Source organism: Lolium perenne, chromosome 1 (genome assembly GCF_019359855.2).
Source record: "Lolium perenne isolate Kyuss_39 chromosome 1, Kyuss_2.0, whole genome shotgun sequence".
In the NCBI taxonomy this organism is placed as follows: domain Eukaryota; kingdom Viridiplantae; phylum Streptophyta; class Magnoliopsida; order Poales; family Poaceae; genus Lolium; species Lolium perenne.
Genome location: NC_067244.2, coordinates 127,998,302 through 128,058,588, shown reverse-complemented (window position 1 = coordinate 128,058,588; position 60,287 = coordinate 127,998,302). Strand labels below are relative to the sequence as shown.

At 43.8% G+C, this 60,287-nt stretch overlaps 9 protein-coding genes and 1 pseudogene across 9 annotated transcripts; 6 read left to right on the top strand and 4 right to left on the bottom strand.

Moving 5' to 3' along the window:
- Window positions 1-19,471: 19,471 nt before the first annotated feature.
- Window positions 19,472-20,017, bottom strand: LOC139833015 (uncharacterized). Its single transcript, XM_071823070.1, has one exon. It carries the CDS (start codon window positions 20,015-20,017, stop codon window positions 19,472-19,474), a length of 546 nt encoding a protein of 181 aa, XP_071679171.1.
- A 164-nt stretch (window positions 20,018-20,181) lies between these two features.
- LOC127333257 (uncharacterized) lies at window positions 20,182-20,676 on the bottom strand. Its single transcript, XM_051359628.1, has one exon. It carries the CDS (start codon window positions 20,674-20,676, stop codon window positions 20,182-20,184), a length of 495 nt encoding a protein of 164 aa, XP_051215588.1.
- A 2,489-nt stretch (window positions 20,677-23,165) lies between these two features.
- On the top strand, window positions 23,166-23,925 carry LOC127301658 (putative ripening-related protein 5). The gene has a single exon (XM_051331937.2). It carries the CDS (start codon window positions 23,230-23,232, stop codon window positions 23,797-23,799), a length of 570 nt encoding a protein of 189 aa, XP_051187897.1. The 5' UTR covers window positions 23,166-23,229; the 3' UTR covers window positions 23,800-23,925.
- Window positions 23,926-26,273: 2,348 nt separating this feature from the next.
- Window positions 26,274-26,889, top strand: LOC127333252 (putative ripening-related protein 5). The gene has a single exon (XM_051359615.2). It carries the CDS (start codon window positions 26,274-26,276, stop codon window positions 26,841-26,843), a length of 570 nt encoding a protein of 189 aa, XP_051215575.2. The 3' UTR covers window positions 26,844-26,889.
- Window positions 26,890-32,434: 5,545 nt separating this feature from the next.
- Window positions 32,435-37,601, bottom strand: LOC127333251 (pentatricopeptide repeat-containing protein At2g13600-like; annotated as a pseudogene).
- On the top strand, window positions 32,662-33,393 carry LOC139830438 (putative ripening-related protein 5). The gene has a single exon (XM_071818440.1). It carries the CDS (start codon window positions 32,662-32,664, stop codon window positions 33,229-33,231), a length of 570 nt encoding a protein of 189 aa, XP_071674541.1. The 3' UTR covers window positions 33,232-33,393.
- An 8,526-nt stretch (window positions 37,602-46,127) lies between the features above and the next one.
- Window positions 46,128-46,622, bottom strand: LOC127333245 (anthocyanidin 3-O-glucosyltransferase-like). Its single transcript, XM_051359589.1, has one exon. It carries the CDS (start codon window positions 46,620-46,622, stop codon window positions 46,128-46,130), a length of 495 nt encoding a protein of 164 aa, XP_051215549.1.
- Window positions 46,623-47,365: 743 nt separating this feature from the next.
- Window positions 47,366-47,935, top strand: LOC127333236 (putative ripening-related protein 5). Its single transcript, XM_051359579.2, has one exon. The coding sequence runs from the start codon at window positions 47,366-47,368 to the stop codon at window positions 47,933-47,935; it is 570 nt and encodes a 189-aa protein (XP_051215539.2).
- Window positions 47,936-49,275: 1,340 nt separating this feature from the next.
- On the top strand, window positions 49,276-49,908 carry LOC139833013 (putative ripening-related protein 4). The gene has a single exon (XM_071823060.1). The coding sequence runs from the start codon at window positions 49,276-49,278 to the stop codon at window positions 49,867-49,869; it is 594 nt and encodes a 197-aa protein (XP_071679161.1). The 3' UTR covers window positions 49,870-49,908.
- A 4,782-nt stretch (window positions 49,909-54,690) lies between these two features.
- Window positions 54,691-55,341, top strand: LOC127333226 (putative ripening-related protein 5). Its single transcript, XM_051359571.1, has one exon. The coding sequence runs from the start codon at window positions 54,691-54,693 to the stop codon at window positions 55,258-55,260; it is 570 nt and encodes a 189-aa protein (XP_051215531.1). The 3' UTR covers window positions 55,261-55,341.
- Window positions 55,342-60,287: the final 4,946 nt, after the last annotated feature.

Sequence of the window (60,287 nt, the reverse complement as noted above, 5' to 3'; positions counted from 1 at the left end):
TTGTTACTACTGTAGCAACCTCTCCTTATCTTAGTTTTGTTGCATTGTTGTGCTCATGTTTAAGCTCTTGCATCATATACTTTGCACCTATTAATGAAGAAATACATAGAGCTTGCTAAAATTTGGTTTGCATAATTGGTCTCTCTAAGGTCTAGATATTTTCTAGTAAGGTTTGAATAACAAGGAAGACGGTATAGAGTCTTATAATGCTTACAATATGTCTTTTATGTGAGTTTTGCTGTACCGGTTCATACTTGTGTTTGTTTCAAATAACCTTGCTAGCCTAAGCTTTGTATCGAGAGGGAATACTTCTCATGCATCCAAAATCCTTGAGCCAAACACTATGCCATTTGTGTCCACCATACCTACCTACTACATGGTATTTCTCCGCCATTCCAAAGTAAATTGCTTGAGTGCTACCTTTAAATTTCTATCCTCTATCTTTGCAATATATAGCTCATGGGACAAATAACCTAAAAACTATTGTGGTATTGAATATGTACTTATGCATTTTATCTCTTATTAAGTTGCTTGTTGTGCGATAACCATGTTCCTGGGGACGCCATCAACTACTCATTGTTGAATATCATGTGAGTTGCTATGCATGTCCGTCTTGTCTGAAGTAAGGGCGATTTACCATGAGTTGAATGATTTGAGCATGCATATTGTTAGAGAAGAACATTGGGCCGCTAACTAAAGCCATGATCCATGGTGGAAGTTTCAGTTTTGGACAAATATCCTCAATCTCATATGAGAATATTAATTGTTGCTAAATGCTTATGCATTAAAGAGGAGTCCATTATCTGTTGTCTATGTTGTCCCGGTATGGATATCTAAGTTGAGAATAATCAAAAGCGAGAAATCCAATGCGAGCTTTCTCCTTAGACCTTTGTACAAGCGGCATAGAGGTACCCCTTTGTGACACTTGGTTAAAACATATGTATTGTGGTGATAATCCAGGTAATCCGAGCTAATTAGGACAAGGTGCGGGCACTATTAGTATACTATGCATGAGGCTTGCAACTTATAGGATATAATTTACATGATGCATATGCTTTATTACTACCGTTGACAAAATTGTTTCTTGTTTTCAAAACCAAAGCTCTAGCACAAATATAGCAATCAATGCTTCCCTCTGCGAAGGGTCTTTCTTCTACTTTTATGTTGAGTCAGTTCACCTATTTCTCTCTATCTCAAGAAGCAAACACTTGTGTGAACTGTGCATTGATTCCTACATACTTGCATATTGCACTTATTATATTACTTTATGTTGACAATATCCATGAGATATACATGTTACAAGTTGAAAGCAACCGCTGAAACTTAATCTTCCTCTGTGTTGCTTCAATGCCTTTACTTTGAAATTATTGCTTTATGAGTTAACTCTTATGCAAGACTTATTGATGCTTGTCTTGAAAGTACTATTCATGAAAAGTCTTTGCTATATGATTCAGTTGTTTACTCATTACATTTACCATTGTTTCAAATCGTTGCATTCATTACATGTGCTTACAATAGTATGATCAAGATTATGATGGCATGTCACTTCAGAAATTATCTTTGTTATCGTTTAACTACTCGGGACGAGCAGGAACTAAGCTTGGGGATGCTGATACGTCTCCAACGTATCGATAATTTCTTATGTTCCATGCCACTTTATTGATGATACCTACATGTTTTATGCATACTTTCTGTCATATTTATGCATTTTCCGGCACTAACCTATTAACGAGATGCCGAAGAGCCAGTTGCTGTTTTCTGCTGTTTTTGGTTTCAGAAATCCTAGTAAGGAAATATTCTCGGAATTGGACGAAATCAACGCCCAGGATCTTATTTTTCCACGAAGCTTCCAGAAGTCCGGAGAGGAAACGAAGTGGGGCGACGAGGCGGCGACACGCCAGGGCGGCACGGCCCAAGCCCTGGCCGCGCCGGCCTGTTGTGTGGGCCCCTCGCGTCGCCCCTAAACCTACCTCCTCCGCCTATTTAAGCCTTCGTCGATAATAACTCCAGTACTGAGAGCCACGATACGGAAAACCTTCCAGAGACGCCGCCGCCGCCAATCCCATCTCGGGGGATTCAGGAGATCGCCTCCGGCACCCTGCCGGAGAGGGGAATCATCTCCCGGAGGACTCTTCACCGCCATGGTCGCCTCCGGATTGATGAGTGAGTAGTTCACCCCTGGACTATGGGTCCATAGCAGTAGCTAGATGGTCATCTTCTCCTAATTGTGCTATCATTGTTGGATCTTGTGAGCTGCCTAACATGATCAAGATCATCTATCTGTAATGCTACATGTTGTGTTTGTTGGGATCCGATGAATAAGTGAATGCTATGTTATGTTGATTATCAATATCATCTATGTGTTGTTTATGATCTTGCATGCTCTCCGTTGCTAGTAGAGGCTCTGGCCAAGTTGATACTTGTAACTCCAAGAGGGAGTATTTATGCTCGATAGTGGGTTCATGTCTCCATTAAATCTGGGGGAGTGACAGAAACCTCTAAGGTTGTTGATACGTCTCCGACGTATCGATAATTTCTTATGTTCCATGCCACATTATTGATGATATCTACATGTTTTATGCATACTTTATGTCATATTTATGCATTTTCCGGCACTAACCTATTAACGAGATGCCGAAGAGCCGATTCTTTGTTTTCTGCTGTTTTTGGTTTCAGAAATCCTAGTAAGGAAATATTCTCGGAATTGGACGAAATCAACGCCCAGGGGCCTATTTTGCCACGAAGCTTCCAGAAGACCGAAGAGAAGACGAAGTGGGGCCACGAGGCCGCGCCACAGTAGGGTGGCGCGGCCCAAGCCCTGGCCGCGCCGACTTAGCGTGTGGGCCCCTCGTGACTCTCCCGACTCTGCCCTTCCGCCTACAAATAGCCTTCGTCGCGAAACCCCCAGTACCGAGAGCCACGATACGGAAAACCTTCCAGAGACGCCGCCGCCACCAATCCCATCTCGGGGGATTCAGGAGATCGCCTCCGGCACCCTGCCGGAGAGGGAAATCATCTCCCGGAGGACTCTACACCGCCATGGTCGCCTCCGGAGTGATGAGTGAGTAGTTCACCCCTGGACTATGGGTCCATAGCAGTAGCTAGATGGTTGTCTTCTCCTCATTATGCTTCATTGTCGGATCTTGTGAGCTGCCTAACATGATCAAGATCATCTATCTGTAATACTATATGTTGTGTTTGTTGGGATCCGATGGATAGAGAATACTATGTTATGTTGAATATCAATCTATGTGTTGTTTATGATCTTGCATGCTCTCCGTTACTAGTAGATGCTTTGGCCAAGTTGATGCTTGTAACTCCAAAAGGGAGTATTTATGCTCGATAGTGGGTTCATATCTCCGTGAATCTGGGGGAGTGACAGAAGCCCCTAAGGTTATGGATGTGATGTTGCCACTAGGGATAAAACATTGATGCTATGTCCGAGGATGTAGTTATCGATTACATTACGCACCATACTTAATGCAATTGTCTATTGTTTGCAACTTAATACTGGAAGGGGTTCGGATGATAACCTGAAGGTGGACTTTTTAGGCATAGATGCATGCTGGATAGCGGTCTATGTACTTTGTCGTAATGCCCAATTAAATCTCACAATACTGATCATATCATGTATGTGCATTGTCATGCCCTCTCTATTTGTCAATTGCCCAACTGTAATTTGTTCACCCAACATGCTATTTATCTTATGGGAGAGACACCTCTAGTGAACTGTGGACCCCGGTCCATTCTTTTACATCGAATACAATCTACTGCAATACTTGTTCTACTGTTCTCTGCAAACAATCATCATCCACACTGTACATCTAATCCTTTGTTACAGCAAGCCGGTGAGATTGACAACCTCACTGTTTCGTTGGGGCAAAGTACTTTGGTTGTGTTGTGCAGGTTCCACGTTGGCGCCGGAATCTCTGGTGTTGCGCCGCACTACATCTCGCCGCCATCAACTTTCAACGTGCTTCTTGGCTCCTACTGGTTCGATAAACCTTGATTTCATACTGAGGGAAAACTTGCCGCTGTATGCATCACACCTTCCTCTTGGGGTTCCCAACGGTCGCGTGTTGTACGCGTATCAAGACTGTTTTCTGGCGCCGTTGCCGGGGAGATCAAGACACGCTGCAAGGGGAGTCTCCACATCCCAATCTCTTTACTTTGTTTTTGTCTTGCTTTATTTTATTTACTACTTTGTTTGCTGCATTATATCAAAATACAAAAAAATTAGTTGCTAGTTTTACTTTATTTACTGTCTTGTTTGCATACTCCATATTAAAAACACAAAAAAATTAGTTACTTGCATTTACTTTATCTAGTTTGCTTTATCTACTGTTGCTAAAATGGGTACTCCTAAAAATACTAAGTTGTGTGACTTCACAACCACAAATAATAATGATTTCTTATGCACACCTATTGCTCCACCTGCTACTACAGCATAATTCTTTGAAATTAAACCTGCTTTACTAAATCTTGTTATGAGAGAGCAATTTTCTGGTGTTAGTTCTGATGATGCTGCTGCCCATCTCAATAATTTTGTTGAATTATGTGAAATACAAAAGTATAAAGATGTAGATGGTGACATAATAAAATTAAAATTGTTCCCTTTCTCATTAAGAGGAAGAGCTAAAGATTGGTTGCTATCTCTGCCTAAGAATAGTATTGATTCATGGACTAAATGCAAGGATGCTTTTATTGGTAGATATTATCCCCCTGCTAAAATTATATCTTTGAGGAGTAGCATAATGAATTTTAAACAATTGGATAATGAGCATGTTGCACAAGCATGGGAAAGAATGAAATCTTTGGTTAAAAATTGCCCAACTCATGGACTGACTACTTGGATGATCATCCAAACCTTTTATGCAGGACTGAATTTTTCTTCGCGGAACCTATTGGATTCAGCTGCTGGAGGTACCTTTATGTCCATCACTCTTGGTGAAGCAACAAAGTTTCTTGATAATATGATGATTAATTACTCTGAATGGCACACGGAGAGAGCTCCACAAGGTAAGAAGGTAAATTCTGTCGAAGAAACCTCTTCCTTGAGTGATAAGATTGATGCTATTATGTCTATGCTTGTGAATGATAGGACAAATATTGATCCTAATAATATTCCGTTAGCTTCATTGGCTGCTCAAAAAGAACATGTTGATGTGAATTTCATTAAAAATAACAATTATAATAATTCTAGGCCATATCCTGCTAATGGTAACTCTTATGGTAGATATGCTTCGCCTAATGAGGAAAAGATGTTAGAAATTGAAAGATCCACCAAGAGCTTTATGCAATCACAATATGAGCAAAATAAATTGTTTACTAAGACTATGAATGAACAATCTACCTTGTTGAAGAATATAGGAAATCAACTGGAAAATCTGAATATGGAGATCTCTGGGTTGCAAACTAAACTTGCAAATGATGAAAACCGAATCTCATACATGTCTGCGTCACAATCTTCTTTAATTAATAAAATGGCTGCTAAACCTGAGGATATAGATAATAAAATTGTTACTACAGCAAATGCCATCCAAGTTAGAATTAATGAGAATATAAGATTGATGGCCGAATTGCGTGCTAGGTGGGAAAGAGAAGAAAATGAAAAAGAAGATAATATAGCTAAAGTTTGGACTATTACCACCACTAGTAATGCTAATGCTACACATGTTGCTGCACCTCCTACTAATAATGGTAAAAGAATTGGTGTTGGCAATGTTTCCACTTCTAATGCAAAGCGCGAAAAACTGCCTGAAACTGCTAAAACTGCTGAAACTGCCTGTGATAAAACTGCTGAATTTTTTCCAACATTGGGGACAATGATCCCATTGCTTTAGATTATAATGGTTTAGATTTTGATGATTGTCATATCTCTGAAGTTATAAAGTTCTTACAAAAACTTGCTAAGAGTCCTAATGCTAGTGCTATAAATTTGGCTTTCACGAAACATATTACAAATGCTCTCATAAAAGCTAGAGAAGATAAACTAGAACGCGAAACTTCTATTCCTAGGAAGCTAGAGGATAGTTGGGAGCCCATCATTAAGATGAAGGTCAATGACTTTGATTGTAATGCTTTATGTGATCTTGGTGCAAGTATTTCCGTTATGCCTAAGAAAATCTATAATATGCTTGACTTGCCACCATTGAAAAATTGTTATTTGGATGTTAATCTTGCTGATAACTCTACAAAGAAACCGTTGGGGAGAGTTGATAATGTTCGCATTACCGTTAACAATAACCTTGTCCCCGTTGATTTTGTTGTCTTGGATATTGAATGCAATGCATCTTGTCCCATTATATTGGGAAGACCTTTTCTTCGAACCGTTGGTGCTATCATTGATATGAAGGAAGGTAATATTAAATATCAATTTCCTCTCAAGAAAGGTATGGAACACTTCCCTAGAAATAGAATGAAGTTACCTTTTGATTCTATTATTAGAACAAATTATGATGTTGACACTTCGTCTCTTGATAATACTTGATACACACTTTCTGCGCCTAGCTCAAAGGCGTTAAAGAAAAGCGCTTATGGGAGACAACCCATGTTTTTACTACAGTACTTTTATTTTATATCTGAGTCTTGGAAGTTGTTACTACTGTAGCAACCTCTCCTTATCTTAGTTTTGTGCATTGTTGTGCCAAGTAAAGTCGTTGATAGTAAGGTACATACTAGATTTGGATTACTGCGCAGAAACAGATTTCTTTGCTGTCACGAATCTGGGCCTAATTCTCTGTAGGTAACTCAGAAAATTATGCCAATTTACGTGAGTGATCCTCAGATATGTACGCAACTTTCATTCAATTTGAGAATTTTCATTTGAGCAAGTATGGTGCCTCAATAAAATTCGTCTTTACGAACTGTTCTGTTTTGACAGATTCTGCCTTTTATTTCGCATTGCCTGTTTTGCTATGCTTGATGGATTTTTCGATTCCATTGACTTTCAGTAGCTTTGTGCAATGTACAGAAGTGTTAAGAATGATCATGTCACCTCTGAACATGTATATTTTAATTGTGCACTAACCCTCTAATGAGTTGTTTTGAGTTTGGTGTGGAGGAAGTTTTCAAGGATCAAGAGAGGGAGATGATACAATATGATCAAGGAGAGTGAAAGCTCTAAGCTTGGGGATGCCCCGGTGGTTCACCCCTGCATATATCAAGAAGACTCAAGCGTCTAAGCTTGGGGATGCCCAAGGCATCCCCTTCTTCATCGACAACATTATCAGGTTCCTCTAGTGAAACTATATTTTTATTCCATCACATCTTATGCACTTTGCTTTGAGCGTCTGTTTGTTTTTGTTTTTGTTTTGTTTGAATAAAATGGATCCTAGCATTCATTGTATGGGATAGAGACACGCTCCGCTGTTGCATATGGACAAATATGTCCTTAGGCTTTACTCATAATATTCATGGCAAAAGTTTCTTCTTCGTTAAATTGCTATATGGTTGGAATTGGAAAATGATACATGTAGTAATTGCTAAAATGTCTTGGATAATGTGATACTTGGCAATTGTTGTGCTCATGTTTAAGCTCTTGCATCATATACTTTGTACCTACTAATGAAGAAATACATAGAGCTTGCTAAAATTTAGTTTGCATAATTGGTCTCTCTAAGGTCTAGATAATTTCTAGTATTGAATTTGAACAACAAGGAAGACGGTGTAGAGTCTTATAATGTTTACAATATGTCTTTTATGTGAGTTTTGCTGCACCGCTTCATCCTTGTGTTTGTTTCAAATAGCCTTGCTAGCCTAAACCTTGTATCGAGAGGGAATACTTCTCATGCATCCAAAATCCTTGAGCCAACCACTATGCCATTTGTGTCCACCATACCTACCTACTACATGGTATTTCTCCGCCATTCCAAAGTAGATTGCTTGAGTGCTACCTTTAAAATTTCTATCCTCTACCTTTACAATATATAGCTCATGGGACAAATAGCCTAAAAACTATTGTGGTATTGAATATGTACTTATGCACTTTATCTCTTATTAAGTTGCTTGTTGTGCGATAACCATGTTCCTGGGGACGCCATCAACTACTCTTTGTTGAATATCATGTGAGTTGCTATGCATGTTCGTCTTGTCTGAAGTAAGGGAGATTTACCACTAAAATGGTTAGAGCATGCATAATGTTAGAGAAGAACATTGGGCCGCTAACTAAAGCCATGATCCATGGTGGAAGTTTCAGTTTTGGACAAATATCCTCAATCTCATATGAGAAAATTAATTGTTGTTGAATGTTTATGCATAAAAGAGGAGTCCATTATCTGTTGTCTATGTTGTCCCGGTATGGATGTCTAACTTGAGAATAATCAATAGCGAGAAATCCGATGCGAGCTTTCTCCTTAGACCTTTGTACAGACGGCATAGAGGTACCCCTTTGTGACACTTGGTTAAAACATATGCATTGCGATGAATCCAGGTAATCCGAGCTAATTAGGACAAGGTGCGGGCACTATTAGTATACTATGCATGAGGCTTGCAACTTGTAAGATATAATTTACATAACACATATGCTTTATTACTACCGTTGACAAAATTGTTTCTTGTTTTCAAAACCAAAGCTCTAGCACAAATATAGCAATCGATGCTTTCCTCTTTGAAGGGCCTTTCTTTTACTTTTATTGTTGAGTCAGTTCACCTATCCCTCTCCACCTCAAGAAGCAAACACTTGTGTGAACTGTGCATTGATTCCTACATACTTGCATATTGCACTTGTTATATTACTTTACATTGACAATATCCATGAGATATACATGTTACAAGTTGAAAGCAACCGCTGAAACTTAATCTTCCTTTGTGTTGCTTCAATACCTCTACTATGAATTATTGCTTTATGAGTTAACTCTTATGCAAGACTTATTGATGCTTGTCTTGAAGTACTATTCATGAAAAGTCTTTGCTATATGATTCAGTTGTTGACTCATGTCATTTACATTGTTTGGATCGCTGCATTCATTACATATGCTTACAATAGTATGATCAAGGTTACGATGGCATGTCACTCCAGAAATTATCTTTGTTATCGTTTACCTGCTCGGGACGAGCAGAAACTAAGCTTGGGGATGCTGATACGTCTCCGACGTATCGATAATTTCTTATGTTCCATGCCACATTATTGATGATATCTACATGTTTTATGCATACTCTATGTCAAATTTATGCATTTTCCGGCACTAACCTATTAACGAGATGCCGAAGAGCCAGTTGTTGTTTTCTGCTGTTTTTGGTTTCAGAAATCCTAGTAAGGAAATATTCTTGGAATTGGACGAAATCAACGCCCAGGGGCCTATTTTGCCACGAAGCTTCCAGAAGACCGAAGAGAAGACAAAGTGGGGCCACGAGGCGGCGCCACAGTAGGGCGGCGCGGCCCAAGCCCTGGCCGCGCCGACCTAGCGTGTGGGCCCCTCGTGACTCTCCCGACTCTGCCCTTCCGCCTACAAATAGCCTTCGTCGCGAAACCCCCAGTACCGAGAGCCACGATACGGAAAACCTTCCAGAGACGCCGCCGCCGCCAATCCCATCTCGGGGGATTCAGGAGATCGCCTCCGGCACCCTGCCGGAGAGGGGAATCATCTCCCGGGGGACTCTACACCGCCATGGTCGCCTCCGGAGTGATGAGTGAGTAGTTCACCCCTGGACTATGGGTCCATAGCAGTAGCTAGATGGTTGTCTTCTCCTCATTATGCTTCATTGTCGGATCTTGTGAGCTGCCTAACATGATCAAGATCATCTATCTGTAATACTATATGTTGTGTTTGTTGGGATCCGATGGATAGAGAATACTATGTTATGTTGATTATCAATCTATGTGTTGTTTATGATCTTGCATGCTCTCCGTTACTAGTAGATGCTTTGGCCAAGTTGATGCTTGTAACTCCAAGAGGGAGTATTTATGCTCGATAGTGGGTTCATGTCTCCGTGAATCTGGGGGAGTGACAGAAGCCCCTAAGGTTATGGATGTGCTGTTGCCACTAGGGATAAAACATTGATGCTATGTCCGAGGATGTAGTTATTGATTACATTACGCACCATACTTAATGCAATTGTCTGTTGTTTGTAACTTAATACTGGAAGGGGTTCGGATGATAACCTGAAGGTGGACTTTTTAGGCATAGATGCATGCTGGATAGCGGTCTATGTACTTTGTCGTAATGCCCAATTAAATCTCACAATACTCATCATATCATGTATGTGCATTGTCATGCCCTCTCTATTTGTCAATTGCCCAACTATAATTTGTTCACCCAACATGCTATTTATCTTATGGGAGAGACACCTCTAGTGAACTGTGGACCCCGGTCCATTCTTTTACATCGAATACAATCTACTGCAATACTTGTTCTACTGTTCTCTGCAAACAATCATCATCCACACTATACATCTAATCCTTTGTTATAGCAAGCCGGTGAGATTGACAACCTCACTGTTTCGTTGGGGCAAAGTACTTTGGTTGTGTTGTGCAGGTTCCACGTTGGCGCCGGAATCCCTGGTGTTGCGCCGCACTACATCTCGCCGCCATCAACCTTCAACGTGCTTCTTGGCTCCTACTGGTTCGATAAACCTTGGTTTCATACTGAGGGAAAACTTGCCGCTGTACGCATCATACCTTCCTCTTGGGGTTCCCAACGGTCGCGTGCTATACGCGTATCAGTTGTGGATGTGCTATTGCCACTAGGGATAAAACATCAATGCTATGTCCAAGGATATATTCATTGATTACATTACGCACCATACTTAATGCAATTGTCTGTTGTTTACAACTTAATACTGGAAGGGGTTCAGATGATAACCTGAAGGTGGACATTTAAGGCATAGATGCATGCTGGATAGCGGTCTATGTACTTTGTCGTAATGCCCAATTAAATCTCACAATACTCATCATAACATGTATGTGCATGGTCATGCCCTCTTTATTTGTCAATTGCCCAACTGTAATTTGTTCACCCAACATGCTTATTCTTATGGGAGAGACGCCTCTAGTGAACTGTGGACCCCGGTCCATTCTTAACATCGAATACAATCTACTGCAATACTCGTTCTACTGTTCTCTGCAAACAATCATCATCCACACTATACATCTAATCCTTTGTTACAGCAAGCCGGTGAGATTGACAACCTCACTGTTACGTTGGGACAAAGTACTTTGGTTGTGTTGTGCAGGTTCCACGTTGGCGCCGGAATCCCTGGTGTTGCGCCGCACTACACTCCGCCGCCATCAACCTTCAACGTGCTTCTTGACTCCTACTGGTTCGATAAACCTTGGTTTCTTACTGAGGGAAACTTACTGCTGTACGCATCACACCTTCCACTCTGGGTTCCCAACGGTCGCGTGTTGTACGCGTGTCAGTAGTCATCTCCGATGGCACGCGGCCTCTTCTCGGTGGCTTGCTCGACACGGTAAATGGGGAGGCCAAGTCGTGGGTGACAGCCGGGGCTTTGGTTCTAGCGACATTGCTCCCCCTTATTAGGGAAATATGCTTGTTGTATTACCAGGGGGTCAAAGGCCACAATATATAGTACATGTACAGGTGCAAATATGCAGGAAGCCCCCTAACATATGAGTAAACTACAATATACAGATATATACATCTAACACCCCCCCTCAAACTCATGGTGGATCCACAACACTGAGTTTGGAGAGTAAGAAGTCATGCTGCGCTCGAGTCTGTGACTTTGTAAAGAAACCCGCCAACTGGAAATCTGAAGACACATAATGAACCGCAACAACCTCATCCTGCACCTGAGCACGTGTATAAAAAGCATCAACACCAATATGCTTGGTCAGCTCATACTTGACCGGATCACATGCAATACTGATAGCACTTGTACTGTCAGACAAAAGTGGAGTGAGTGTCGTAACAGAGACCTCAAAATCAGAAAGAAACCACCGTAACCAGGTCACCTCAGCAATCAACAAAGCCATAGCCCGCAACTCAGCCTCAACACTCGAACGAGAAACCACTACCTGTTTCTTCGTCTTCCAAGCAACAAGAGAACCACCAAGAAACACACAGTAAGCAGAAAGTGAACGATGATCCGTAGGATCACTCGCCCACGTAGCATCCAAGTAGCACTGGAGCTGGAGAGAGCTGGAACGAGGAAAGAAAAGGTGACGAGTGATCGTGCTACGAAGATAACTAACGAAGAACACGGAGGAGATGACTGTACTGAATAGTGGTAGGAGCTGAGACAAACTGACTCAGAATATGAACATGATACAAAATATCAGGATGAATGACAACAAGATAAACAAGACTCCCAACAAGATGGCTATAACGAGTGGGATCAGGAAGGGGGGATCACCATCAGTAGGACGAAGCTTAACATTAAGCTCCATAGGAGTATCAACCGTGCGCTCATCCCCAAGAGCAGCACGTGCAAGAAGATCCTGAATATACTTTTCCTGAGAGATAGACAAGCCATCAGAAGTGGAAGAAACCTCAATGCCAAGAAAATAGCGAAGAGGACCAAGATCAGTCATAAGAAACTGATCTCGAAGATGAGCCTGGACAAAGGCAATATACTCAGGATCATCACCAGTAATGATCATATCATCAACATAGAGAAGAAGAAGAGTGCGTCCACGAGAAGAAGTGTGAACGAAAAGTGCTGGATCATGAAAACTAGGAGAGAAACCAGCAGCAGTCACCACAGAGGCGAAACGCTGAAACCAGGCACGAGGGGCCTATTTCAGACCATAGAGAGAACGTCGAAGACGACAAACCATCCCATCGGGAACATAATACCCAGGAGGAGGCTGCATGTAAACCTCATCACTCAACTCGCCATTAAGAAAAGCGTTCTGAACATCAAGCTGGGACACAGACTAGCGTCGAACAGAAGCAACAACAAGAAGAGTACGCACAGTGGTCATATGAGCCACATGGGTAAAAGTCTCATCATAGTCACGGCCGTGCTCCTGCTGAAAGCCACGAGCCACAAGACGCACTTTATAGCGCCCAAGAGATCCATCAGAGCGGGTCTTAATTTTATAGATCCACTTACATGTGATAGGACGAACACCAAAAGGGGGAGAAACAAGATCCCAGGTGCCAGTGTGCTCAAGCGCAGCGATCTCCTCAGCCATGGCAAGCTTCCATTCAGGATGACACTCGGCATCCCAATAAGAAGTCGGCTCAGAAACAACAAAGAGACCATACTGACTAGGAGATTAACGGGCTGGAGCACGACGCGGACGAACTGGTCGTGAAGGAGGGAGCTCATCGGTAGAAGATAACTCATCAGAAGAAGAGGAAGAAGGGATAGCATCGGAAGGATCTGAAGCTGGAGAACCGGGATTACTAGGGGAACTAGACGGAGGAGAGGATGGCGCCGAAGCCGAAGGAGGCGCATCAGAAAAAAGAAGAAAAGAGATATCATCCACCGGGTAAGTACCCGAGGTGGGGCGAGGATAGAAGGGACGCGTCTCATCAAACGTGACGTCACGAGAGATGCGCATCCGACGACCAACAGGGTCCCAACAGCGATAGCCCTTATGCTCATCATTGTATCCAAGAAAAACACACTCAACAGACTGAGCGGTCAGCTTGGTGCGTTCGCGAGGAGGGAGAAGGACATAGCAAACGCAACCAAATAAACGAAGAGTCGAGTAATCGGGAGAGCGACCAGAAAGACGCTTGAGAGGAATGCCACCTTGAAGGGCAGCAGAAGGCTGAATGTTAATGAGGTAAGTCAACGTAGCGACAGCCTCAACCCAGAAATCCGGCGGAAGAGAGGAAGGCAATCATCATAGCACGGGTAGTCTCAAGAATATGACGATGCTTACGCTCGGCGACACCATTTTGAGCATGGGCGCCGGGACACGAGAACTGAGCAAGGGTGCCCTGCTCAGCAAGAACACCACGCATGTGCTGGGAGATATACTCTCCTGAAGAATCAGCACGAAACACACGAATAGGCGTGGAAAACTGAGTACGAACCATGGCTGCAAAGCGCTGATAAATAGAGAGCACCTCACTACGAGAGTGCATAAGAAACAACCAGGTGTACCGCGAAAAATCATCAATAAAAAATATAGTATCGATGACCCCCTTTCGAAGGAAAGAGAGCCGGACCCCAAACATCTGAATGAACTAAATCAAAATATCGTTGAGATACAGACACACTAGTAGGATAGGAAAGCTTAATCTGTTTGCCTAACCTACAACTCTGACACGAATGCAAAGACACGTCTCCTGAGACAGACCCCAGAAGACCACTACGAACTAATGACGATAAACGGGAGCCATAGAGGTGACCCAGCCGATGATGCCACTGCTGAAAAGATCCAGTGATAGAAGCAGCAACCGCAGGAGAACTGGCAGATGAAGTGTCAACAGGAGGAACGCGAAGCCAGTCTAACTCCCAGAGCCCCGGGGACTCAAGGATGCAAGGGCCAGCTCCAACCAGGGCCCGTGCATGGTGGTCCTGAACAACACAAGAATCAGCGTCAAGAATGCCGCGACAACCAGAATCAGTAAGCTGACTAGCAGAAAATAGATTCATCTTAAGACTAGGAACATGAGAAACATCAAGAACAGAGAAAGAAGAAGTAGAAAGGGTGCCTCGACTGGAAACATGAAGAGAGGTACCATCAGCCGTGATAACACGAACATGAGAAACAAGAGAGCGAAGAGCAGAGAGAATAGAAGACGCAGAAGTCATATGAAAAGAAGCTCCAGAATCCAGATACCACGGGGATGACGTACCTGACTGTGTAGAAGGTGGTGGTCACGCGGTGCCAGAAGAGCCAGGCGCAGAACCAGCAGTACCCGTCGAGGAAGAGCATGTAGCAGCGAGTAGACCACGAAGACCACAGATAATGTCCTGATCAGATAGCACAACAGCAGAAGATCCTGAAGAACCACCCTGCTGATGAGTATAGTGCCACTAACGTAAGCTGGGATCCCTCTGCCAGCAGCTAGAGATAGTGTGGCCAGACCTGCCACAGTAGGTGCAGGGAGGTGCTGTCGTACCACGAGGCTGCTGAGGCTGACTCTAGCCCTGGACTGGAGGAGTAGAGACTATCGGCGGTGCTGGAGACCGCAACGAAGCCCGCGGTGTAGGAGGTCCACGAGCAGACGGCACAGGAGAGCCACGAGCAGCAAGTACAGAGGGAACCTCAAGAAGACCAGCACCACGAAGACGAGTCTCCTCAGCACGAAGCTCAGCCAATACCTCAGAGAGCGGAACACGACCACATGCAAGCAGCTGTGCACGGCGTGGCTCAAGCTCCTTACGGAGCCGCGACACGAACTAAAAACGCGCTGAAACTCCAGATCCGCGCGCACAGTCAGACAGCAGGGACAGGTGGCACACACAGTTGTACGAAGAGAATCAAGCTGACGCCAAATAGCAGCACTCTGAGTGTAGAACTCATCAATAGTAGAATCACCCTGCTGAACGGCATGCTCCTGGCGGACCACAAACAGGTAAAGAGCATCCCCAGACGGCTGATAGCGCTGACGAAGAAAAGCCCACCGAGCAGCAGCAGTGGAAAGACCCATGAACTCAGCAGCATACTGAGGCAGAACACTGGAGGTGAGAACAGCAGCAGCACGAGCATCCTCATCTATCCACTGAGTGTAGTCAGTCAGATCCACCCGGTAAGTCGCAACGGAAGTAGAGTGGTCCTAGACCTTCCGGTCATAATCAGCCAGAGCAGTATCATCAACACTCTTGGCTGCATCCTTATCCGCCTGAGTAGCATCAGGGGCAAGGGCAACGGGCGTCAGTGCAACGGGCACCGTAGGAGCAACGGGGTGCGGTGGACAGGAGACCTCGCCAGAAAGCACACCCCAAAGACGAAGACTGCGCATGTGGACGCGCATGAAGGCAGCGAAATCAGGATAATTCACGCCATCGAAAATCACCGGGCAGCGAGGAATCGCAACATAGCCCGGTGAGGAAGACATTTTTCGAGAATACACCTCCATCACATAGAAGAAAAGCCAGAAGGCTCACACCACAACGTTCATGCTGTCAACAGGGGTGAAAGCTCCCCGAGCAAAGTCTAATCTCCGTCCCTCCACGAGAAAGGAAAGGGTCGGGAAAGCCGAAAGACTCGGAGCGGAACAACCTAGCTAGACGCCAAATGAGGGACTCCTCCTTGATCCTACCCCTAATCGCTCGAGCCTCCGGTGTCGCGCCGTTGAACACCACCTCATTCCGGTGCCTCCAGATGCACCAGAATACAAGGATAACCGCCGTCCAAAGGTCCCGCCTCAACCCCAAGGGGAAAGTCAAGGAGGACCACCACTGAACAAGGTCGGTGTCCACGGAGGGGAGCCACTCTGTAACATCCCAACCTTGTGTTTATAAATAAATGAGTGATCATGTGCATCTCATGCATGTAGTTTGCATTTGAGTAAAATTTGCATCAAACCCTAACAATTATGCAAATTCTTCTCTATCTCTTTCTCATTCAAATCTTGCAAGTTTTTCAAAATAGACAACATGGTTTTGTTGTCATTCAACAAGTACATGTGTGTTTACTACTTCTCTGGAAAAATTGAGTTTCAAACAAAATTCAAATAGATTTGAAAATTGATTTTGAAATGAGAAATAAAAACCAGAAAATAGAAAATAGAGAGAGAGCCTCTCCTCTCTCTCCCTGGGCGCAGCCCACCTCTCCCTCTCTTCTTCCCTCACTGGCCGCAGCCCAACCAGGCATAGACGGCCCAGCCACACCCCACCACCAGCCCAACATTCTTTTCGAGGGGGTTTTCGTAAAATGGCGGTTCTTCCCCGCCGTTCCAAGCAGGAGGTGGCCGCACGCCGGCCACCCGATGGCTCCGGTGGCCCCGATGCATCCCGCCGCCCCCGGCGACCCTTAAGTAGCTCGCCGCCGCCGCCCCGGAAGCTCTAGCCCATTTCCCCTCTTCCCCGTGCTCTCCTGCGGCCACGAAACTACCTAACCCTAACCCTCTGCCGGCCCTGCCGCCGTCGATTTCGTCGCCGGCGAGGCTCCCCGGCCATCGCCAACCACGCCAAGGCGCTCAGGGTGAGCTTCTGCACCTGCTGGTGCCCTCGCCTTCCCCTCTCCCCCTCTGTAGCCCCGCCGCCATGCACCACCTGCCCCGGCCACCGCTTGAGCTCGCCGTCGGCCGAGCTCCGGCGACCAATAGCGGGCGGCGCCGCCACCAAACGGCTCAGCGCGTCGCCCCGCGTCGTTTGCCCCCTCTCGCGCGTCCTCCCGCCCAAGGGAGCCTCCGATTGGAGGTCAACCTGAGCTGAATTTTGAGCTCATGGCCAGCTGACGTCAGCATGACGTCATGCTGACGCCATATTTCTTTTTCTGATTTTCTTATATTAATTTATGTATTTCTTTAAATAGGAAATAATATGACATGTGGGTCCCCTAGTCAAGATTTTAATAATTCCATAAATGTTTAGGAAATAATAAAATTATGACATGTGGGTCCAACTTTTATTATTTTTATATAATTTTCAGAAATTGTTTTAAAATGAATTAAACTTTGGAAATTCATAAGTAATTCATTTTAAATCAGAAAAATATAAAATTATATATCAAAATGTTCAGAAAAACAAATCCTATTTAGTTATCCATGTTTCATACATACTTGAACCAGTTAAACATCAAGCCTTAGTAGAAACCCTAAATCGACCCCTCTCATATGTCGGGATCGATGCCGAACCCCCCTTAATTTCCGTCGATGCACCTAGGGTTACCCAAACCCCTTAATATGACATGTCATCGTATTGTATGTGCATTGCATTGTACCCTGTCTTGATTGTGCTCTTCCTTTCCGGTATTTGGTTCTTCTCGATAGCGACCGAACGCGAGCCTGAGATCAACGCCACCGAAGAGCAGCATCAGAACAACGAGGGACAAGGCAAGCCCTAACCTGGTTCATATATGGTTTCGAAATGCTTTTACTTCTGGTTCTTACATATTGCATTCGCTTCAAATATGTTTTATCAGCAGTGGTAGATATCCTATGTGTGCATGTTCCATCTCTGTAGCCCAAAGTTCCTGATCCACCACTCCCAGCAAAATTTGGTCTGAGCTTGTTCGCATCGCTAGAGCCGTATATGCGTTATGCTTAGCCATGCTTAGCGGTTGAAGTCTGATCCATCTGGTTGATGAACAGAGCTACGAATGAACCTAGTTTGACAGGATGACGTGGTAAGATCAGTGATGATGCTAATAAACATGCTAAAGGCTTGGATGGGCCGCCACATGGGGATGTGGTGATTTGACTCGTTCTCGCCGATACTAGAACCTGAGTTCTCGCCTTCGGAACCAAGACTGAGCGTACAGCCACACGGGGCCCATGGGAACCCCTTGGCCCGAACTTGCCTAGCTTACCCATGAGTCAATTAGTTTGCGAGTTCCATTTGCCATACGCATGGGAAAAAGGTGAAAAAGGTTTTCAAAGTGCATCATACAGGACGTGGCCGGGGTGAAGGATGCTGGAGGCATTGAACTGGATCCCCTGCACACAATGACCGGGACTGCCTCGAAGAATGGCTACCTACGATGATGGAGCTTCCCAGTTAGTTTGACTCATGGAATAGGCGAAGTAAGGGAAAGGTTTTGGTCGACCACCCTCTGCCGGCACACCAAGGAAGTGTGTTAATCTAGTGGCACTAAGAGTCGGTCGGTGCGTGTGGGTAAAGTTGTACACCCCTGCAGGGTAAATCTTTTCGAAAAGCCGTGTCCACGGTTACGGACGACTTGGTGATGGATTCTATGATCATAGACAACTTGAACCTAATCGTAAAACTTGATGTCAATGTGTGATAAGGATCCCTTCTCAGGGTGTCGAGGGGGTGATCCTAGGTGATAGGTTCAGGTGATGATGAAGATTCGGTGGATTCAACATAATGATATTAGAGCTAGAGTTGATATCGCTCTCTTATCCTTTTTTTAAATGGTCTGAATAGACGAGCTTCTGCTCCCTCCTATTTACAAAGGAAAACTGGCTTTCCGCAAAATAAGCTCCACATAAAGCCTCGCATACCCGCTTCGCTAACATGTTGTACTAAGTCTTGCTGAGTCCCTGTACTCAGCCTTGCATGCTTTGTTTCAGACGAAGTCCTTCCAACAGATGGTGGTTTCCACCTCGACGTCGACGAGTAGTTCGGAGTTCCTCAGGCGGCAGCCTGAGAGTTATGGGCTGGGACATCGCCTTATGTTATGGCCTCTTAGGCCCTTTGCAGTCTTGTTATCTAGATAACATAATTTGCTTTCCGTTGCTTGTTGAATTGTGGTCAGTGACCTCTGCGTGTAATAAATTTGGATCTTAACTCTGCTAAGAGTTGTAATATATCTGCTTTGGAGTCGTAGAGTCACTGTTGTGTTACTGATTCTCACCCTGTAGGCCCTAGAGATCTAGGTTAGGCTTATGCCAGATGTGATATCTGGGTTTGTCTAGCCCTGACCTCCGGGGTTCCCCACACACTCCATCTTCCCCCACCGAGCTAAGACCCAAGCCTAGATCTCCCGCGTGACCACACAACCTAGCAGAAGGTGATGGATGGACTCCGGCTCTTGGTCGCACAGGGGGCAAGCAGCAGGGTGTGGAAGGCCACGCCGCTGCAGCCTATCCGCTGTCCAACACCTGTTCCGGGAGGCAAGCCAGGCGAAGAACTTGCAACTGTAGGGTGCCCGCGATCGCCAAATCTGGGAAGCCACCGGCGCCATAGTGGTCCCGGCGAAGAAGGCGCCATAGGCATTGGCAGAGTAGATACCATCGGCCGTCCACCTCCAGCGAAAGACGTCCTCCTGGTCAGGTGAGAGAAGGATGTCGGAGATGGCATTCCACAAGACGAAGAACTCCGGGACCGCAGCAGCCCCCAAATTAGGACCACAATCACGCATCCACTCCCCACCGAACCCCTCCTTGATGGAGCAGGAGTTGTCGTGACGCTTGCTGACCAAGGCCGCCAAGTTAGGCGCAATGTCCACCACCCGCGCCCCGTCAATCCAGTGGTCCTTCCAGAACAGGGCTTCCTCGCCGTTGCCCAAGGAGACCACCATGGCCGAATCGGCCAGGGCCCGAGCCAGAGGGGGAACCTTGAGATCGAACTCAGCCCACGCCTTCGCCGGGTCCGTCCGCTGTAGCCAAGCCCACCGACACCGCAGCGCCACGTTGAGGAGACGAAGGTTAGGGATGCCTAAGACGCCACACCTCTTGGGAGAGGTCACCTTATCCCATGCCACCAGACAGTGCCCGCCACTGACGTCAGCCCACCCCTTCCACATGAAACCGCAACACACCTTACCGAGAGCTTGCAAAGCCTTGGGGAGATGTCCAAGGACATCATGGCATGGACATGTATGCCGCTAAGCGTGGTCTGGACGAGGATGGTCCTTCCACCGCGGTTCAGCAGACGGGCACCCCACTGGGGCAGCCGCTTGGCCGCGCTCTCCACCACCGACTGAAGCTGAGCTGCCGAAGGCTTGCGCAGACCAAGCGGCAAGCCAAGGTACTGGCAGGGCGAGTCCGCGACGGAACAACCAAGAATGGCGCGTGCCAGCTCCACCTGGTCCGGGCTACACCGGATGGGGTGGACCGAGCTCTTGGCTCGGTTGGTGTGAAGGCCCGAGGCCTTCCCGAAGTCCTTAACCACCACCGCGCAAGTGTCAATATCTAGGTGAGTAGGTTTGAGGAAGATGACCACATCGTCGGCGTACATGGAGGTGCGCTACCGGAGGCCATGCGGGGCCAAGTCGGAGAGCAAACCTTCCGCCGAAGCCTTCTGGAGCATGAGGTATAAAACCTCCATGACCGAGTCGAAAAGCAGGGGGAAAGAGGGTCCCCCTGCTGCAATCCACGCCTGTTGTATATAAGGTCCCCCGCTACACCATTCACCAGGACTCAGGTCGAAGCCGTGCTGAGCAGCCCCACCACCATAGAAATCCACTTGGGGCCAAAGCCCAACTTGCTCATAACCTCAAGGAGGAAGGACCAATCCACAGTGTCGAAAGCTTTGGTGATGTCAAGCTTCAACATGATCGCCGGGGCCTTGAGAGCATTCAACCTCCTAGCCGTGGACTGCACGAGCTGGAAGTTGTCATGGAGGCAACGCCCACGAATGAAGGCGCTCTGATAGGACCCAATGATCTGCCCCATACGCGGCGCGAGGCGGGAAGAGAGCACCTTGGCGATGAGCTTCGCCACACTGTGAATCAGACCGATGAGGAAGACATAGCTCTCTCTCTCTCTCTTTTTTCCACATCAGATCGAAGCAAAACGAGTCAAACCCGAGCGAGAAGTTGCTGCGGGACTCGATGCAATGGAAAGAACGGAGGCAGCGGGCGAGGTGGGCGGCAGCGGCCAGTAGCAGGCCGGACGGGCGGCCGGGAGGCAGCGGCCGACAGCGGACGAAAACGAAGGGAGGCGACCGACGGGCTGGAGGGCGGACGGAGGTGCGGCGGCCGGACAAAAGATCGGACGGAGGGCGGCCGGGAAGAAGAGGAGCCGGCCGGGGGCGGACGGGGACGCGCCGGGAAGAGCCGGGGGAGCGGCCGGAGGTGTGGCGGCCGGAGGAGAGAGCGGAACAAGCTTCAATGACGGCCGTAGAGGAGGACCAATTTTTGCTCTGATACCATGTTAGGGCAATATGCTTGTTGTATTACCAGGGGCCAAAGGCCACAATATATAATACATGTACATGTGCAAATATGCAGGAAGCCTCCTAACATATGAGGAAACTACAATATACAGATATATACATCTAACACCTCCGACCTAGGGCATAGAGTGTCACATTGTAATGGGTGTTGCCTCTCTAGGCTTGTGTTAAACTCTCTCTATCAATGAATCCAAACGAGCAAACCTTTTGCGTTTTTTCAAAGAAAATCCCAAAGATCTAAACTCTACCACATAAATTTGCAACAGAAACTTTTGAATAGAGCTAACCTTTTCACATTGATAACTTGGTAATTTTAAGTTATGATTTTCCCACTCTTGTTTCTTGAGATCTTGCTAATAAACTTGCTTTGGTGCGTTTCAGCTTCAATGAAGTGTATGTCATGGTTATATCAACCCTAATTTGACCACACCAAAAGAAATGCATTGCTTCGTCACTAAAATTAGATATACTCCACTCATTTTGAATTAAGGCCCTGCATTTGTACTTCACACTCCATCGAGGAATTATATACCGGTATATCGCTTATTCATCAACTGGTTAATATCGATATTTCCAATTATCGCTCTTATGCAAACTCAGGTGTTGCCTAGATGGTGGGAAGGAGATCCTTTACCCTGACGCCTTATGTATGATATGTGAGATCATTTTTCTATATCATAAAACATGTACAAAAATTCTCAAAAAAGTTTGACAAACACACATCCATATCCATATATATGTAAAACACATGAAATTCATGCTCTGAAATAGACCTACACTTAGAAAACCAAAAAAGAAAGATACCCTCCGTCCACAAAAGGATGCATTTTAATGTAAATTTAAAGTATCTAGGTACACTATTTAGTTATAGATACATCCAAATTTGAACATCCTTTTTGTGGATGGAGGAACTATACGAATTCCACCCAAAGCTGACACATACTATTCACGGTTGATTTGTTCTTCTTACTTCCGTAACAGTGCATTGAATTTTGAGCTGGTTTTCCTTTCATATTTGTACATAAGGCATGTAGGTCTGTTGTAAACTGTTTTTCCAATAGACTTTACCCAGAGACTATTCAAGGTCGATTTTATCTAAAAAACACAGCAGGTAAACCTTTTATTTTGCTAAAACTTGAAATTTTTATGTGCATTTGTCACAAAAATAATTACAGAATTCTATATATTTAAGAAAAACTTAACCTTTACTAATTTCGTAATAATACTAGTGATTTTAATTAAACATATGCTCGTATGTGCATCGGCTGATCTACTTAGACGTTGGGCGTTGCACACCCAGTACAGCTGGATATTGTTGAATTGACAAGATAATTGACCACCTGCAAACCTACTTGAGACGGCACGTCAATATATCAATTCCATCTGAACATAGCAACAAATTGCCGTATGAAACAATCTTCAGTCCAAGTGCATGCCGTATGCTCTACTTAAAGACCTTAGTTTAATCAGCAGTGGTTTTCAGAACTAGTAGCAACCCAACTACAAAAGCGGACGCACGCCCAGCATTCCCCAAAGCAGGCAAGCAACAAAGCCAACCACATTATCAGCAACTAAGCAGAAGAGAGGGAGAAAATAGAACCTAGGATACCTAAGATGGCCACCATCAGAGCTCTAGCCACCATGGGGGTCTTCCTCCTAGTGGCGCTCTCCACGTCCCACATTGCCTCCTCCTTTCGCCCTGGTATCGGCGTCTGCCGTGCTAGTGGCTATCTCCCAGGCAAGGCAGGCCACTGCGAGAAAAGCAATGATCCAGACTGTTGTGAGGACGGTAAGAGGTACCCGCAGTACCACTGCTCGCCACCGGTCACCGCGACTACCAAGGCCGTCCTGACGCTCAACAGCTTCGAGAAAGGTAAGGATGGTGGTGGTCCATCGGAGTGTCATAACTCCTATCATAGTGACAAAGAACTGGTCGTTGCGCTATCCACCGGTTGGTTCGAGAACATGGCACGGTGCGGCCACCGCATCAAAATTACCGCCAACGGCAAGTCTGTTTATGCTAAGGTGGTGGACGAGTGTGACTCCGTGTACGGGTGTGACGACGAGCACAACTATGAGCCACCATGTGCCAACAACATCGTCGACGCCTCGCCAGCGGTGTGGAACGCCCTCGGGCTCGACCAGAATGTCGGTATGGAGGATATCACCTGGTCACAAGCGTAAATAAGAGAAATGCATGTCAGGCATACACGAATAGTGTGGAGATATATAGCGTGTTCATATTTTGCACTTTACTATTGAATTGTCTTTGTCAATATGATGTCAGTCTTGTATATGTATAATGATTACTAAATAAATTAGAGCTACTTCTTCTAGCACGCCCATGGAAAAGAGGATTGCCTAGTTATATATTGTGCCTCCCTAATTTTCTGGACTATTGTTCCCCAAGACATTGATATGATAATATATTACAAGCACGATTACATGCCGCCATGCAATAACATCATCTGCGCAGTAGGGTTCATCCAGAATTTCGGTATAGAGGATATCACAGGGTCACATGAGTAAACATGAAAACTGTATAGCTTGCCAGGATCGTTGTTGAATGACGTATAGACTTGACCATCGAGGTTTGTAGCATCCCCCGTGATGCGTCCTGTGCGACCACGAGATGGAGGCAATAGAGCACATCCTTGTAGGTTGTACGTATTCGCGGATCACCTGGCACGAGGACCTCTCCTGGATTCGCTCAGCCGTGAGCATTCCTGTCGCCAGGGTCAAGTTCGCGGATTGGTGGGATGCGACTGTTAGTTTTCATGCCTGGAACACACACGCACGCTCGCGGTCACCTAGTAAACACACAGCTCTAACCCACGATCACACACACGAGATGAACTTGAGAGAGACACAGGGGACAGAGTTTTGGCGAGCACTCAACTTGCGTCTTTTCTGCTCTTCTTCTTTTTATCAGAGTCCAGGGAAAGACTTGGCAACAACCCCTGACAACCAGCCATGCTCCATCTCAATCGTGCCATCCCTCGTTCTAGGATCACGGCGCGCTAAACCAGTAAAAAATCCCAACGGAATCAATTACTTGATCGCAACGTGAACCATCATGCTTCTGATCGTTAGACTTAACTGAAACTGGCTACTGAAAAAAATGTGATATGCTACAGTCAACTGATCTGAAACGCTACAGTTAACTGAATTATTTCTACATCAACAAGAGCTACACTAACAGCGACCACCCGTGCTTCCTCAACAGCGACCTGCAAGGGACTTCCTTGGCGATCATGCTCACGGCCTTTGGGTCTAGCGACATTGCTCCCCCCGGCCCAGGGCATAGAGTGTCGCGTTGTAATGGGTGTTGTCTCTCTATGCTTGTATCAAACTCCCTCTGTGAATCCAAACGAGCAAAACTTTTGTGTTTTCTCAACAAAAAAATCCCAAAGTACCACATAAATTTGAAATAGAAACTTTTGAATAGAGCTAACCTTTTCACATTGATAACTTGGTAATTTTACATTATGATTTTCCCACTCTTCTTTCTTGAGATCTTGCTAATAAACTGAACAAAGGCCCTTCATTTGTACTTTACACTCCACCAAGGAATTATATACCGGTATATCTCATATTCATCAACTTGCCTAGATGGTGGGAGGGAGATCATGCATTTACACTGACGCCTTAAGTATGATATGTGGGATCATTTTTTTTATATCAGAAAGAATGTAAAAAAATTCTCATAAAAGTTTGACAAACACACATCCATATATATGTAAAATACACGAAATTCATGCTGCAAAATCGACCTACACTTAGAAAACCAAAAAAGAAAGATACCCCTCCGTCCACACAAAGATGTCTTTTTGTCTAAATTCGGACGTATATAGGCACTATTTAGTTATAGATACATCCAAATTTGAACATCCTTTTTGTGGATGGAGGAACTATACGAATTCCGTCAAATTCTCTCCACCCAAAGCTGACACTATTCACGGTTGATTTGTTTTTCTTACTTCCGTAACGGTGCATTGAATTTTGAGCTGATTTTTCTTTCATATTTGTACATAAGGCATGCAGATCTGTTGTAGAATATTTTTTAATTTAATATAAATTTGAATAGACTTCACCCAGAGATTATTCAAGGTCGATTTTCTCTAAAAAACACAGCAGGCTACAGGTAAACCTTTTATTTTGCTAAAGCTTGAATTTTTTATGTGCATTTGTCACAAAAATAATTACACAATTCTATATATTTAATAAAACTTAACCTTTACTAGTTTCATAATACTACTTGTGATTTTAATTAAACATATGCTCGAATGTGCATCGGCTGATCTACTTAGACGTTGGGCATTGCACACTAATACAGCTGGATATTGTTAAATTGACAAGATAATTGACCACCTGGAAGCCTACTTGAGACGGCACCGTCGGCACGTCAATATACCAATTCCATCTGAACATAGCAACAAATTGCCGTGTGAAACAATCTTCAGTTCAAGTGCATGCCGTATGCTTTACTTAAAGGGCTTAGTTTAATCAGCAGTGCTGTTCAGAACTAGTAGCAACCCAACTACAAAAGCGGATGCACGCGCAGCAATCCCCAAAGCAGGCAAGCAACAAAGCCAACCACACTATCAGGAACTAATTAGCAGAAGAGACGGAGAAAATAGAACCTAGGATACCTAAAGATGGTCAACATCAGAGCTCTGGCCACCATGGCAGTCTTCCTCCTGGTGGCGCTATCCACGTCCCACATTGCCTCCTCCCTTCGCCCCGGTCTCGGCGTCTGCCGTGCCAGTGGCTATCTCCCGGGCAAGGCAGGTCACTGCGAGAAGAGCAATGATCCAGACTGCTGTGAGGATGGTAAGAGGTACCCGCAGTATCACTGCTCGCCACCGGTCACCGCGACCACCAAGGCCGTCCTGACGCTGAACAGCTTCGAGAAAGGTAAGGATGGTGGTGGTCCGTCGGAGTGTGATAACTCCTACCACAGTGACAAAGAACTGGTCGTTGCGCTATCCACCGGTTGGTTCGAGAACATGGCACGATGCGGCCACCAAATCAAGATTACCGCCCATGGCAAGTCTGTTTATGCTAAGGTGGTGGATGAGTGTGACTCCGTGTATGGGTGTGACAACGAGCACAACTATGAGCCACCATGTGCCAACAACATCGTCGACGCCTCGCCAGCGGTGTGGAATGCCCTCGGGCTCGACCAGAATGTCGGTATGGAGGATATCACCTGGTCGCAAGCGTAAATAAGATAAATGCATGTCAGGCATACACGAATAGTGCGGCGATATATAGTGTGTTCATATTTTGCAGTTCAGTATAGAATTGTCCTTGTCAATATGATGTCGTCTTGTATATGTATAATACTATGTACTAAATAAATTAGAGCTACTTCTTCTAGCACACCCATGGAAGAGGGTGATTTCCCAGTTATATATTGTGCCTCCCTAATTTTATGGAGTATTGTTCCCTAAAACTGTTGACGGGATAATATATTACAAACACGATTACAAGCCGCCATGCAAAACATCATCCTTGCAGTAGGGTTCATCCAGAATTTCGGTATAGAGGATATCACAGGGTCACACGAGTAAATAGGAAAACTGTATAGCTTGCCATGATCGTTGTTGAATGGCGGATAGACTTCACCATCGCGGTTTGTAGCATCCCCCGCGGTGCGTCCTTTGCGGCAACGAGATGGAGGCAATAGAGCACATCCCTGTAGGTGTCCCTATTCGCGGATCACCTGGCACTAGGTCCTCTCCTGGATTTGCTCCGCCATGAGCATTCCTGCCGCTGGGTCAAGTTCGGGGATTGGTGGTACGCAATCACCCATGCTTCCTCAATAGCGGCCCGCAAGGGCGCTTCCTTGGTGATCATGCTCACAACCTGGTGGTTATGGAAGCGACGTCATGTATTCATCTTCAATGGCATACGGCCTAATCTCAGTGGCTTGCTCGAACCATAAAGGTGGAGGCCAAGTCATGGGTGACAAACGGAGCTTCGGGTATAGCGGCGTTGCTCCCCTAGTTGTACCGGATGTTGCCTCTCTAGATTTGTATCAAACTCTCACTATCAATGAATCCAAAAGAGCAGACCTTTTGCGTTTTCTCAACAAAAAAAAAAAACTCCCGAAGATCCAAACCCTACCACGTAAATTTACAACAGAAACTTTTGAATAGAGCTTACCTTTTCACTCTGATAACTTGGTAATTTGAAATTATGATTTCCCCACTCTCCCCTCCCTCCCTGATGTCCTCACCTCCCTCATTCCCTCCTCCGGTGCCCTCCTCCTCCGACATCCCCTCCCCCATGGTACCCGCTACGCCCCCTCAAAATCGAGCGTGGGCTGGAGCTCCGGCACGCGGCCTGTAGCTCGACTGTGCGGCTTGTAGCATGTCGCGTGTCCTGAAGCTTGATGGCTCGGCATGCGGCTCCCTGGACTCCTCCTTTCCTCTGTACGCTCTGCCATTCTCCCTCATGGGCGTCCTCCCCGTGCTCCTCTAGAAGGTGGCGACAAAAATCCGGCGGCTGTGGAGGCGGGAGGTGGAGGCGCAGCAGAGCAACAAACCGAGGTGGAGAGGGCCGATCTCCTCACCAGGCAGCGGCGAAGTTGAGGCCGCACGCGTGGAGGCGCATCATCGCTGGTCGTGAAGAGAGGGGGCAAGGACAAATCGGAACTGAGCAATGGAAAACACGGAGCAATTGCTGACTCTGCGAGCGGGAATTGCAAGAGGAGGAGAAACCGGGGCAATAGAGAGGTAGAAGCAAGGGCAAATTAGAGCTAAGGGGGGCAATGGGAAGGCGGATTCAAGAACATGTGGAGAATGGCGCAACTACTTCTTTCTGTTGGCGCTGCTTCTCCGTTGCTGCTCTTCTTGTGATGGTACTGCTCCCACCTGCATCCTTCTGTGGGCATTGCTGGTCTTTTATTGCTGCTCCTCTGAATCTCTAATGGTACTGCTCTTTTCTTTTTTGCTTCAGTGGCTCGTGCGGAATGGCAGTGGAGTGCGGCTCTAGCTGAGTAGCTGACACTTAACTGGTATCTTGCTCTTCCCTGTATGGTTAATGTGAAGCACTCGAATAAACTATGTAGTAATCTAAATCCAGTACTAAACTATGTAGCTTGATATATATTGAAATTCTTAAAACCTGATCAGTGTTGTTAGTAGTTTAGTTCTTCTACACAGATTTGAATTAAAATTAACACACCAAGGAAACCAGAGAAGAACAAATTTCGCTGACACAACATGCCTCAGTGAATCGTGCCAGCTTGTTGAAACTTGATATGTTGAGATGTAACAAAATGATGGATCCTGCTAGCTTGCTGAGAAAGAGCAAACAGTAATGTTTAAATTGGATCTATTTTTGTGCTTACCGAACCTTGTTATTCAATCTTGCTGGCCCAAGAACTTTGATCATTTTGAGGAAAATCTGCATCCACAGAAAGCTACCTCCCCGAAAGAACAGGCCAAATGTACATGAGGCGAAAAATACAGATCTGCAGAAGGCCCCTTGTGAAGACCTGCAGGAAACAAACAAATAAAAAGAAACTAAAGAACGGATGCTCAACAAATTATGGTAGCACAAATGAAGTTGATCCAGTATTTGTTATTTAAAAAAGATGATCCAATACAAATAGAAAAACTGGAAACATCTGCAAAGAAAAAGAAAATAAAACAGCAAGGTCAACAAAGGGCAAACAACAGCAAGTCATAAGATGTTTAAATAAAAGAGGAAGTGCCTGGAACTTGTAGTTATCTCACTACAGAACACCTTGGTTTTGCCCCTACTTTTCCACAGGCTTTTAGGGAGAGTAGGCGAGTAGCACACCTGGAGCAACGACCCCAGTACTATCCTAGAGTGTGTATGTGTGGAAGTTAAATTTGCTTTTTACAAAAATCCCAAAGGCAACTGTCAGAAAACCCAAGCTAAGGATCACAAGTTGTGTGCTCCAGATTCATCTAGTATGAGAACCTTGGACCTGTTAGTGAAGTTTGGAACACTCTAACTTCTCTCATTCAAGACATATAAGAACATTCTGAACTCGTTGCATTTTCTGGAATACTTGTTCATGACTGCATACTGATACTGATACAATCACATGTAATTGCAAACTGAAGGCATGGAAATGGAAATTTGTTTTTTGTTTAACGTGCCTGTACAAACATGAAGCCAATTATATCTTTTAGATGGAAAGAACTAATCCTATTCAACATTCCTCGTACCTGTGACCTCCCTCCCATATTTCTAAAACATGTGGTTCTTCCTTGTTAGATTACCTGTTTGAGAAGCTAAAAAAGATGGCATGCAAAGACCATAATCTGAACTTGAGGTCTAAACTTTGAAGAGAATAGATAATCAATGCATTAGACAAAATGCTTCTATGGTCCTGGTATCAAATTATGAACACATGACTGATATGCAAAGATCAATAATCTGAACTGGAGCTCCAAGTATGACAGCAAAACTATAGAAATGTTTGTAAGCTCCCTATAACTTTGTTGGTTGTTGTAATAGGCCTCCCAAACTATAGAAACAAAAGCCGCGGTTTCCGGCAGCTCACCTCCCAAACGACCATGGCATCTCGCTGGGGCTCTTCTGCCCCTGCTGAGCGTGAAGGCCGCGTCGTTGGCACACGTCCTCCTGGCAGTAGCGCACCTCCCAAACGACCATGGTGTCCTGGCTGGTGCCCTTCCACCCCTGCTCCGTGTGAAGACGGTGGCGTTTGCACATATCCTCCTGCCGACCTGCGTGAGATGAGATCCTCCTCCATCGTCATCTCCAGTGGGGGCGTTAGATTCTGAATGCTAGGTATTCATTGTAAACAAAAATGCTAAATGCAAGAAAAGAAAGGGGAAATTTCAGAAATTAGAAGCTAATCTGCTACCTTGTCTGCTGATTTCTCACAATCACCTGAAGGAAGTTGCGTCTGATCTATATACTCTGCACTAAATCTTCGGCATTCGTTTGAAGACACCTGAATACCCCCGACGCCAGCACTGGTCATCTCTCCTTCATTGATGGGGAGCTTCCTGCCGCCGCAGAAGTCGCGGCATCAGCATCCGTTCGGGTGGCCACCTGGTTCCACCGCTGCCTATCCACCTCGTCGTTGTCCTCTTGACCTCCTCCATATCAGCATCTCCTTCCCCCTCCTCCTCCAATTACTCCCCATCCATCGCCATCTCGGCTGGATGTGCTCCTCATACGCACCCATCGTTTGGTTGCGGCTACCACCAACGCGAGGTGGTCCATGGCGGCGGTACCGCCGGGTCTTCCGTTGGGCGTGTAGGCTGCTCGGGGGCTGTTGCGTTGTGCCATGGTGAGGGGAAAGGATTGGGCAACGACATGGAGGTGCGGGAGGATGATGTGCCTCTCGGGCTCTGCCTAGCCCGCCAGCTATGCATCCCTCTGCCGCCGGCGCCGGCCCAGCAGCACCACCATCAGCACATACACGCACACCACCATGACCGTCTCGCACCATCACGCAGCTCGCTGTCGGAGGGCAGGATGGAGGCGCGGGAGGAGGGTTTGTCGGCCGGCAGATTGGAGTGAGGGGAGGGGCTCGTGGTAGAGGAGGGAGCGGCGATTTGGAGGAGCTCCTGGATTATTCGTTGGGGGAGTGGTAACTGTCAGCACCGCTTTGACTGGGCACGCTCGCCGCTTTGACCACATGAGAATAAGGCAACCGGGATGGCAACCGGTAACCGAAGGAGGAAAAAAATAAGGCCAAACCAATTTGATGGATCTACAGTTACATATGGGATAAATCTGGCATACGTGTTGTTAAACGATTGGAAAAAATTAGCTCGTCTACAGTACCCAGAGCAATATGGAGGCATGAATCTGTTTAAACTTTATATAGGGTATAATATACTTAACTCATTTTGAACAAAGGCCCTGCATTTGTACTTCACACTCAACCAAGGAATTTTATACCGGTACATCTCATATTCGCCAACTGGTTAGTATCGATATTTCTAATTATCTCTCTTATGCAAATTTAGGTGTTGCCAAGATGGTTGGAAGAAGATGATGTCATTTCAATGACGCCTTAAGTATGATATGTGAGATTATTTTTATATAATATAAAACATGTACAAAAACTATCAAAAAAGTTTGACAACACACATCCATATAAAATCCACGAAATTCATGCTCCAAAATCAACCTACACTTAGAAAACCAAAAAAAAGATACATATGAATCGAGTCAAATTCTCTTCACCCAAAGCTGACAGTTTTTATGGTTAAGTTTTTTCTCTTACTACCCTAACAGTGCATTGAATTTTGAGCTGATTTTTTGTAAACTGTTATTCAAAATTTAATATTGATGCGAATAGACTTCACCCAGAGACTATTAAAGGTCGATTTTTTCTTAAAAACACAGCAGACTACAGTTATACCTTTCTTTGTTGCTAAAACTTGAAGTTTTATGTTCATTTGTCCCCAAAATAATAACACAATTTCATATTTGTAAGAATAACTCTAACGTTTGCTAGTTTCATAACGATACTTGTGATTTTAATTAAGCATATGCTCGTATATGTATCGGCTGATCTACTTAGACGTTGGGCGTTGCACTTGCACTCCAATACAGCTGGACTTTTTGTTGTTGTTGAGGAATTACAACAGGAGTCTTCTACTGCTCTTAAATTAAAATAATAATAATATGGGTACATCATATTAACAAGGTCATATAACCAGGATCAGACATGAGAATATAAACTATTATCTCTCTTACAAAGGAGTCTATTTTATTAGTGATCTACTTAGACGTTGGGCATTGCACTCCAATACAGCTGGACATAGTTAAATGGAATAAATTGACAAGATAATTGACCACTTGGAAGCACACTTGAGACGGCACGTCAATATATCAACTCCATCTGAACATACCAACAAATTGCCGTACAAAACAATCTAACAGTGTTCAGAACTAGCAGCAATGCAACTATATAAGCGGATGCACGCACAGCAATCCCCAAAGCAAGCAGGCAACAAAGCCAACCACATCAGTAACTAAGCAGAAGAGAAGGGGAAATTAGAGCCTAGAATACCTAAGATGGCCACCATCAGATCTCTAGCCACCATGGTGGTATTCCTCCTGGTCGTGCTCCGTACATCCCACATTGCCTCCTCCCTTCGCCTCGGGCTTGGCGTATGCCGTGCCAGTGGTTACCTCCCGGGCAAGGCCGGCCATTGCGAGAAGAGCAATGATCCAGACTGCTGCGAGGACGGTAAGAGGTACCCGCAGTACCACTGTTCACCACCAGTCACTGCGACCACCAAGGCCGTGCTAACGCTCAACAGCTTCGAGAAGGGCAAGGATGGTGGTGGTCCATCAGAGTGTGACAACTCCTACCACAGCGACAAAGAGCTCGTCGTCGCGCTTTCCACCGGTTGGTTCGAGAACATGGCACGGTGCGGCCACCGCATCAAAATCACCGCCAACGGCAAGTCTGTGTATGCTAAAGTCGTGGACGAGTGTGACTCCGTGTACGGCTGTGACGACGAGCACAACTACGAGCCGCCATGCGCCAACAATATCGTCGATGCCTCGCCAGCCGTGTGGAACGCCCTAGGGCTCGACCAAAATGTCGGCATGGAGGATATCACCTGGTCACAGGCGTAAACAAGAGAAATGTATATCAGACATACATGAATAGTTAGTGCGGAGATATATAGCATATACATAATTTGCACTTTGTAACTAATCGTTCTTGTTGTCATCACCTTGCCCTTCTTAATATGATCATGTTGCTTTGTATATAATTTGCACTATATCTAGCGCATCCACGGGAAAGACCGATTGCCCAGTTATATATTGTGCCCCCATTTTTTTTGATGTATCGTTCCCCAAAATATCTACGGGGCTAATATGTGACCAGCATGTGCCGCTATGCAACAGCAACATGGCTGATGCCTTGCAAGTGGTATAGAGCTCCCTAAGGCTCTACTAGAACATCGGTATGGAGGATATCACCTACTCAGATGATTAAACAGGCGAACTGCATGGCAGCCATACACGAAACCCTGAATAGTTAGGACAGTGAACTATAGCATGTACCTAATTGCCAATTTGTAACCAATGTTTTTGTTGTCATCACATTGTCCCGGTAAATATGATGTCACTTTGTATATAACTAGCGAGGTGGCCTTTTAGTATATAAAGATGGCAACTGCTTAATTTTGTATGACCTTAATTAAGTTAATCATGTAAAGAAAACTATATAGAAAAAAGACAGCATTGGTATAAATGATAATGTAGTAATTTTATTCACTGCAAGACTCTCCTGCAAATACGATAAGCAGTTATGGTATATGGAAACATCATTGTTCTCCCTACGTCTGATGAAACTTGTCCAAGATTTGACTAAATTCAAATGTATCTACATACATATAATAGTGTCTTGATACATCTAAATTTTGACAAATTTAAGACAATTTTCGCTGGGAAGGAGGGAGTATATTTAATAAACATCTATTCAAGGAATACGAGTCGCTGAGTCGCAACTTGTCGCTAGGGTACCGACTCACAGGCTTGTCGTGACTAGTCTCGACTAGTGCTAGACTTGTCGACATGTAGTCAAGCTGTAACTACTAAAAAATAATATGTAAATAGGCTACTAATAGTAGTATACTACAATATATTGATGGTATAGGGGAATGGAGAGGAACCTGATACTGTGACAATTGCGTCCAGTGGGCAGGGCCTCCACTTCTGTGATGGCATAGGCAAGCTGACAGCTGCCAGATGAGAGGCGGCACAAGGGGAAGGGCGGCCAGAGGAAAGGCGGCTAGGTGGGAGGGCTCTGTTTCAATCTGGAGGGGTAGGGTTTCATGGGCAGGCTTTTTTTTTTTGTCTCAGCCCAGAACTAGTCACTCGACTAAAAAACTGAGACTAGTCGTGATTTCTTGTCGACCAGTCAACTTGTCGATCGACAACCTCAACTAGTCCTGCCACTCTAGGCTGTCGACAGTGAGGTTGCAACAGGCCGACAAGTCGAGCGACTCGTAATCCTTGCATCTATTCCTGAGAGGCTACTGGATAAACTTGCAATAGAAATTTTTGCACTCAAATGGTTAAGGGGCTCACTTTTTCCATGTAAAAGAATAGAGCGAAAATTTCAAATTACTTTTGCGCTCTTAACTTTGTAATTTGAAATTTTGACCAGAATGACTTGGTTTCACACACTGATTACCAGTTCAAACCTCGGTCCTTACTTCGTAAAGCGCAATTCAGAGCAGCACGAGAATGCTAATCACTCATTGAATATCTCATGTACAGGGAAAAACAGGACAACATATGAATACAAACTATTAGTAGAATGGAAATCAAGCAGTCAGAGGTTAAGACCTATCACCTTACTTGCCAGAGAGGTGTCCCCCTGTTCAATGCGTGCAGATGGGAACCAAGAATCTTTCAGCTTGCATTCCCCTTCCAAAGCACAAAGTAAAGAGAGAAGAACATGTAAGGCCTGAAATAATGTTACGGAATGATATGGCTGAGATGTTTATATTACACAAGTACGAATTCGAGCCCAATCTAACCAAGCTTGCTCAGCTCAACTGGGCTTGAGTCAAACTACAATAATCCGTCAACTCATGTACTTTTGATGCCCTAGCTATAGCAGTATAACCTCAGTGATAAACAACTTAACCTCCTAGTTGAAGAACATTATGGTCAACATGATAAAACTGAATGAAGTATGGGTTACCGGAAAGTTTTGTTGTATTATGAACTCCATACTTCAGTGTCAGGCACATAGCCTGTAGTCCTTAACAAAGTGTACAAATCCTGGAGCGTAGATTTTATCTCTTTGATCTTCTCATGTTGTTTATCTCCAGTGATAAAAGAGTGCACTTCGTTCCTTATCTGCATCCAGCTACAGCCAGGCTCTTTTGTTACATCTTCTTGTTTCATAATTCTACGTACCTCTGCGACTTGCACCACATACCCAGAGAAGAATATATATTTGATAACATGACGTAGTTGCCAGCATTTGATGGCTAAGTAGCGAAGAGTTTCTCAGCAGCCCTTCTACCAATTTCTGCATTCTTGTGAATCTTGCATGCCCCAAAAAGAGTACTCCAAATCACTGAATCTGGCTCAGTAGGCATATCATAATTGAATTGTTCAGCTCATTGCACATCACCAGTTCGCCCAAGTAGATCCACCATGCATGCATAGTGTTCCAGCAAAGGAGTTAGTCTGTAATCCCTGCTCATTGACTTGAAAAATTGCCAACCTTCATCTACCAAACCAGCATGGCTGCATGCATTTAGAAGCCCCACAAAAGTGACCTCACTTGGCAACACCCCTGCGGATTCCATATGCTTATACATATTGATGGCTTGTCTTCCAAGGCCATGCTGCGGACAACCTGTAATACAAGTATTCCACTAAAATATGTCCCGTTCCTCCATTGAAAACCTTATGAGAATCTGCAGAACCACACTTGAAATACATTGACATGAGAGCATTAGTCACTATAAGTTCTGAACAATTCCATACTTAATAGCTACTGTGTGGAATTGTTGCCCAAGCTTAGAAGCACCAACACTTCCACAAACACTGAGAAGTATAGTAAATATTTTGGAATTTGGTAGTTCATGCTCATGTAACGTTGTTTTGAAAATCTCCACCGCTTCATTTCCCCGTTCAGCCAGTGCATATGCAGATATTATCGTGGTCCAAGAGACAACATCCAGACTGAGCATGTTGTCAAATATATGTCTTGCATAGTCCATCATATTATTGTGTACAAGTGCCGAAATAAAGTAGTTACATGACACGGTGTCTTTCACTCTCATTCCATTAAAGACTTGTCTCACATACTCCAAGTTTCTGCGCCTACCATACATAGTAATGAGAGCGTTACATACATAGCTATTGAACTGGCAGCTGGCCTTAACAGCAAGTGAATGCACATGTCTACCTGTCTCAGGAGCTCCAATATTTGAACAAGCGAAGAAGCTACTTGTCAAACTAGATAAGCTAGGTAGCATCCCATTCCTATGGGGTGCTTGGAGTAAATCCAAAGCTTCTTCGCTCCTTCCATTCTGTGCATATCCTGCAATTATTCCAGCCCAGGATATTGTGTTTCCTAAAAGGCATCCTGTCGAACAGCTCCTTCGCCTCGTCAACCATTCCATTCTGCATATAGCCAGTAATCATGGCGTTCCAGGACACAACACCAGGATCTGGAATCTGCTCAAATAAAACCCTTGCATCAGTAATCCTGCCACATCGACCTAAGCCTGTGAGCAGTGCGGTTTGACATGGAATGGATTTTACAGGGTCTCTGTCATAGACGGCAATAGCAGCATCAATTCGACCACCATGAGAAAGTGCAGCTCAAGTTGGGCTCTGGCATATGTTCAAACAGACGCCATGCATCCACCATCTGCCGGCTGCGGCAGCAACCAGTGAGCATACAGTTCCATAACGCGACATCCCTGCTCGGCATCGAGCCGAACAGCCTGCGTGCCATGGTGATATCCCCATTCCGTACATAGCAGCTTGCCATGGCGTTCCAAGTCACGGTGTTCCGCTCGAGCATTCCATCAAACACCCTGCGAGCGTCGATAGCGTCGGCGAGGGCTCTCGCGTCCTCGAGCATTCCGCTGGCGCGGTACGCGGAAATCATGGTATTCCAGGCGAAGATGCCGCGGTGTGGCATGGCGTCGAACACCTCCCTGGCTTCCCTCAGGCGGCCGAGTCGGGCAAGTAACAACATACGGTTGCTGTGCGCGGTCTTGTCGAACACCCGGTGAACGCGCCTCTCGGGAAACGGCGCCGCCATTGCAGCGCCGCCCGCCGCGGCCGTGAAGTGGCGGCGGAGAAGGCAGCGCGACATGGGCGTCGGGGAACACCATAAAGAATGGTAGGGGCTGTTTGGTTGATGATCTGAGAGATTTGCCTCACCGGAGTGAAGCCTGAGACATAGCCTGGACCATGTTTGGTCGATGATCTGAGACACCTTTCCAACTCAACTTTTATTTTCGAAACATGGTGCAACGCATAAGTAGTACATATACATATCTCTCTATAAATACATCTCTATAAAAGTATAAATACATGTACCTATACCTTATTTTTGTGAGCATCTCTGAAAGACTAAGACGGAGATCTAATGGGTCTTGAAATTGACGAAGTTATCACAGACGTCTCGTTGTCGACGGGAACATCAGATCATCCGATAGGATTTTCCTTTTTTATAATACAGAAAAGCGACAAACCTGAAATTTGAACTCTCATCTTCTATCTTCTTCTTCTACTAATAAAAGAGCCTGAGGGGCTGATCCAACCAATCAGGACTGTACGATCGAATTATCCAATGCTTCACAGCGGCTCCGTGTTTGACGGGAGCGGACACCACCTCCGAATTAATTTGACTCCCCTCTACGCTAATCGAACAAACCGTTCGTCCTGCAAAGCATCGTCGTCCCCATCGCCTAGCCATCGCCACGACCATCCCCGCCGCAGCACTCCCGGCGCCGCCCGCCGCCCGCCGTCGCTCGCCGCCGCAGAAATCCCGGCGCCGCCCGCCGCCCCACGAGAGCGGCGCCCTAGCCAGAAAGGGAGGCCGCCCTTCAAATCCGCTGAACGCGGTGATAGGCTCCCGCCGGCGCGGTGACAGGCTCTAGAAGGATGCACGCAGGCGCACTTCTTCCCTGCAGTTCGACCACCATCTAGCGCACTTTCTGCAGGTTTGACCGCTTCAATATCAATTATTGAATCAGGGGTCTTGCTTAGGCTGTACGCAATGTTCTGCATTTGAAAGAAATCGACCACTGTAGTTTGAGACGACTTGATACGGTGTACAATATTTGTTTTTGGTCAGAGAATTATTTGCATCTTTGGTCAAGTACATGTATGCTGCGATCTATGCAAGTGCGTAACACATACGAGCGGCAGAAGGGCATGCATTGCTACCTCCACATTAGGTAGAGTTTGAAATCAGTAAACTAAGCATGTACTGCCAATCATATGATGATAGATTTATTGAAATTTTTGGCAAACAAGTGGAGAATTGACCGGTGGTTAATTTGTCTTCCTTCTGGTTATTTTATAGAATTCGTGTAGCACCCAACGTGAGTATATGGGTCTGCATCAGCTAATTAAGCCTAGCATTTTCTCAAGTAAGTATTTCACACTATACTATTATCCCTACACTATCGCGCCCCCTCTGAGATGAAAACCTAGGCTGCAAGTGATAAAACATGAGCTGGATACATGTGTAATTCGTGTTTTTTCTATACCTTGCTTGTTGATCTCATTAAGATACATATTATTGAATCTAATTGCGCCATGAGTTCAGGAAAAGGTATACAACGGTAAACTGAATGATAAAACTTTATTGACAATTTTTTGTTCTGTTAATTTATAGATATTTCAATTAAAAGTATAGTGCTTGAAGCAATTGATTTGTGCATAAACATCCTACTTAATTCAATATTTTAACAAATTGTGAATAAGGAAAGAATTTGGGTATGTATAAATGTGTTTGTGTAAGTTTTAGCAAAAGTACTTATCTACTTGAGTCATTGTTTGATTTTCCAAAGAGACAAGTTTTCACAGCTCCCTTTGTTTTTGTGAGGTCTTGACTAAATTTGCAATGCATAGTCTGTAAGCTTATATTTCTGTTTCTTGATGATTTGCTTGCTCGATTAAACTGATACCACGTGGGAGAGCAATCGCCATTAGCCGTCTCTATTAGAAGAACAATATCTTGAGCTTAGTTGCAAGTTTGTGGTGTGAATTTCAATTGAGACATTTTTCTCTTTCTTGAACCAAACCGTTGCTGGTACCTCGCCCACTGACCGCTACTAACATCAATCATCGTGGCCACTCCTAAATCCAGGGGCGCCACCCAGTCCCTCACACCAATACGTCGAATAGCAGAGGTGCTCGCTTTAGTTCTGGTTTACCCTGGTCATAAAATACTTTGTTCTAAATTTATATTTTTATTTTGAAATAAAAAATATTATGAATCATGACAATGTTATCTTTTTCTATCATGCAGCAAGGTTAATAAATGTCACTTGGTTTGAGTAAATTTAATTTACATTTGATATTGTTTTTATACGGCAGAGGAACCGGTTAGACTGTATCTAATTCTAGCTTGCTATCTAAGAAATGTATGCCGTTCCCTGAATGTCACTTTCCTGGCACATGTGCATATCTATGTGGGAACTTCTTATGAGTGTATATTTTTATTTTGAAGTAAATTAGTCATTTATGGTGTTGTGAAAATAATGTCCACGACTACGGTTTGGTTCAAGAGATTTTTCCATGCATAAATATATCATTCATAGTATTAGTTTTTGAGATAGTGAGAAAGCACCAGTTACTTTGATTTGGGATATTAGTATGCCATTCATATATTTTTAACATCAAGTATTTGATCTGGGCACTGCTACTTTGAGTTGGGATATTAATCCCTAGATTGTATATTAGTAGAAGATATGCCATGGTATTTGTTATTTGTTATGCTGTTACGTGACGCAATATCATTGTATTGCTAATCTTCCTCACATTAGTTATTATCCTACCCTTTTCTAGGATACACGTCGAAGTATAGTTTCTATACGAGCACTTTCCATGTTGACTTTCTCTTCGTCTCAGTTCAGTTCAGCTATTGACATATTTTTAATAGAAAAAAATGAGAACTAAATACGCCCTTAATGTGACCATGGTATGACTACGCAGTCTACAATCCTATAATGCCAGGTTCTGTAAACTGCACATTTCCTATTTCATTTCTACATTTGATTTTTTCGGGCAGCTGAGGATGGGTGAGACCTTGCTGGTGGAGAGTATTGCCAAGCATTATTTCTAGATTTAGACGTTCACAGGTGGAGAGTATTGCCAGACATTATTCCGTATCCAATTCCTGCAGGTTTAGAGGACTTGAACAAAGCATACGGGGAGAAATGTACATGAGGAGCTTGACAATTATAGGAAATGAAGTTTAATTGACTGCAAAAGTGTTACCATTATCTGTAAATTATTAAGTCCAGTGAGATCACCAGTAGTTTCTTCGAAAAAATAATGTTGGACTTTTGATTTGTTGATTTAAAGACTCTTGTGCAATAAAATTGGCACTGTCTTTGGTTATGGTTTAACTATTTAAAACACTATATGGAAGCATTTTTGTGTAAATGCCTCGTTTCTATGTGTATCCTAATAATTATGTATTGTCCATTTGCTTGAAATTTCTTTGTAAGGCTTCCAAAATTTATCCGAGATTGTAAATTTTGGACACCTAACTAAAGTTACTTCAATCAACACGTGCATTGCACGTGCAACATTACTAGTGGGTTGGAAGTGTCACTGTTGGTTGTCCTAAGTCTGCCATTGTTCTCCTAACTCCTAACCATCCAACCGTACCATTCCGCATCTTCGACTTCTATTAGTTTCTTTTTTTATTTAATGCAATAGCTATAGTTTGATATAAGAATCCATTTCTCAAAGTAATGGAAACCATTCTCTTATAGGAAATGGTTCGAAAATCCCTATTTCACCTTTTAGGTATCGTGAAAAGTGATACCTGTGAACATCGTGCATTTCAGTCAAATTCGGATCCGTTTTTTGAGTCCATGATATAAATTGGGTGGATCCTCCACCCAGTAGGTTCTCTCCACTCCAACTCGTTGCTGCCTACTGAAAGCACACAACCACGGTCCTTTTGAGTAATAAATATAAAGCGTTCTTTGTCAAAAAGACAATATGAAATGTTTTCTATGTAATCGAGATATTATTGCTTAATTCTTTCGGCTAAAGGTCATCTTAAAATTTGTGTGTGCCGTACTCATAGGAAGGAAGGTAGTAACCTAATTATGACATAGTTATCTCTCCCTTTTGTACAAACACAGATGCTCACATACACGCGTATACACTCATTCCTATAAACGCACGCATGCACACCCTATCTCTATGAGCACCTCCGCAAGATTGAGCTAGCAGATTGGATCTTGAAATTGACGAAGTCACCACAGGCGCCTCGCTGTCGACGGAAACGTCGCCTCCCAATGAATAGTCCGCCTTGATGAGACACACAAATACCAAACCTGGAGTTTAAACTTTGATGGGCTAGGATACAATCACCCTCCTAACCACCCAACCTCAGGTTGGTTCTCCTCTCCCTTTCTTATTATTCTAGTATGGTGTATAGCTTCATAGAAAATGAGTACTTATGGGTGATGGTTCCTCCCGCATATAGGCAATTTAGGATTGGGAGATGATCTTTGAACCCAGTCGACTGGGCATAAGCTGATGGGCATGGTATCTTTAATTGTATCGTTACTCTTCAATTTTGTGATCAAGGTCGCCACTTTGTCATTCCACCCCTCCGAGCATATCGCCCCTAATAAAGAAATGGAGGACTTCCTAATCCTATGCCTCTTGACTTTCAGGCTCAGTCTAGAACAACTTATAGAATAAGGCACACATGCCATCAATTTATAGTGCTTTCATGTCTCCAATATATCACTAGAGCTCCTTTTAGCCTTCACATGTGAAGTCCTCCATCAGGAGTTCATTCATTTTACTAGTAATCCCTCTTGTACACAACATGGAGAATGATTACATGTGTGAGATTATCGTGAGACAGAAAAGGGATTTGCTAGTTCTCAGCTAGCTAGGAACTAGTTTCGTGCTTAGTCAAGTCTTACGCCATTCAATCTTACATCGTGATTCGGGTTAGTCATGAGTTGCAACATGACTTGCAACTGATATTTGATGGCATCATCTGACTGAGAACGAAGTTAGTTCTCAGCGACCGAGAAATAGTCACACCCGATAGAAAAAAAACAGTTGGAAATAAGACTCTTCTTGCTCCCCTTCTTCACCACCCATCTTCCACTCTCTTTTTACCATGTCAATGCTATTTATTCCCCTCTCTCCTATGCACCTTTGAGTGAAAAATAGACCATTCTTGTCGCCCTTCTATAACCACTCTGCACGAGATCTCTACTTCCAAAATGTACTTAGTTGGTCCTCCAATCGATCTAATCTTTCAGGAATGTAATTTTCCCCACGTGTGATAATTGTTTATCCATGTGAAAAGAGCCCCCTCAAGCTACAAATCATGTACACCTCACAGTTGTCCAAAGCCTCCTTGAAGTTGTCAAGTATGTTTGTTTTTTTGCTCTTCCTCCCACCTTCTCGTGCCCAAAAAGAAATCACTGAAATCCCTACCACGGACCAAGACAAAGATTTCCAGTGATGCAAAAAAAAAAATCAACAACTTCCATGTTAAAAACCTCTTATTTTTCCCCGGCTCACCGTAAAGGCTGGTAAACCTCCAATTGAAACCATCGGTCTCCATGATCTCTAGGTCAATGTGGTACTTAAGATAGTTGCGAAGATCCTCACTTAAACCTTTTCCCAAGAGCACCACAACTCCTTTTCCACCTCAACCTCGGGCTAGAATTTGGTTCAACCTGAGCCTCTAATTTGTTTCTGACACAAAGATCATCTCAGGATCTTCCAGACATCCAGGAGTCCTAAACGCCTAATCGCTGAACGGGCAAGGTGCTGAGAAAAAACAGCTTACAACTTACAAGGGCCAAGAACAAGAAACAAGCAAACAACAAAAGTAGCTGCTATCTCCTTCCTATCAATCTCAATTGGTGAAAAATCTCTTTTTGCTCCAACCAGTTGTTTCTTCTCCCCCTTTGTTTTACTTGCATTTCATTTTCGCCTCACACTTCTTTTTTATTCCCTTCATTCTCCAGCAGCAAAGGATTTATTACAGAGATACGAAATAAATCTAGCCGTGCAAATACGTGGGTCAACCTTCTAATTCTGGTAAGATGTTGAAGGACGCGTCTAGCGAGCGTGCATGTGCCCAGTAGTCGTTCCTGGCACACCGCCTATTTAGGAAAGTTTCTGTCGCTCCCATAGAAAAGGAAAGAAAATATTTCCTATCTCGATCGATGCCCAACCTGCACGACTTTCCCATCCCGAATCACCTCCCGCACCACATTTTCCGCTCCGGCCAGGATCACCGCCCCCATTGCCCATTGGCCATGCGCGCCGCCCGGCCAACCATGCTCGCCGCCCGCCTTCCATCTAGACGAGCGCCCCCGCCGTCGGCCTCCCATCTAGAGTCCAGACGAGCGCCGCCATCGCCGGCCTCCCCTCTAGACGCGCGCTCCCGCCGCCTGCCTCCCATCTAGAGTCTAAACGAGCGCCGCCATCGCCGGCCTCCCCTCTAGACGCGCGCTCCCGCCGCCGGCTTCCCTCCAACGAGCGCAGGCCATAGTCCAGGTTCCCCATCTCCCACCGCGCGACCTCCATGTCTGGATCCCCGCTGCCGGCCTCCTCCCGCCCGCCGCGCCAGTGTCCGAACCATGCAGCTCGCGTAACACTGGCGGCCATGCCGCTCCTCTCGGCCCAACTCCCGCTCCAGCATATGGACTCTGTTCCTTAGCGACCTCCCGCTCCCGGCCTCGGCGCGCCCCTCTTCCCGGCCTCGAGATCGGGTTGGAACTTGGAACCCACGGCAGCTGGAATTAGCAACGGAAGCAGCGTTGACTGGATGAAATCGGGAGGGGTGCGTGTGAGGAAGAATATGAAGGAGAGAGAGGGGTAGACATTGAGTGGTGGGATGAAATTGGGAGTAGTATTTTGTTGCTATAATCATATAATAGTTGCTAAAAATGTTGGCTTTTTTGTCTAGTCATAGTTTGTTGCCTAAAAATCACATATATGTGCTAATTCGTCGCATATAATTACATAATAGTTGCTACAAATGCTAATTTGTTGCCTAAAATTATATAATATTTGTTGGCTAAAAATTTACCCTAGGTCTGATTTTTCCTAGGTGCTGTTTAGTTACCAAAACTCGAAGTTGTGTGTCGACGCTATAAAACTGCCTAAGGATGTCGTGAAGTGGGCGTCGTCATCTACATCGACGACGGTCGATGTTTCACCACATGTCTAGAGCGGCCCTTGGGAAAGTTTGGAGAGGCACTCGAGAACTCAAGCACACGAAAGTTGCGCCATTGGGCATGAAAGTTGCATTGTCGACACCAAATTTGCTCTGTTTGGCACCAAAATTACGCTTTCGACCACCGAAATTGTGTTGTGGGCACCAAGTTGCCATGCCGTGAGGAAAAAAAATTAAGAAGCAACTTAGGTGAGCTACTAAGCAATTTTGGTATGCGACAAAAAAAGATTTAAAACAATGGTAGACAACTTCACAACAACAATTGACATCTTTACAACAACTAAATGCAACTTCGCATGTTCACAAATAATGATAGATAACTTTACAACAATAGTGCCGTGCAACTATACAAAAAACAATACACAACTTAGAAAACAACCACAAAAGCAACAAACAAGTTCACGATGATAGTAAGAAACTTTAGTGCATTTTTAGGTACCTTCACTGCAGTGGTAGGCAACTTGACAAATAAAAGGGCAGGCACCTTCGGTGCACCAAAGTAGTGTCGTCGGATATCAAAGTTGCCAGTTGGGCATTGTCAACACTAGAGTTGCACACTAAGGCACCAAAGTTACTCCGTCGGACACCAAGAACGATCCACAAGTACCAAAGTTGCTCTGTCCGGCAGCAAAGTTGCTCCGCCAGGTTCAGAAATTGTTCTGCTAGGCAGCAAAGTTGCTCTGTCCGGCATCAAAGTTGCCTCGTCGAGTTCCGAAATTGCTCTGCTGGGCAGCAAAGTTGTTTCGTCGGGTTGCAAAGTTGCTCCATCGACTTCCGAAGTTGCTCTGCTGGGCAGCAAAGTTGCCCTGTCGGATTCCAAAGTTGCTTCGTCGGGTTCCGAAGTTGCTCTGCTGGGCAGCAAAGTTGCTCCGTCGGGTTCCAAAGTTGCTTCGTCGGGTTCCGAAATTGCTTTGCATTGTCATGCGGTAGAATTGCGCCGTCAGGCACCAAAATTGTCCCACCAACACACAAAAATTGCTTTGTAGGACACCAACGAATTGTTGTAAGGCACCAAAGTTGCTCCGTCGGACACCAAAACGGTGCTGCAGGCACCAAATTGCTCTTACTAGTACCAAAATTGCTTGTTGGGTAAGAAAGAGACGGGAGAAAAACAAGGACAGGGGAAATGAGAAAAAAATTGTTGAGCCGTGCCCATGATCAGTCGGCTACAAAGTTGTGTACTAAAAGTGTACCATCAGGCACCACAGTTGCTCTGTTGTCCATTAGTGTTGCTCTGTTAACACCAAAATCGCTTTCGCATGCACCAAAGTTTCTCTATCGTGCATTAGTGTTGCTCTGTTAACACCAAAATTGCTTTCTCATGCACCAAAAGTTGCTATGATGTGCATCAAAATTGCTCTATAGGGTAGCAAAGTTGCATCTTCAGGCACCAAAATTATGTCGTTGGACATCAAATTTACATGTTGGGCATTGTTACACATTAGAATTACGCCTTCGTAAACCAAAAGTCAGACAAAAAAATTTGCTCTAACAGACAATAATGTTGCGTCGCCGAGCAAAAAAGTTGTGTCGTTAGGCTCCGAAGTTGCTCTGTCCAATACCAAAATTACACCATCAACCGCTCTGATGTGCACGACGTACCCTGATCGGCGATGTCCTGGCGGAGCGCGTCGGTGCGGATGTGCGCGAGGAGGGCGCAGGACGCGGCGGTCCAGACAGGCACCCACGGCGCGCCGGTAGCGGCGGCCACCTCGGCTGCCATCCGCACGAACGCGTCCCCGACGACACAGCTCACCCTGGCGTCGCCAGCGGAGGCTTGCGCCGCCTTGCGCCGCCATGAAGAGCTCCATCCGTCGAGGCGAGGGCAGCATTGGCATCTGCCCCGACGGAGCTGGCAGCCCGTCCGCGACCTCCACGAAGCGCAGGTTGCCCAGGAGCGCGTCGGATTCCGGAGCTGCGCGACGGAGTCGGCGGTGGTGACGAACGAGATGGCCGTCCCGTCCGGCGCCGCGGCGGCGAGGGCGTGCACGAAGGAGAGCATCACGGCGGCGTGGGAGCTGAAAGGGAAGGCCACAACGGCGATGTGCGGCGGCGGCGCCATCGTCGGTACGTGCTCTGTTTTCGTGGAGCAGCTCGATGGGTTTTGCTTCTGTGTCATGTTTGTCGTGAGCGATGGGGATTTTGTTTCAGGACGCGTCTAGGGGAGAACGATCGTGTGGCCAGGACAGCGCCCGCTCGGCGCGTCCGGCTGGCACGCACCCGCCGGTGAGATTTCAGGAATATATATAGCAATCAGAAATTCTTCTACGAAATGGTACTATATATTTATTGGGAGATTATGTGTGTAAAGTGCATTTATGTGTCTGAGATTAAAGACTTTGTACAGCATCGGTATTCAGAAATCGATAACTGAAACTGGAAACAATATATGAATGTTTATGTAGCAGAGTAGCAGTTGATCTACGCTGCGGCCCAGTTGATAGAATATTAGACAGGCCACAACAAATAAACGTATATTAGACAGGCCACAACAAATAAACGTATTTGGCCCGTCAGACTTCTTAATTAAAAGGATAACCATTTGGAACAGCAACCAGAGGCACATTTGAGACCGTACGGTACGTTAACACGTCCAGAATTCATTCGTTGTTTCAAAAAAAAAACACGTCCAGAATTCATTAGTTAATTTGAACACACCAACGAATGGCCGTAGGAAACAACTTATCATACCTAGCAGCAACGCAACTACATAAGCGGATGCACACACACAGCAACTGCAAAGGCAGTCAAGCAACAAAGCCAAACACATCAGGAGTCAGTGGCAGAGGGAGAAGAGAAGCTAAAATGGCCACCATCAGAGCTCTAGCCACCATGGTCATCTTCCTCCTGGTCGTGCTCTCCACGTCCCACATTGCCTCCTCCCTTCGCCCCAGTCTTGGCGTCTGCCGCGCCAGTGGCTATCTCCCTGGCAAGTCCGGCAACTGCGAGAGGAGCAATGATCCGGACTGCTGTGAGGACGGTAAGAGGTACCCACAGTACCACTGCTCGCCGCCAGTCACCGCGACCACCAAGGCCGTCCTAACGCTCAACAGCTTCGAGAAGGGCAAGGATGGTGGTGGTCCATCAGAGTGTGACAACTCCTACCACAGTGACAAGGAGCTGGTTGTTGCGCTCTCCACCGGCTGGTTTGAGAACATGGCACGCTGTGGCCACCGCATCAAAATCACCGGCAATGGCAAGTCTGTGTATGCTAAGGTGGTGGACGAGTGTGACTCTGTGTATGGCTGTGATGACGAGCACAACTACGAGCCGCCATGCGCCAACAACATCGTTGACGCCTCGCCTGCAGTGTGGAATGCCCTGGGGCTCGACCAGAATGTCGGTATGGAGGATATCACATGGTCACAGGATTAAACACGATAATTGCATAGCAGGCATACAACTGCAGTTGGTACAGAGTTATGACAGGAAGATACATTGTTCTTGTAAATATGATGTCGCTTTAATATATAATATGCACTGAATAACTGATAGCTACTTCTAATACGTCCTCGGAAAAGAGAGATTACACAGATACCGTGTCTCCCTTATTTTGGGAAGTACATTCACCAGAGAATCTACTGGACTACTTTGCAGTGCATGGACTGCAAATTTCCAATGACTTTATCTTAAAATGGAATTACTTACTCTACACAGGATGTAAATAGCAAGACATCTCGAGACAATACACAAGCATTCATAAATGGTCATAGACTGCAACAATTAAATAAGTTAATGATCAATGCATGTGATGATCCTTTGCCTACTCCAGCTTCTATGTATTTGGCACTGGAAATATAGTTATCAAGTAATATGTTTTAAAAGTTGAAAGCAGGTCTCTTACTAATGATGGAAAATATTGCGGTATTATAGATGAAGATATACTCCGTAACTCAAAAGGCTTCAATCTACAACAGCGCAAAGAGAAACATATGTTAAGGGAACTGAGAGCTGGGAGGAGAACAAAATAATCAGGTCGATTCTTGTATAAACAAACGTGCACCAGGAAATCTCAAACAGTAGGATAATCGAATCATTTTTCCATTTTTATGGCCAAAATATTTTCCTTTGTCATGCACTCAGTTTTCCATTTATTTATTTTTCATCTATTAGCCTCTGTTAAAAGTTCAGCCTTTTCAATTCCATCAGAAGTCTCTACTTTTTTACAGTACAACTGTAGAACAACACAAATTTACAAAAACCATAAGATGCTAGTTTCAATAGTAAATTGAGTTACTCATAATTATTCAACTATAATTCTATTGAAATAGTAATATTAATAACAATGCTAATACTGATTAATATTGTGATTCTCATTATTTCAGTTTTCAACATTTACAGGAAAAAATGTGGTGATGATGATGATGGAACAAGTACACATCAACTTCCTTGCTCAGAAACTAACCTTGGAATTGACAAACCAGGAAAAGAGACAGTATGTTACGTGCCCAATTAAACCAGTGGTATAGTTCAGTGACAAAAACACGCAGTGGCTTAGGAATCGCTGAATTGTTTTTTCCAGGAGCTCTATATGATACCTCATGCCATGCCAAATATGTGCAGCCACTCAGCAAGAACTTGTCACCGTGAAATTGCATAGCAATTTCTGATTTCTGAGCTCTATAAAAAGTACCCAACACATACACACTTAAGAATCCAGCAACAGTTCAATCAAAGGGCGCACAGGAGTAAGGTGACGAATAGCCAACCTAAGCATGGCTAACACGAAACTAGTAGCCGTGCTTGCTCTCTTGCAGGTAATCTCTCTTCATATCCATGGCGTCGCAGCGTCCACGGTCAACAAGCACAGGCACAAGCGCATTGGTGGCCGCTGCCATATCAGTGGCTTCCTCTATGGCAGGGCTGGCAAGTGCAACAAGGAGAACGGCTCTGATTGCTGCATTGCTGGTCACCACTACCCGCAGTTCAGGTGCTCCCCCCCAGTGTCCTCCAAGACAGCAGCAACCTTGACACTGAACAGCTTCGCCCGCGGGGGCGATGGTGGTGGGCCATCCTACTGTGACGACCACTTCCACAAGGACAGCGAGCGGGTGGTGGCGCTGTCTACTGGGTGGTTGCGCCTCGACGGCACACGCCGGTGCAACAAGATGATCCGCATCAGCGGTAATAGGAGGTCCATCTTGGCCAAGGTTGTGGACGAGTGTGACTCAGCGCATGGCTGTGACAAAGAACACAACTTCGAGCCGCCATGCCGGAACAACATCGTGGACGGGTCACCGGCGGTGTGGAAGGCGCTGGGGCTCAACGAGAACATCGGAGAATTCAAGATCACTTGGTCTGATGTGTGAGCGCATCATGGCATGTCGTGCTACTCTACACTTGGAGGTTTACAGGAAAAATGTGTGCTCGTCACTTATATAAAGCATATAGTGTGTGTGTGTGTGATGCTACTTTCGGTGATGGAGCAGCTGCCCCACACTTGTTTTGTGTGCGTGTGGGTTTGTGTGTGTGTGCCGCTACTCTTGGCTGTATTTGCTATCTCAAGCAAAATTATGTATTTGTAATTTCCAAAACTATGGGTGTTATTGTATTCCCATTAAATTATACTTTAAAATAATGCACCAGTATTATGTGTCTAATGTTACTCTCAGTGATGAGCACCTGCTCCTCGTGTATATAACGCATAACTAGGCAGGCAGACCGGCGTGTGTGTGCGCCCTTTGGCAATGGAGCAACTGCTAAGTAAGCCCTATCTGTTATTTCAGGCAAATTTATGTTCTTGTTATTTTCGCAAAACAAGCAGTTCTACTATATCTATATTACCATACAGTTAATCAAAATAGTAAACCAGTATTTTGTATGTTACCCAGTTGGTGAAGGCATTGATCTTGTGCGGCGAAACAAGATACTTGAAACAAAAACTTCGAAGAGAATCACACAACATCAAGTCAAATATCAGGTACTAAAGAAACTTTTACAAAGACAAGATACATCCTTGGACACCAGTCCAAAAAAAATCTTCGTCTAACAAAGACCCGGAGTGGCCAATCGCCTGTACTATCCTCTGTACTTGTATACAACAATTGGTAGCTGAAATTGGAGAGAAAATATGCATTCAAATGCTGCTGGTATATGTACCAGCACCACTGCACCAATTAGTATACTCTCATGGCATCAACCAGACAACTATCTGGCATGGCATCAGAAGTCATATACCCTATCAGCACATCAAGGTTATCTACATAATCTAAACATCACAGTGAATTGTCTGGAAAACAACCAAATAATACTATGATAACACTCTGTTAAAAAATATAATACTAAGAAATCTGGCTTCAGAAAAAAAAAGTTTAAACTCCAGTAGGTATTAAGAACAGGTGGTGGACGATAGACTCACTTTTTTCTTTTTGTTATCTTCCAGATGGAATACTATAAAGATAATTTCAGCATCTGCTATCTTCTATATTCTATTAAAGAAGAACCAGAATACCATAAAATTAAGTCTTTTCTGCAGCACATTCCAGTTTTTGTTCTCGGAACAAAGGCCCTCACAGTCTGGCTTTTACTAGAAAGCCAAATAGGCAATTAAAAGGCCCAAACTACTCATCTGCATCTGTTGAGAAATCTAATAATCCACTTCTCAAATGTGCAGTTGCACAATCCCCCTAACTCAAAGATTATCCTGTAGTATCCCTAGTTTTATCTATCCATCTAGAAAACTCATCAGCCATCAGGCATGGACAATGTTAACTTTCAACGCCTCTATCTGATAATGGCATTAGTAGTGAAATCAAATAGATTGTACCAAAAGCAAGGTCTCTGGGAACAATCCAGCACTTCAAAATGGACAAATTAAAGAACTTTTAGAGATCGCTGCATGTTTTCGCCAGTAGAACAGCACAAACTCATAAGGAGTTTCAGTCTAAGTAAAATAAATTAATTGTCATTTGTCAACTATTTTACTACCTCTGTCCAAAAAAGGATGTCACAAATTTATCTAAATTTAGATGTATCTAGACACCTTATAGTGTATATATACATCCTAATTTAGACAAATTGCTAACATCTTTTTATGGACGGAAGGAATACTTGAAATAGCCATCGCTAATATCAAAATCTAGTAGTGACTAGTGAGTAGCAATGGAATCCACATCATTAGAGAATATATTGCAACTTCCATCTCCAACGGGGATACGGGCAAAAGTGAGAGATGGCAACGGAACACCATCTGTACGCAACGCAAGTACACATGAAATTTCTTGCTAAAGAACAAAACGTTTGGGTTGAGGAAACTAAGAAAATGGACACCACGTTACATGTAAAGTTAAACCGGTAAAGCACGGCCACGCCTAGAAGAATCCAGTGGCATTGGAATCTCTGAAATATAGTTTACCTATAGCAGTCTCTAGCTCTATATAGCGCCACGCCAGATATGTGGACAGAATCTGTAGCCTATTAAAGAAACATGGATTCTGCCAAACCAATTAGCAGTGTGCTTAGCAATAGTACTGACGCCGACTGGTACTGCAACAATACGGACTAAGTCGGTGCAGGCAATTCGCATCAGTAAGGTGAACCATGAAATAGGAGGAAGTAGTGTCGTTGGGGCACACAGGGATAGCAATCGAACTCGTAGCACATGAGTAAATCTAGCGAACACACAGAATGTGTACTCACCGCTAGGGCCGGCGCCCATCGAGCAAACGCCAATGGTGCCGTAGGGGCGTCAGTAGGACGGCGGCGCCACTGCAGTATCCTGTGACTTAGGTCTCCGCCTCTCCGGCCTCCCTGCTCCGGCCGCGAGGGGAGAGTCACAGAGCAGGGTCGTGGGCGGCCGTGCTCGGAAAATAGGAAAACGAACGAGAGACGAGGGAGAGTATGGGCCGGAAGAGAAATGGCCGGGAAGTCTCAGAGACACGGGCTATCCTGAAAACGAGAAGATAACACCATCAAAATGCGTACTCACCGGACTAGCGGCTCAGCTGTTATCATATCTTTTGGCCCATCTAACAACACATTATTCAACGAGATAATAATAACTCTGGGCGATCCCTATTCTCCGCTCAATGCGGGAGGGGGGATGCTGTACACCGACCTGGTCGGCGTGTACGGGGCACCGCACACCCCACCGACCAGGCCGGTTGGTTGGGCCGCGGCCCATTAGTAGTAGGTACGTTTTTTTTCTTTTTTTTGTTGTTTCTTTTCTGTTAATATTTTTCTTTTTCAATATCTAACTTTTAAAAATATATTTCGGAGAACAAAATTTCAAAATCAGTTCAGATTCGAAATTTTGGAAATTTTAAAAATGTTCAGATTTTGATTTAATTTTATTCGAAATTTGAACATTTTCGGATATGGACATAATTTAAATTTGAACATTTTTTAAAATTTGTAAAATTTATGTTTTCCAAAAATTAACATTCTTAGTTATGAACATTTTTCGAATTTGAACATTTTTCCAAATTTGAACGCTTTATATATTTGAACAGATTTCAAATTTGAACGCTTTTATAATTTGAACAATTTTTGTATTTGAACATTTTTCAAATTTGAACGGATTTCAAATTTGAACATTTTTTTGTATTTGAACGGTTTTAAAATTTGAACGTTTTTAAAATTTGAATTTTTTTTTAAATATTGAACATTTTCCAATTTTGAAAAATTGATGAATTTGAAATATTTTCAAATTTGAACAAAAATAAAAATAAACTAAAAAGAACAAAACAAAAAAAGAAACAAAAAGGAACAGAAAATAAAAAAGGAAAAGGAAAGAAAAGAAAAAAAGAAAAAAGAAAAAAGAAAAAAGAAAAGAAAGAAAGAAAAACAGAAAACAGAAAAAGAGGCGAACTGGGCCGACCAGGCCGGCCCATACCCCGCGCGGGGGGTGTGCGGCGCGCGGTAGCGGCCGACCTGGTCGGTGTATAGGATTTGCCTGCGGGAGGGAATCGCTCCCGCTCAAGCGACATACAGTGTGGGCCGGCCCATTAGCGCCTAGCAGGTTTGGTTCTTTCCCTTTTGTTTTCCTGTTTTTCGGGGTTTCTCAGGTTTTTTCGGTTTTTGGTGGTTTCTTTTTGGTTTTTGCTGCATTGGTTTGCTGATTTCGAAATTTGTTCAGATTTTTTTCTATGATTTAAAAATATTTGTATTATAAATTTGTTCAAATTTGAAATTTTAAAAAACGTTGAGGTTAAAGAAATGTTCCTTTAGGAAAATCGTTCAAATTTTAAAATTGTGTAGTTTTTAAAATTGTTCAAATTCGAGAATTGTTCAAATTTAAATTTGTTCAATTTTAAAATTGTTCAAATTCGAAAATCGTTCAAATTTAAAATTGTTCAAATTCGAAAATCGTTCAAATTTAATTTTGTTCAAATTCTTAATCTGTTCAATTTCAAAAATGGTCAATGTTGAAAGTAATTCGATTTTTGAAGAAACATAAATATTGCACGTGCAGCAGCTGACCGATACGTGAACCATGAGCATTCCCGAAGGGATCGAATCTTATTTCTGGAATGGCACGTTAAATGGGCCGAGCCCACCTTATTCCCAGGATTGGTATCCCGGCGCGGACCCCATCATAACCATCGCTTAAAGCGATGATTAGCGATGATTAGGAGCTCCCATAAGAGCAAGTACAATAGAGTCTAGTCAGCTGACTATAAGACATTAAATAATATATTTTAGATGAGTTGGATGAGAGAGAATAGGAGAGAGAAGGGAGATGGGCTACTATGCAATAGCTAGCTCTTGCACGTGCTCCTAGGCACTTTGTGAGAGTGAAAGGTGGGCCATATATTAGTAAAGTACTACATTTTTATAGCCAACTATTGTACATGTTACCTGTATGATGACTACAATTGATATATCATCTTGTTATAGCCAGCAGTTGGCTATACTATTGGAATTGCTCTAACTCTGTCTGTAAGGGCACGCCAAATCGCCGGCCAAGTCCGTGCAGTTTCAGCTGAACATGGCAACGGATTGCCGTGGCAGGCACAACCAACTGGCAACACAACTATCCTCCTTCCTATATAAAACGCCATACGATGATACGACGAGAGCACCCAACAGCAAAGCCAACCAAAGCAAAGATCTCAAGAACAGGACCACTGACTGAGTGAGAAGGAGAGTAAAGGCAAGCAAAGAGAGCAAGGAGAGCAAGGCCAACAAGGATGGCCGGTGCTTCAACCGCGGCCACTGTGTCGATCTTCTTCCTCGTTGTCCTCACGGCTTCCCACGTTGCATCCTCCCTTCGCCCCAGCCTCGGCGTCTGCCACGCCAGTGGCTATCTCCCGGGAAAAGCAGGGAACTGCGAGAGGAGCAATGACCCAGACTGCTGCGAAGATGGCAAAAGGTACCCACAATACCATTGCTCGCCACCGGTGACCGCGTCCACGAAGGCCGTCCTCACACTCAACAGCTTCGAGAAGGGCAAAGACGGTGGTGGCCCGTCGGAGTGCGATAAGGCCTACCACAGTGACAAGGAAATGGTCGTCGCGCTCTCCACGGGTTGGTTCAAGAAGATGGTTCGTTGCGGCCACAAAATCAAGATCACCGCCAACGACAAGTCCGTGTATGCTAAGGTGGTGGACGAGTGTGACTCCGTTTATGGTTGCGATGGCGAGCATAACTACGAGCCGCCTTGTGACAACAACATCGTTGACGCATCACCAGCAGTGTGGAACGCCCTCGGTCTAGATCAGAATGTTGGCATGGAGGATATCACTTGGTCGGAAGAGTAAATCGCGGTGTCATTGTGTATTACTATTTGATTGCATATGATTGATACATGTACCCCGGTAGTACAATATGTATATGTGGCATGTGTGGCAATATAAATGTGGTGTTGTACATATATGTCACTTGGTATTATTTACAATAACACTTATAAGATATTAATTTGGTATTATTTACAGTAAAGCAACTAAACAATTATGTTCTAAACAACAACAAGAAGATACAGTAAGTGCATGCAATCATTGTGCGAACAGTGCTTAAGCGGGAACTTGAGTTGTCAGACACAACAGCCATGGGGGCAACAAGATTCGGCTGACCGATCTCGTCCCATTGTGTCATGAGGTACACCCTCCATCCAGAAATATAAGACGTTTTGGTTATTTTGTAGGTTCACTCACTTTTATTTGTATCTAGTCTATTTTTAGTGTGTAAGCTTACTCTTTTTATTTTGTATCTAGTCTATTTTAACAACATCTTACATTAATGCACGGAGAAAATATGTAGGATCCGTATTGCATGTGTTTCCTCCAACATCACGTTACTAAGGGCCTTTTGATTTTTTTTATTCTGAAGATATGTGATTAGAGAAAATGTAAAGCTATACAACATTGTGTCTATCCTACATGATTAAGCTCACACCCAAGTTTATTTGACTGTGATATAGGAAAAGAACAAACTACTTTATTCATAAAATTTGTGTCAATTACAAAAAACAAACACATATAAATATAGTGCAAAACCGGAAACAATAGTACAAGTAGGAACGATAATTTACTAAGAATTTTTCTTCTTCTAAAATTTCTATAAGATTTTTTAAACAAATAGCAAATATCATTTACGAACCACACAAAAAATAGAAGACTACAAAATAATCATAAACTAAAGGTCCCTAGCGAACCGAGACTAGATGTGACCGCGCGTTCTAGACGTTGGAATCGGGACTATTGCCCGAATCAAACCACAGCCGGCACTAGTGCTCCTTGCAGCTTAGAACAAAAGATCCGTCTTCTACTAGTGATACTCCCTCCGTCCTCAAATGTATTTTCTAGTTCTTCACCTAAGTTACAAACTTTAAACTTTGACTAACTTTATTGAAAAGAGTCGCAACATATATCATATTAAATTTATATAATATAGAACTACATTTAAATGCAGATCTACTTGTACTGAAATTGTGAAATGTTGTTACTTTTCCCATAAAGGTGATGAAACTTTAAAATACTTAATCTATTTATATACTAAAAGCAAAATAAGGATGTATAACAGAGACACTACGTTAATCCACATCATCTAAATTACCGTGACAGTTAGATATAAATTTTATGATTAGGATTAACTTATGCATTAAAAATTACGTAACATACTTAACGTGTCGGATAGCTAGTAATGAAACGTATTTGCCACGGTTAATGATAAAGAGATAATTAACGTGCCATCGCCCTTCAACATATTCCCTATTATTTCGCATGAACATGTACGTCTCTCCTAGGATGGTACAATTGGGCGCCCCTATTTGGCGGTCGACCGCCCACTCACCTGTCAGCGGTCACTTTTCCTTGCCATAAATGAAGGTGGTCCACTTATTCCATACTTTCCCTTTCCAGCCTGTTCCGTTCGCCTTTCACGCGCGGGCAAAAATTAATTGCGATCACTCAGGTTTCGAAACCGCAACCTTCCGCCCGCGCAACAGAGCGTGGACCACCTAACCTACGAATGTTTCATGTCAGAACTACAGACACTCGTCTTTTGTACTATATACTCAACCTGCTAAAATTAAAAAAGTGAACTTTCCTTACGCCAGAAAAATCAACTAACCAACACGTAAACGGTTCAACTCATAGGAAAAGTATCCTATGCACCCAAGCAACTCATGCACCCCATGCACCCAGCCCCTGTTAACTATTTTAAATGTTTTAAAAAAAATCAAAGCCAAGGTTATGTGTACAGATAGTACTCAGATCTAACATGTCACCAATTTTCAAATCATAATTCATAATAGAGATCAAGAAACAAAATAAACAAACCTGACCATGAATAGTGCCAAATGCAAGTTGGGCTTTCAGTTTAGCCCATTATCACTATTCATAACAAATTTGTCATTTTTTATTTTGAAGTTGTGTTTCAAATTTAGACTTTAAATTTTGTGACATGTTAGATACTAGTACTATCTATTCCCGAACTTTCTGTCAGAATTTTTTGAAACTTTTAAAGTTCTCAATCAGAGCTAGATGCATGGGTGCATGAGTTGCTTGGGTGCACAGGATACATTCCCTCAACTCATAAGGTCACTCGACTATTGTTCAGATTTGTCATTGACGATTTTTTGTATTTAATATGAGATAAAAAATCTTAAAATTTTAAATATTTTATTTAGAATATTTTTACTACTTTTCTAGCTCACAATTTATCAAGGGTAAATGTGAAACATACCAATCTTAATAACTCCGCTAAGAATAGAGATTTTCATATTTAATAAATATTTTAACTCACAATTTATCAACCCCTTCATCCGTTATTTACAATGCTAAATTGTGAAAAATTATCGACCCGAAAGAGCTAATTTTATTTAGAATGTTTTGGGATATTTTTAGCTCACAATTTATCAAACCCTCTACTAGTTATTCATCAACGGCAAATATGAAAAGTTATCGATCCGAAAAGCTAATTTTATTTAGGATATCTTTGGGACATTTTTAGCTCTTAAATTTATCAACACATCTACCAGTTATTTATCAACGGTAAATATGAAAAGTTATCGATCCAAAAAAATAATTTAATTTAGAATATTATGGGAACATTTTTAGCTCACAATTTATCAACCCGCTCTGCCCATTATTTATCAACGGCAAATGTGAAAAGTTATTGACCCGAAAAGCTAATTTTATTTAGAATAATTTTCGGAACATTTTAGCTCACAATTTATCAACCTCTCTGTTTATTATTTAGCAATAGTAAATGTCAAGAGTTATCAAACCAAAAAGTTTAGCTCACAATTTATCAACCCCTCCACCCCGTTATTTATCGATGATAAATGTGAAAAGATATCTATCCAAAAAAACTAATATTCTTTAGAATATTTTGGGAACATTTTTACCTTACAATTTATCAACATTTATGCCCATTATTGATCAACGGTAAATGTAAAAAATTATCGACCCGAAAAACTAATTTTATTTAGAATTATTTTGAAAACATATTTGGCTCTCAAATTTATCAACATTTAGCAATGGGAAATGTGAAGAGTTATCAACCTAAAAAAGTTTAGTTCACAATTTATCAACCCCTCGATCCGTTATTTATCAATGGTAAATGTGAAAAGATATCGACCCAAAAAAATTAATTTTACTTAGAATTGTTTGGGAAGATGATTAGCTCACAATTTATAACTACATCATAAACATCTGGATAACTATAACGCTTTCCTAACAATGGTGACATCATTTTCAAATAAAAAAGATGGAGCTATTTTGGGTTGCAAGTGGTAGTTTATTTGACTTGCAAGTGATTTTTCCCACCCGTACTTCCCTCCCAAAAACCATTGGCCCGAAAAGGGGAATTATTATTTGTCCAAAAAATATAAATTTTGACACAAAAGTAAAAGGAATTGAAAAAGGGAATTGTAGAAATGGGAATTGTCACATCCATTTCTCTCCTGACTTTCTCCTGCGAGCTACCCTTTTCGCTGATCCCCTTTGCCCTCTATGACCACCTCCCTCCGAGCCTCACTCGTTCAATAACCTGGGGCGCTGGAGGGGAGCCCTAGCTGCCGCCCTACCACCTCCCCCCATTCCAACCCCCGACGGCTGTCTCCTCTCCGGCGCGTCCACCCAGAACAAGGAGGAATATCGGGAGCCTGACATCCAATTAGCTTGCAAGCATGTGACTGATTCACAAGGGATATCATATCACGGTACGAGTAAAGAGTACTTATCGGTAACGAGATTGAACTAGGTATGGAGATACCGACGATCAAACTTCGGATAAGTAAAATATCGCGAGACAATTTAGCTCACAATTTATCAACGACTCTCCCTGTTATTTATCAACGGTAAACATGAAAACTTATCGACCTGAAAAGTTAATTTTATTTAAAATATTTCAGGAACATTTTAGCTCACAGTTTATCAACCCCTCTGCTAGTTATTTACCAACGGTAAATATGAAAATTTATCGACCTGAAAAGATAATTTTATTTAGAATATTTCGGGGACATTTTCGCTCACATTTTATCAACACCTCTGCTAGTTATTTATCAACAGTAAATGTGAAAAGTTATCGACCCAAAAAGATATTATTATTTAAAATATTTTTGGCACACATTTAGCTCTCAAATTTATCAACCCATCTACCCATTATTTATCAACGGTAAATGTGAAAAATTATCAACCAGAAAACTTGATTCCATTTAGAATATTTTGCGAACATTTTTTGCTCACAATTTATCAACCCCTATGCCCATTATTTATCAACGGTAAATGTTAAAATTTATTGACCCAAAAAAGCTAATTTTATTTAGAATATTTTAATGAATTTTTTAAGTTACAATTTATCAAGCCCTCTTATTGTTATTTATCAACGGTAAATGTGAAAAAATATCAATCCGAAAAGCTAATTTCATTTAGAATATTTTGTGACTTTGTTTAGATCAAAAGATATCAATTCTTTTCTCGTTATTTATCAATGGTAAAATATGAGAAGTTAGAGACCCAAAAAGCTAACTAAGTTAAAAAAATGATATTTATTTAAGTTGCAAGTGGTAGTTCATTTCAGTTGCAAGTGGTTTCCCCACCCGTTATTTCCCCTCTAAAAGTCCACTAGCCCGAAAAAGGGAATTAAAAAATTAGTCCAAATAACATAAATTTTTGTACAAAAGTAGAAACAAAAAAGAAAAAATGGAAAACATGAAAGGGAATTGAGAAAAGAGAATTGAAAAAAATTAATTGAAATGGAAAGGGAAAATAGAGTAGTAATCTCTCCCACATGCATGCAACTATTGCTAGCTCCCGGATTAACTAAGACTACTCAGGCTGCT

Coding starts and splice junctions, on each gene's coding strand:
- LOC139830438 (XM_071818440.1), top strand. CDS start 32,662: ATGGCCACCATCAGATCTCTAGCCACCATGGTGGTATTCCTCCTGGTC.
- LOC127333226 (XM_051359571.1), top strand. CDS start 54,691: ATGGCCGGTGCTTCAACCGCGGCCACTGTGTCGATCTTCTTCCTCGTT.
- LOC139833013 (XM_071823060.1), top strand. CDS start 49,276: ATGGCTAACACGAAACTAGTAGCCGTGCTTGCTCTCTTGCAGGTAATC.
- LOC127333236 (XM_051359579.2), top strand. CDS start 47,366: ATGGCCACCATCAGAGCTCTAGCCACCATGGTCATCTTCCTCCTGGTC.
- LOC139833015 (XM_071823070.1), bottom strand. CDS start 20,017: ATGGTGGTCTCCTTGGGCAACGGCGAGGAAGCCCTGTTCTGGAAGGAC.
- LOC127333245 (XM_051359589.1), bottom strand. CDS start 46,622: ATGGCGCCGCCGCCGCACATCGCCGTTGTGGCCTTCCCTTTCAGCTCC.
- LOC127333257 (XM_051359628.1), bottom strand. CDS start 20,676: ATGTACGCCGACGATGTGGTCATCTTCCTCAAACCTACTCACCTAGAT.
- LOC127333252 (XM_051359615.2), top strand. CDS start 26,274: ATGGTCAACATCAGAGCTCTGGCCACCATGGCAGTCTTCCTCCTGGTG.
- LOC127301658 (XM_051331937.2), top strand. CDS start 23,230: ATGGCCACCATCAGAGCTCTAGCCACCATGGGGGTCTTCCTCCTAGTG.